The following is a 57194-nucleotide window of genomic DNA, read 5'->3' as shown; positions in this document are numbered from 1 at the left end:
GAGTGAGCTCAGCCCACTTTTGGCATCACAGAGTATTTTCTAACTCATAATGAAAAGGCATCACATCTGTCCGGGAAGCACATCTTATTTACAGCACATGTAGGTCTTCTATGACACAGTATACAAACACAGTTCCATCACGTTAAGCTTATAATGCCAAAACGAAACCACTGAAGTAGTCAAGCAACGGCTCTGCTGTCTTTGCTGCCACATAAAACACTCCATCTATTTCTCAGAGCAGTCTCTGAGTGACAGGATCACAGAACACATCTCTGGGAAAGGCAAATAAAGGGATAGTGCTGATGCTGCCACACTTAAAAGCTCTACCCAGCTTAAATAAAACCAGAGCAAACAAAACCAATAGTGGCACAAATTTTCCTTTGAAACTTTCAGATTCCCTCCATAAGACTGAAATCTCCGTGTTCAGAGCCACGACACCCCATGCTAACACAGCTCTGACAAACATTTTCCAAATGCACTGCGATCTTAAGCTGCCTCCTGCCAAACAACCAACTTCATCAGCTTTAAAAATCACCTGTAGCATATAGGTGGGGTGGTTTTGCTTTTTGAGATGTAAGCTTTTCTTATAGCAGCAGATTCTCACGTGCATGTAGAAGGCTTTAAGAGCTCTAGGAACCAATACTGCTTTACAGTGTGCAGGCCTCTTTTTCTTCAGAAAAACCTCTGAGGAAATTGCCTTTTTGAGTGTTCTGTATCACACTTTGGTGTTGAAAAAGAATTCAGAAGCAAGGTGCCTGTCATCAGATGGAAGAGAAATTAAGCAAATAGATGACTTCTGTTAGCCTGGAAAGCGATGGTGAATGTTGCTATATACAACAGCTAACAGGGTAATATAAAATGTGATCACAAAAAGAGCGTGTCTCAGTGACAAGCTGTATTTTCGTTTTGTTCTTGTCAAGCAGAAACTTACATTAGCATAAGCTTTGATCAATGAACCTAACATGACTTACGTCTATGAGCCTACAAAGGGGAGAACTGTCACCAAACACAAAAAGAAGTATGTTGTAAAGCACAAAAATTATGAACAGCGTGGCTTTTTAGCAGTAAGCTTCCAATTTACAAGCTACCTAATGAAAAAATCAATTAAAAACACAATGCAACAAAGAGCACAGAAATTCCATTACATCACACTCAAAAATACAACAGTTGATCATACAAATTTTCCAAAAGAGAACACAAGATATCTCAGGAAATTAAGCCACAGATCACTATTTAAACATCAATGATGTCCTAAGAAAAGAAAATTCTGGCTTGGGTTCTTTTTTTGTTTGCTTTTTTAAAAATCAATGTGTTTTCACACGCATGAATACAACAGTCCTAAATACTAAGCTTTACTCTACAAGGCTCCGCTATCAGGTTCTCTCTCCAGCTGTTCAGCACTGCACTGAATTACCTTGCATACACGCTCCCTGCCGTAGGTACTTCCACCACAAGAGGCTTCACACGGTTTGGCTCCCAGGAACAGCTGATGAGCAGCATGCAAGGTGTTGCTTCATGTGATTTCAAGAAACACGTAAGGGAACCTACAGAACAGTTGTCTAAATCAAGAGACACCAGGAATCTGTGAAACATCGAGAATGCTTCAACATTCAGCAGAAAGAAGCTGGAGCAATGGAGCTGTGTCACTTGTTGCTTTTAGCATTTGAAATTCTACTCCTGTCAAATCATTACTTCAAGGAAAAAAAAAAGAAACCAGTGTTGTTTCCTAATAGGAGCTATAGACTTTTGACCGGTCAAACACTGACATTAACAAGTTTTACAAAAATTGTTTCAAGTATCCTCTTTTTAGTCACAGTGAAAATGTAAGACCAAGATGTAAATGTTAAAGTGAAGGACTGAAAGTTTCTCAGATGAAAAAGGCAAAGGTACTAAATCAAAACGTATAAAATGCTTAAACGCATTTCCTTCATGTGATATGAATAGAAAGGTTATCTGTAAAAAGTTAGAAAAATTAAAATAAATTACATATTTAAGTACACTTTCCCTTCAGCATTATTATAAAAAGTCAGAATAGTGTACTTTTGAATATACACAGAGTAAAAATGCGCAGGCGCCGCAGTTATCATCGCTATCTACACCACATCTTGTCACGTTAGTTTGTTTCCTGCAGTTGATTTTATTTGTTACTTAAGCTCATCTTCAGCAATCTCAGTACACCCAGCTAATCGGGACCCACTGTGGTTCCAGCCTCAGTTTCTCTATAGCAGTCTGCAGCTTCTCAAAGGCTTTGTCTAGGTTGTCATTTACAATGGTCAGATCGAAGTAGTGGTTGTACGCCCTCTGGATCCGGGCACTTTCATCCACTGTTTTCTTCAGGTCAGTGTCCTGTTGGAAGCATTTGGAAGTTACTAAGAACAGAAGACCTGCCACATCCTTACCAATGGAGAAGTACCAGTTTGTGATGTAGTATGAATGGCTTCATTTAAAGCTTGATACTGCTACGTATTAAGAAAATAAAATATTTACAATGAAGCCACAAAACCCTCAAGCTAAGATGCACTGACGGGACTGACAATTTAAATTTGATGTCAACAGTGTTAAATATGGAAACCAAATATTGCACAGCTGGCCATTTTTAAGTAGGTCAATAACAGCACATGAAAGGGGCCCTGTGTGCACAACAGACAGTTTGTCACTTTGTGGAGGCAACTGACAATTCAGTCAAAACAGGTAATGCTTTGGGAGTAATTGGGTCGGTTATGTACATTTATTTATGCCTCTTTTTTCTTCCCTACAGAAAGCACCAAAACCCCAAGCATTTGAATTAGCGTGCAATGAAAGATCATGAAAGCTGCATTTCTGAATGAATCTCAGATCTTTAAAATGCCACTACAGTGGTAAATACAAAAGCCAAAATTAAGAACTATGTGAATAGCCTTCCTTTCACAGTAAATGAAGGAGGGAAGCAAATGCAGCACCACAGGAGCCAGAGTTCTTACAGCGGCCTGGGAAGCCAGGAATGGTGTAGACAGACCCACTAGCAGATGTTAAATGCAATACGTTAAATGCACATTTCTTCTCTGTTCAGGAAGCTGCAGATGTCCAACATCACGATGCAGAATCCGTACAGATTTATAAAGTGCATATTTTAAATGTAACTATCCTCTTTCTTATTCACAGGGGAAGTAAAACAAAAGCAAGGATGTCCCTTAGGGAATCAAATTTTAGGAAGTGCAGGAAATTACTTTTATACTTGTCTGGACAGTCTTAATCTTGCCTCTTGATTACACAAGGCAAAAGTCAGTGTTTGGAGGAAGGAGGAAACACGAAGCACCCACGGACATACCAGAATCCATAACAACCTGAGTCCACAACTAGGGTTTCTCAGATTGTTTACAGAACAGAATCTCACAGGTTTCAGGAGAAAAAAAAGACAAATCCCACATTACTTCCGTACAAATTAAATCTCATTTTATAGCTTGGAATGCCCCATCAGCATCACACAAGGTATTACTAGTATCTAAGCTATACAACCACAGCTGAGTTGTCAGCATGCCAGGGCTTTTCCCAGAAGGGGAAGACGTACTGCTGAGCGTAGAGAATCATTTCATTAACTGCCCAGCCTGAGCTTTATTTATTTTTTTGCACTGGTCGTGCAGTGGGAAAGTTCAAACCCGTACAGAACATTTATAATTTGCTATGCCTCTCATTTGTCTCCGCTGGGTCTCGGAAAAGGAGACAGGATCTGAGGAATAAAATGTACCACTTTGCTTTACATGACAAATCCAAGGAACATCACAGGAGGAGAAGCTATTCAATGCTGCTTTTTCTGGCAGCTCTCAGCCATTTCTGGTGCAGTGTGTGCTGCTGCAGCAGTGGAAATGAGGTCCAGTTGAATTCTGGTTGCTTTGTTTGGCTTTTTTGTTTGTTTATTTTGATTCTGTTTTGTTGGTTTTTGTTTTTGTTTTCCAAACAGCCTGTAATGTCTTTCCTAAGGATTACAGATTACCTTTTTAAGGCACACCTATAACATAAAGACAAACCTGAAAAAACAACTGTGCTGGGGGTGAGGTGGTGAAGTGAAGGAAAAGCGCTTATATAAAAGAACATCTCCTGCCATCAAGGTATCTATAACTCGCTGTAAATAATCAAAGGTGGCCCTTCCCAAAGAATACATTCCAGATAATTCAAGTAATCAACACTGTTGTAAGAGGGCTATTTTTAAGGAAGAAGCACTCTGCCTTATACATAGTGTTTAATTAATTCCTAGTAAGCAATCAGCAAATATCTTGCCTTACTTTTCTTGAAGACTTCAGTTTTAGAAAAAAAATTAAATTAAAAAAATAAAAATAAATAAAGAACATCCTGTTCAAAGCAAAGTAAGTATGAAATAATCTGCTTACAGTGAGAAGTTTGGTTGTAATTCCAGCATCTACCACTGCCTTGTGCATAGCGCGCAGAGTCTCCAACTCTGGAGCAGCAATGAACACTACGTAGGGCATGAATTCTGAAGTCCTCAGTATTTTCAGGGCCTGGAAGCAATTAAAAAAGAGAGGGAAAAAAAAAGTATGAGAATGACTCAAACATCCCCTTTACTTAAGGGGCACTGCAAGACTATTACATTACAACCAGTAGAAATACAAGATGGAAGAAGATTTTTATTTCAGAAACTCCTACATCGCCCTTTGAAATGCTCAGCATCATTTTTTTTCTTGGTTAAAAAGAGCAACTGCTACTCTGCAAGGCTCCCACTTCCATGCAGAATCTGTTTTTTCCCACCATCTTCGTAACTTACTCCAGCTCAGTTCCATAAACACACAAATCCAGTTGGCAGCATAATCTTTCAACCAGGTCAGAAGCCTTCGGATTTAAAGGCATGCCTCATCAACATTATACTCCACATTTTTAGTGTAACATTATGAATGATATACCTGTGGATTCACATCCAAAATGCAGGTCCTTCCTGTCTGAACAACTTCAAGGATAGAATCAATTTTAGTGCCATAAAGATTTCCTTCATATTCTCCATGCTCTAAGTATCTGCCAGCTTTAATATCCATCTCCATTTCAGCTCGTGACACAAATCTGTATGCCTGTCCATCCTTTTCATCATCCCTTGGCTTTCGTGAAGTAACTTGAAAAAAATTTAAAATACAAACTGAATGTTAATCTTTTTGTACTTGGAATCCATGCACAAGATTGAGCTGCCTTTAAATTATGGAGATTATGATAAGGAATGAAGCGTAATTATCATGGTTCCATATACGGAGTCATCAGTTATTCTAGCATACATTCCAGAACTGTGCACAGCCCTTCCCATGCTCTTTATTTCTGTTCTTTGCTACACACTGCTTACCCTTAGATATTTATTTTTCCTTTGCATTGCTCCTACAAACCATATACAATATGCATTTATACCATCTTCTTAATTATTGACTGAAAATAGTTATTTAAATGACTTGCAAATGAAATGGAACTTCAATGAAATGGAACTCACAAATGACAAACTGACTTCTGAGAACCAAGCGAGTACACATCAAGATCCACCCCGTCCTACTCCCCCCAAAAATATTATCACATACGTCACTCACTGTTATTCAAGGCAGAATCACCTGAAGTAGCTCTAAGAAAAATTAGCTCCAATGCCAGAACAAGCCCAGCCACAGCAATGAGAAACTCGGTGGAGGCCAGCTGATGCTACTTGCCAGGACAACTTACCCTTCGCAGCGAAGAATGTTCACTGCACAGAAATTAAAGCCCACACTTAAGTGAAACATGAGCCAGCTTAGATATTGGCCCACAATTTACAGCACAGATATTATTTAAGCAAGAACATGGAATTACATTATAAAACAAAATACCAGATTATTACCTACTTTGCTGCCCTATCACTGTATTACTGCCCACTATTTGCATTCAATTAGATTTGAACTCTGGAACATATTTACAGTAACAGTGAATGGATGCCTTTGTAATACTGTGATACAACTAAAAAGCATTCCCACCTCTCCAGTGATTTCTATCAACTTAACTATTACAGAGAACTCAAGAATCTTCTGAAGCTGTTAGTAATACAAGTGCTACTCCAACACCTAATCTTAGACAAGATTCCACAGTCAGACTGGAAGTCAAATGATTGATACAATATTAAAAAAAAAAAAAAAAAAGGAGCAGTTTGAAATAAACCTTGGAGAGTGAGCTGTGATCGCTTACAGGCAGAAGATGAGCTTTGAGTTCAGCTACCCAAACTGCAGGAAAAAACCCTCAAAAACCAGCCACTTTTGCTGGATCTGGGCTCAACACTAAGGACGTGCTTTACCCTATGGCATCACAGATCCATCTCAGCCATCTTCCAACATACATAAAAAAAGTCTTTTGTGAATAATCAGAAGTTTCTTCTAATCAAAGAAACTGAGGCCTGATTACGCTGACTACTGATCACCCTACTGAAAAATCTCAATATAAAGTAGAAATGTCATATATAACAAACTGCAGATTTAATGCACACAGTGAAACCACCAGGTGCTTGGGAAAGTGTATTTTGATACCCTGAAGGGTATTCAAGAGCTCCAAGTGAAAGCATTTTAACACAGCGTTACATTATTGATATGTAGATACAGTGTTTTAGAGACATCAGTAATTTTGAGGGCTTTTTAAAAAGGAGGAAAAAAATTGAAGTAACAAAGTTTCATATTACTTTGCCAGTTAATAAATAATGGGATTTCCAAAGGAAGATTTCATTAAAAAAAAATAACACTGTGCCCTCAACCTTTTTATTAGTTTCACAAAAGGCTTGTGCACTTAGCCTTAGAATTAGCCAGTTCTAATGGTTAGACAATGAGCACATTAGGAAAGAGAGGTTCTCCCCTCACACGGCACAGTTCATCTCATTTAAGACCTGTTCCTCCTCTCCTATTATCAGCACTACTTCTTTCCAACTGGAAACAGGAGAAACAAATTGGCTTTGAAATTCTGAAGGGCAGGTGGCAGGAGGAGAATAGTAATGCAGCGAAGGGTCTCGCATCTGTGTTCAAACAGAAGACTGACAAGCTGTGGGTTTTTTTTTAAAAAAAAGCAAACACCACCACCACCCACCCTGTAAGTGAGCAAAAGTAACCAACTGTAGCAAAGACAAGAAAAAAACAAATATTTCAGTAATGGAGGAGGAGGGGAGGTTCTTTTTCTGAAGATGATAGTAAAAAACAAAGATCATAGGTTTGAGGCCAGATGAATAAAACATCAGATAATCATACGGACCTTAGGGATCACAAACACTCCCATTTCATTGGGAGTTTACATCTTTCCTTTTCCTACGCTTCCAATACTTCAGTAACAATTTATAATGCCTAGGATGCTTCCACAGACAAAAAACAAAGCAGACCTGAGAAACTCCACTGGCTGATTATTACAGAAGACTGCTAGCAACTTCTATGATCCCCTCAAGTGATGGCAACTGACACTGAATGAACCCAGCAGATACTTAAATAGTGGTTTTCAGCAGCAGCAGTTACAGTTAATTGGTAGTTGCAAATACCTTAACTGTTGTCATATGCTAATTCCGTTGTCTGAAAAGATGAAGAATGCTTTTTTCTTTTGTTTTCCCACAACAAACAATTCACACACTCTGAGAAATTACTTCTACCACCAATGAATGGGATAAACTTCCCACATTTTTCAGATGAGAAACTCAAAGTGTGGTATTACACCAGGAGTGCTGACAACTTACATGGCACTGTAGTTCCAAACCTAGTAGGATTCAGTACTATAAACCTATTCTTCAAACTTCTTCGTCCCACTCCTTGGGCCCCAATTAAGACCAGTGTTTTCCTCTGAAAAGGAGGCATTTTGGCTACTTCTTCATAGATCTGGATTTCGTGACGATCAAATTCTATATTAAGAAGAATACCAAAAAAATAGTTAATACCTATTCAGTAATGTAAGAAGAAAATGAGTTCTAACAGCCAATTATGTCCAGGTGGCTTCTGAATATCTCCAAGGAATGTTCCACAACCATTCCACGCCAGCATTCAGCCTGTGCCAGCATTTAATCACACACAGCATAAAAAGTGTTTCCTGATGTTCAGAGATCCCTGAGTTTCATTTTGTACCCACTGCCTCTTATCCTTTTGCTGAGCACCACTGAAAAGAGCCTGGCTCTGCTGTCTCAGCTCATTCCTTCAGGTATTTCTACACATTGATGAGACCTCTGCCTTTAGCCTTCTCTTCTCCAGCCTAAACATTCCCAGTTCTTGTTCAGTCCCTCTTCATAGAGGAGATGCTCCATTTCTGACCTATTGGTGGCCTTTCACTGAGCTCTGTCCAATAACTCCATCTGTCTCTTCTTCTGGGCAGCCCAGAGCTGGACACAGGACTCCAGGTGTGGCCTCACCAGTGTTGAGCAGAGAAGGATCACCTCCCTTAGTTCACTAGCAAGTTATAATTTTTTTTCTCTTTTAACACAAAGTTCTTCTCTGACTTCCACCTATTGAAACATGTATACTTGGCACCATTTTATCTACACTGGTCACAATTGTTTTTAAACAACAAACCTCCCTGACCAAATTTCACTGCCTAGCCAAATATTTCACTGCAAATCTTTCACCTTTGGATACACCAGACTATTCAAGTTTAAAAGCATAGAGAACTTCGATTCATATGTAAAATTCAAAGATACCTGCATTTCTTGTAGTAAGATACATCATCTTTTTCTTTTTTTTGCTGCTTATTGTTCCGCAGAAAGGCCCTACAGATAAAAATTGAGCCAAAATCAGCATTCTTGCTCAACATTTTTCCTGAAAGTATTTACATACCTGACTTCCATGAACACGTGTAAGTTTACATTAATTGCACTTGAAAAGACTATTTTCAATAAATTATTACCTTCCTTTTTCCAAAGTCATCTATTCTAGGGAAGGACATTACATCTACTTTCACATACATTACGGAGTGCAGAAAGAATAGAACACAGAAGAAAAAAGTTTTCCAAGAAAGTTGAAAAAATCCTAGAAAAATCTTTCAAAAACACCTATTAACTTTTAATGCATATAATAAAAACATCTTGAATAAAAGAGAGTAATCCGTACAGCTTTCCCACCTCACTCAGCTTTTCATCAGCAGGTAGTAAAACTGATTCATGTATCTACAAAGACTAAGCACATACTTTAGCCTCTGCCCTTCACTCATAGCCAAAACCATGCACACATAATCATAAGCATTTAGCAATATTCCCATACAACAATTTTCAAGTATCTGAGAAGATAGTAAAAGCGAAACAAACTGAGTCAGAGCAAAACATAACCCTGAAATCTCTTAAACCTCACCTGAGTTGTCCCAGTCCCTTCTCACAAAAGCCTTCCTCTTCTCTTCCAGGAACTGGCTAGGAATGAGTCCTGCACTTCCTCCTTCTTTGACATGGCTAGCCTGAAAATTAAAAAATAAAAAAAAATCAGAGGAGACATGTAAGAAGCATTTTTCTCATGACATCTCGATGACTGACTTTTACCTTGACCAAATTTCTCAGTGGTGAAGGTTCTGCAGTAACTGGTTCCCATTCTGTTAGCCTCCTGTAGCCAGTCATAAACTTTCAGCATAAAAATCCCAAATGGAACTCAACAGCTACAGCTCTCAAGTGACAAAACTCAAGGCATTGTAGTACACAGTACCTTTATTTTGTATTCTTGAGCAACTTCAAACAGATTCCAGCATAGCTTAATAACTGTCATTTTACAAACTGGGAATGTTACGTACAGATCTCATCAATGCCTTCAAGCTTCTATACTACGTAACTAGAGATTTAAATCTGAGTAACATAAGTATTCTTGGTAATGAAAGCTTGGCTCAGAATTTCTAAAAAAATCATTTAGTGGCAGGCTCAATTCTCTGCAAGCTTAACGTATACAAACACACAGTTATGAGATGTTACACTTTCCCATACCTAGCTGGCCTGTCACTTGCTAGCAAGACCTGTTTGCTTTTCGAGATGTATGCTTTTACCTAGTAGTGATTCTCTGATTTTTCACAGTTCATGAATTCCCAGTAACAGTCTACAGTTTACAGAATGGCCAAGGAAAAATCTAACTTTCTTTCCCAGTGGCATAACCTGCAACCATACTCATATATTAGTTTAATGTATTTCATTTTTGCCACTCATCAAGGTGTTCATAAGCACACTGGATTTATTTCTCCTGGACACCCACAAGTTACAAGCTGTAGAATTTTGAAAATTTTTTTCCAAAGACAGCACGTAAGCTAAATGTCAAACTACTCTGAAGTTTGAGATTGCTCAACTTCTGAAGTTAATTAGCTTGGCAGTAATAAATTTTCTGCATCCCCTCACATGATGAGCTGTTTATGTTTGAAACAATGCCGAGCACTTTGGTTATGAACATGTGTGTGTTCATAAAAACAGCAGTAACAGTAAAAACACAGTGCTACATAAGCTATTTATACCACTATAATATACATATTTATATGCACTACTACTGCAACTGCTTATATTTTCACTTCCAATACTAAGAGCTTGAAACTGGATTACAATGTAAATATTTTTCTTCTATCTGCTGTTAAGTAGTTTAAATTAAAAAGTTTATCATAAAGGAAATTAATGAAACTTTTTCTTTTTTTTAGTATTGATTTATTTACCAACCTGCCACCAATTGGGATCTTCCCGGTTTACAATCTGAAGAATTTCTCCTTTAGAAAATTTCAACCCTGCTTCTTTGCATGGGATGAGGTTGTCGTTATATGGATTATAATCAAAATGACATTTCACAAAAACCTGAAATGTGGAAAAATTTACAGTGCTTAAACATTACAAAATCCATTCTTACTAACTCATCTGTCAAGTTGAAGTAGTGTCTTTACCTACAGCATAGCAAGTTTGATATGATGGAATTTGCATTTCTCAAGTAAGAGGCAAGTTATGGAAAAAAACAAAGAGCAAACCAGCTGAGAGAGCAGAAGTAATGTGCAGTGCAAACCTTAGCTAAGGGAGCTGCAAGACAAAAATAAAAAGCCAGCTGCTCGACTGGACAATGTATTTGTGTTTTCACTTCAGTATATGCAACTTAATTACTAATCTAACTTTGACTTACTTAAAAACACAAACGTTTCTCAGAGCTCAAACTCTGTTCTCGAGGTTTGTTTGATCCTAAGAATTATGTTTGCTATTAACTCAATGTTTTAAGACCAACAAAATATGCTGAATGTAAACGTAACTATTATTTTCATGGGCATTAACATCCACCACCTGAAGGAGTCTTACAGGATGTTTCAAATGCTCTCATTCAGAGCAACAAATCACTTCTGCATTGGCTAAACTGACCGTCTACAGCAACAGCAGAAGGATATGGAGTAAGCACTACCCAAGTTGCTTCCTAAAGTCAACTCATCTGTTGAATGCAATATGTATATCTGAACTCCATGAAACACTACCTGGACACGGATCATTTAAAAACACAAGCACTTTACTGCAGTTCATTGTGACTGTGGCGAGGTTATCAGAGGTGAAAGAAACAGCTTTGCATGAATACAAATGCTTATCAGTCTAAGATACTAATAATTTTTTAAGCAGACATCATCTCAGTACACTGAATAATCTCATTTCTAATATGTACTTTAAAGCAAATACAAGTATTACCCCTTTTGCTAGCATTAAATACACACACAAAAATCTCAGAACATGTCTGCTCCTCATCTTACTCGCTCAAGTACCAAGTAGAAGATCTTTTGACAGAAATGTTAGAAAGGAGCTACTGACCTGCTGAGGAATAACCGTGTCTCTGTAACTGGGGAGAATCTTCAGAGTGACACTGCCACTGATATTTTTCAGCAGTTCCTGCAATTCTTTTGGATTGTTTCCAACCTCGTGGCCGTTCACCTCTTTAATAATGTCACCTACATGCAGAAGACCTTGTCGATCTATCATTCCACCATGGAGAATTCGTGCTATAACCAGATCATTGTTCTCAACTCGAAATGTAACACCCTGAAAGAAGTATTAACACCTACTTTACAATTGTCTGAATTTCAATTGCATTTTACCATCATCTCAAGCGAAAAATATACATCTACGGGACACTGTCTCCCCCAGTGATGTCAGACAATAACACAACGTAAGAGTAAGGTAAGTATCAAGTGACAGAGTACTTTCAGACAAGATTTTCACTGTTCGTGATTGCATGCAGTCCTGTCATTTTCTATGAAGGCCAAACAGATGTTGCATTAGGCAGTTATGCTAGCAGGTAAATCTGCCCATTGACTGCCTGTTCGTTAGGCCACGATTTCCTAGGGAGAACAGGGTAGAGAACATACAAATCTCCCTATTCCTACCTCTCAATAATGACCCATTAAATCACACAGTATAATAAAGCTAAGAATTAAAACTTAATGCAAGAAATTAGGCACATGCAAATGCTTTCACTTACATTTTAATTTAAAGACTTATTAATCTTCAATCACTCACCAGAGGTTCTCCTGCTCTTTTGTGAATTCCAAGAATACGAATAGCATCTACTGGAACAATCTGATTGTTCACTGAAGAATTATTGACTTCTGGACTAGAAGGAGGGGAATCATAACATTTTGAAGCCACAATATCATGTGCTTCCAAGAGTGACTACAAGGGAACAGAAAAAGCTATTTTTAAAATACTGAAAAATATTTTTAAAAGAGATTTTGCTGATAACCACTGAAACTGCCATTTTAGAATCTGATTTGAAAACATATTTCATATGGTATACACCAAAAATCAATTTTTATGCTTGTATGAAACAGAAGCACTCAAATGTCCTGCTAACCCTACTGGCTTGGCAAATATGTTCTTCTAAAGAAAACACAGAAGAAATATAATTTTTCTGGGAGGCAAATGTGAAATTACAGGGAAGAAGATGGAAAAAGGAGTAACTGCAAAAGAGCTTCACCTAATGAAACAGTATCCAAGCAAATGGTTAAAGTAAACAAACAAGCAGCTGCAAAAAGATGAACATAACTCATTATCAGATACTTGTGTTTAATGTAAAAAAGATTTCCTCCACATTAATTTGGAAGTAAGAGTAAATTAAAGATAATTGCAGGTATGTAAGAATTTCTAGCAATCTGCAGAATGAGTAGTTTCTGCTTGCAGAATTCTAACAGCAAATTAATCCAAGTTGACAGAATTCACTTTTGGAAAGCAAGAGCTTAGATCTCAAATTTATGTTGTATCCAAACAAATACAATAATCTCAGGAAGAGTATGGAATTTATATTTTATTTTGTTATTAAAAAAAAGTGTTTTAAGAGTTAAAATATTTCTAAGACAATATGTACAGGTAAAGCAAGATAAAACTTGTGTATTGGATGGCAGAGGCTATGTTAAGGAAGAAAAGGGACACACTACAACCACCACATAACATAGTCCATTAAAAAGTGTCCAGTGATGCACAGTCTCTCTGACACATAGCAGAAAGCAAGCAAGCAGGAGAGATGGCTGTTAGGCCTATGTTATCGTAAGCAACATAAACAGCTTTGTTTCAAAAAGGATCTGATGAGACATGGTCATAAGTTACATTACTGACCGGTGTCAAATAAGGAGATAAAGAGAACAGGACATCATAGGGGCAATCAGTGGTAGTGACACATATGTCAAAGGAAATCAGCAAACAGTACTAGGAAACAGGAGGACAGGCCTGAATTGAATTTAACAATTTTGCTATGCAGCCTGTTCCACTTTTTTGTAAGTAACCTCTAAAAAGCTGTGCAACCACTTTAACACAGTGCTAAGCTCAATGTGAAAATCCTCAAAGCGCCATTAGCAAGCAGCCATTTTACACTGCCCACTACAGAATGACCCTGCTGATGTTTTAACTTGAGATTAGAGGAGCGACTAATTCTGCTACTAATTTTGCCCCTGCTTTTAAGACCGTGAAGGCTTGTGGCTGCTCTGGTATTGTGGACATAAACCAAATCGAATGAAACAGAAAAAAACAATTATTTATTTAAATCAAGCAGCAGTCAGATGGTAGCAATTCCTAATTCTTCATCATCCACGATGCATCCAATCCAAAAACCAGGAGAACAGATCTCTGTTTGCCCACATGTGTGAGCAACATGTTTTACCCTTTTTACATTTCCAAAATGAAACCGACTAGTATTAGCTATGTCTTTTGACACCTTACCACAGACAAAACAAAGTAGATGGACCTGTGTGATAATTCTAGTTTTCTCTTTTGGTCACATGCTAGAAAACAATTGCTGCCAAAATTTCTGGCCACAAACCAGTCAGTTTCTCACAAAGCTCACACACAAGTATTCTGTACAGCTCACTGCCCTGAACAGTTATCTAATTTATGGATTACAATTGGATCCACAGCCAAAAAATGACTACTAGACAAACAGTGCCATTCTTTTCCAATTAACATGCTCCATAATACTCTTCAGTTCTTAAAAACTTTAAAAACTCATCTCATTGTTCACATTCTCATCCTATTTATTCATTCCATTTCATGGAGAGGCATGAGTTCTTTCAACTGCTACGTAACCATCTGTCAATCACAAAATCTCTTCCCTGCTATTTCCATGATAGCTGAGTCCAGAAGGACTATCAGGGACTGTAAATTGCTGCCCATAATTACAAAATGATTTGAGACAAGAAATATATTCATTTTCAAAACAAAACCAAAAAACAACCTCATATAGTTCATTTACTATATTCCCATAACTAACTCTCACTTCCAAAACACAAGAATAGATAGTCTGGCAAAGAGGAAGCTCAGGGGAGACGTTATGGCTCTCTACAGCTGCCTGAAAGGAGGTTGTGGAGGTGGATGTTGGCATCTTCTGCCTCATAACTAGCGAGGGGACTAGAGGGAAGTTGTGCCACGGAAGACTCAGGCTGGATGTCAGGAAAAAGTTCTACTGCGAAAGAGTGGTCAGGCACTGGAACGGGCTGCCCAAGGACGTGACGGAGTCATCATCCCTGGAGGCGTTCAAGAAACATTTAGATCTTGTGCTAAGGGACATGGTTTCATGGGGAAATATTGGTGGTAGGTGGACAGTTGGACCGGATGATCTCGGAGGTCTTTTCCAACCTCAGTGATTCTGTGATTCTACATCAGGTTTAAAGGACTGTTTCCATCAAGATGGGTCATGGTGTATTGTCCTGAGGAACACTTACAAGAAAGTGACCTGGCAGGAGAAGCCAAGTAAATATTACTGGATCACTCTTCAACATTTTATGTTGATCACAGTTACTTTCTTATTTTAGTAATACAGTTGAGTGACTGAAGAAACATAGTTACATGGATTTGACTTTTTGCCTTCCTATGGTATCTGAAAAAGGGATATCTTCTGCTCCTGCAACTCCAATGCTCCCCTGAAATCTGACCTTTCCCATACTGGTGATAGAACATTTATAATACCACAGGCAAAGTCCACAAAACAACATGGACTGAGCAGTCTGCATTCATAAATGATTCAAATTTTCCTAAGTATATTATAAATAAACAGCATCAGTAACTAGCCAACACTGGGTAACTGTGGAAAGGTTCTCATGGAAACAATAGCAATGGTGCCTGAATAAGGCATTTAGAAGAGTTCTCAGCACTTCACAAGAAACACAGAACACTGGAAACAGTACTGTGGCAGACAGTTTGGCTCCTTTCTGCAAGATACTGTCAAAAAGTAATCCATTAACTTAGAACATATTCTTTACTTTTCTGTGGCTGTACTTATTTGCCAGGTAAAAAAGAAAAGCACAGTTCTAAATTCTGTAAACAAAGAAATATTAAGCATTCAAGGCTCTCTTCAGCGCTGAAGCCAAATTCAAATCTTTGTTTTTCAAGCAAAATAAACAATAAAATAAAAATAAAAAACTTAAAAAAAAAAACAAAAAAAAGAAGAAATCCAGAATCAGAAACCTCCCAGCATGATTTATGCAGGTTCTGAAGCATTTCCTGACCTGCATGGTAACTATTTGCCCAGCTATGTTCCAATTCCAGGTTCATTTCAAACTGGCTTGAGGAGATGTTTTAAGATGAAGCATTTATTGCCAACAGAATTTACTATTAAAAGCAGTTTGCATAACTCTGAGAAAGGTGAAAGTAACTGAATGAGCTCTTCCATAAACAGCAGAAGTGATTTTCTGCATGTTTAACCTCTCCAACTGTGCAATGCTTCCAACTCCTCGCTCTTTCCTCGAGGCAAACTCTCTCACCACTTCTGCTCTCCAACTACTGTCAACACTTGCTATAACTTTCCCTATGCAGTGCATGGCTTTTTCATGCATACTGCCCTGACCAAAAGCCACCTATACTGTGGAACTCATAAGAGCTTAATATTTTCCACACTCTGACCCCTTAAAAAATGTAATTTAAACTAATAAAAAGTAGAAGGGAGGAAAAACCAGGATGAAATGAGAAAAGAGAAAAGAAAGGGAACAGATAGTCAAACGTAATAGTATAATCATAAGTGCATGTATACTCCATAAGCCAGTCCCTGCCCAATTTATCTTCTGTGAAAGTGTTAAAACAAAAAGTGCAATTCCATAGTTTAGTGTTTTCAGCACTATGCATCTTAATATGCTGTTGCACCAAATACCTGTATATCACATTTGACACTTATATGCCAAGGTAGATTATATGTGTAAGATGATACTGTGCTAAAGCAGTACTACTCACTTGCTAAACATAGATAACCAGTTCCTAAAAGAGTTACACAATAGAATCCATGAAACTTTAAGTTATGTTCTTCCTGGCGGCTTGTTACACAACTTCACCAAACTGGATACAGAATGAAAATTACATTTTCTGTTATTACAAATCACATTGAATTTTTTCCTTTTTCTCCTCCTTGAAGAATTGGGAATATGAAAAAAATGAGGTGGAAAGGATAAGTAACTACTCTAAAAGAAAGTGCTAACTTTCAGAGAGAGAGAGAGAGAGAGAGAGAGAAACAGAGAGAGAGAGAAAGAGATCTCAAATAAAAAAACTTACTTGAAATACTGCAACTTTGTCCTCAGGGATTTTTGTTTTTCTGCCTGCCTCCAGATGGAAACAGAAGCACAAAAACTTAAGCTGCTTTAGACTTTTCTTTTTTAAGTGAACTCAGTAATTCTGAACTCCTGAACTCTGACAAAGTGAGTGATAATTTACTTCTCAAAAGGCAATCTTATCCATTAAGTCGTATTTTCTTTTAGCTTCCGACCCGATTCTTTGCGTACCATCCAGCTTTTGCAGCAAATGAAGCAGAGAGCCTAGAAATAACTGATTTCTCGTACATGCTCATGACTCACCCAATGGAACAGTGTAAGAGGGAACATGCAATCTTCTTCAAAGCGTGCAATAAATATCACGTGCATTTTTAAAATGAGTTTCCAAAAAAGAATCAAACAGTATTACTGTAGGTCTGACAATGATATGAAATAAATTAAACTTTCTAAATGAAAACACAACAAGAACAAAAACAGAATGACTGCAATATTTTTGCACTGTAATTAACAATTCCTCCAAACTCTTCCTTTCCTTTTCCAGTCCCAGTTTTTGCTAGATCAAAGACTGATTTTAAGGGTCACTCACCAGTAACTTTCTAAATCAAAGCCTTTGGTCCCTTAGTAATGATGCACAAATAAGAGCACAAGGGAGACCAACAAACTACTCTTCAGAACAGCATTCACCAACAGTTACAGCATTGAAAGTTGAGGTAATGAAGTGTTCCCTAGTTCCAACAGGCCATGGCACAGTTTGTCAGCCTTTCCAGGCCTATCCAAGTTAAGCAGTAATGCACACCATTACGTTTGTATAGCGTACAACTGAAAATTTAGAAAACAAAAACCAATCAAACATGATTTAACACGTATAACAAAAAATGTTTAAATGGCTCTGTACCTATCTAAGAAAGGATGTGTTTATGCTGTGGCAAAAGCTTTGCTATCTTTTTCATTTAAGAGACCTACTGCAAAGTACCAAAACAAGTTGAAGCTGGCCTAGAAAGTCCAAAATCCAATGAGGATTTACAAATCCTAATCCTTAAGGGTCAACATGGAAACTGGTAATAGAGTAGCAGAAATGGGAAAACAAAAATGTCAAAATTTCATTTATGTTTAGTAGAACATCACGTTAAGTGGGAAGGATGTAAAGTTGCAATTTAAGCTCAATGTAGATCACATGGCGTAAGAGAATCAAGTTAATTCATTCTGCAAACTGTACATCTGACATGAGCATGAATGCAAAAAGCTGAACTGAAATACAGAATGTATCAGGAACTGAGACCACCTGGACAATCTAAGAATAAAGCACTGGAGTAACCTCCAGTACACATGGAGTCTTACAATAGAGACAACACCACGAATGAAGATGTACTTGAAGCGTTAAAGGCTAAAGTCATGTTCATTCTTAACTCCATGCAACTACTTCTTTACCCTGCATCCAGAGTAAAGTCCTACATTAAAGTTGGCTATAGTTCAGTTTTTGTTTCATTACTGTACTAAGATCCATGTGTGCACAGTAATGCTGTGAGTCATATAAAGTGAAAAGGAGTAAAAAGGAGGCACCTGAAAATGAGGTTCCTTGAGTATTCCAACCAACTCCGCAATATTTTCATCTTTATTTATTAAGGGACTGATGTCTTCAAGAATTTCATTCACCAGTTCCAGGTTGTTGTCACTGACAGCCTCAAGTTTAGAATCTTCTAATCTCTCGTGAGCCTGTAAGATATAATAATTACATACGACTATAACGTAATTATGTTTCAAGTAAATAGTACTTCTAAATTTTAAACTTTTTAATTAATTTCTTGGTGGGAAATTTCTTAAATTTCTTCAGTGGGAAAACAGGAACCATTACATATATTCTAACCTGTATATTTTGTCTTTGTAACTGCTGAAGGATTCTGTGTCCTTAACAATGTGACATGAAAAACCTTAAAAGCAGCACCTGTCAGATACACTTGCATGTCCATGTTTCCTATGGCCTCCATGCTACATTCATCAAACAGCCCTCTCTAAACAGTATCAAGCCTCAGACTTTTTCTGCTTCAGAACCCAGGACAAGCAGACCTTCTAGAAGAACAAAAACAGAACTATGCAATTGGCTTGGAAAAATACAGTCTGCATTTGAGAAAAGTTTATCTGAGGCTTCTCCTAGTCAAATATATTTGAATGGCAAAGTTGAAAAGAAAGTCTGATGATTGAAAGGAATTCTGGAAAACGATCTGCAGAAAAGGAGGCTAACTATGCTGGGCTGTATTAGTCAGAATGCTGCCAGCAGACTCCCCTCAACTCAGTGTTGGCAAGGCTGCCCAGAACAAGAGAGAGGGAGTTATTGGAGAGAGCTCAGTGAAAGGCCACTGAAATAACAGAATGGAGCATATCTCCTATGAAGAAAGACAGAGAGCTGGGAACATTAAGGCTGGAGAAGAAAAGTCTTTAGAGGGACATGCTCGTCCGTGTGTACAAATACCTGAGAGTATGAAAAAATGGAATCAGGCTCTTTCCACTGCTGCTCACTGATAGGGTAAGAGGCAAACTGAAACAATTTGAAGAGGCTGGAGGGGTCTCTGGGCAACCTGATCTAGTGGAAGATGTGGAATTAGTTGGTCTTTGAAGTTCCTTCTAACCCACACCATTCTATGATTCTGTGATTCTAATAAAGGAAAAGGCTTTTTACATTTCTGGCTGGTCTGAAATTAATGTGCAAACAGTCTGACAATCTCAGAGCTCTCTGAGAATTCACGATTCCGACAAAACTAACTCTTCTAATAGGGAAAACTACAAATTCTTTGCAATGAACATTTTCTTCACGATAAATATTATAGATGAAGTATGTAACAGATTCTGCAGCTAGAAACAACTCTAATCAACAAAGTGATTTAACTTAACTCCAGTAAATTTAGCACACAAATATTCCTCTCTGCAGTTCTCTCACCAAAAGATGAGACACTTCCACTGTTTCTATTTTTATTCCTACGCAACTTCTTCAACATGTAACCAATGTTTTTGAACAGTGTGGTGGCATGCTCTTCTTGACATGACTTTTATTGACTTTCATTTGTCCTGCCACTGCTTGAGTGATAAACACCATGGATGGTTGTGGTGGCTGCATCTGACTTCAGCAGATAACCACCAGTGGCAAATCATGATGGGTAGTTGAAAACTGGTTATGAAGGCTGCATCTGGCTGAGAGCAGACTGACGGGAAATAGAACACAACAGCCAACGGCTAATTTGAGCTATCTGCCCACCTAACAACTGTGCTAGTCTGTGTTTGACTCGAGACAAATCTGAAAGAGACTAACATCTGTAGTCAGCACGTAAATGTGAGTGAATCAGTGATCTTACTCCATAAATAATGAGCAGCCCAAGAGCTTGCTGAGCTCTCCTTCATGGCAGCTGGCTGCATAACAGATCTGCCCACAAGTAGGGACAGTTCTTGAGGGTACCACTGCTGCAGAGACCCCTCACGCTTCAATGTCGGGAAATTCCTTGCTGCCACAAACCCTCAGTAGGTGAATAATAGTTTGCTAAGCTTTGCAAGCTTGCTAAGATTAAATCGTAGGTTGATGGTGCACACATAACCACTGACCAAGTCTGGGGCTAGGAGTGAATTCAGCCACACCTAGATCCCTTACCTCTGCTGTCCAAAGACTTTAGAAAACTAAGGGATCCACTCTGAACCTTGTGACTCAATGGAAGAGTCCCTTGGATGAGTGTGTTTAATCTTATTTTCTGTGAAGTAAATAATCAAGTGTACCCTGAAATCTCAAACCCTGCTAAATCCCCATTTTATTTAATCGCTATTTTATGTCAATACACATATTGCTGCTTCTCTCTTCTGAGTTGCATTCTATTTGTAACTAACAGTTAAACAAAAGTGAATTCTTATACAAACTCTTATGTTGTCCTTTCCAGATTTTTATAGAGCAAAATGATCCTTCAGCTGTACAAGATATTTCCTGGCTGCCCACAGGGCATTGCTTCAGACGTTTATTCATATTAAAGAGACAGCTATATTTCAGTTAACTCTTTTTCCTCTTGTAAGGAACATATTTTTATGAAGAATAAGAAAGAATGCAAGTGCTGTATGATATTGGCTGCATTTTCTTATGATAAAATAAGCTACATTTTAACTTTAGGGTCTAAAGATTTTTAGGGTCAGCATCATCTTAGATACTTATAAATGAACACTACCACCTATGAATAAAGTAGTTGAATAATGTAAGACCAAAACTAAGGCTAGCCCATGTCTGACTGCTGCCAATCAAAGGGCCAACTATTACTCTGAGATCCAGGAAAGGGTTTGGAGAGCATATTTCATTGGGTTGATCAGAAAATCATTCTGAGCCATAAAAACAACTTGTTTATGCCATGGAGGAAAGAAAATTATTACTCTCACGTTTCATCTTTGGAAAAAATGCTAGAAAACAAGGGATACAGGTTTTGCACACAACATGGGTCACAAGGCTATTAAAACCAAATACCTCTGATTTCAAGCATTTTGACATTGTCTTCATAAGTAACATTAACACAGTACTACCAAAGTCTCTGAGTTTTACTCTTACTCTAGTTCTCCATGTATCAATAAATCGTTGTACACAGAAATTATACCAAATATGCTCTGTTTTCAAGAACACCTTCAAGCCTTCTAACAAGACATACCATACATCAAAGGTACACAACAGTCCATACTCAGTGTTCATGTAACAGTACCAGTTACAACATTTTCAGATTCTACTCAGAGCAGGAAGTTGAAATACCTTAGCAAGAGATCTTACAATGGGGTTTTCCATGATTCCTTTGAGAAAAATTAGGTCTATTTCTTCAGCGCCTGTCGACGTCGGCAGATCAGTAAGGTTATCCAGTACCTGCTGCATGGCTGCTGACAAGAGAAAAAAAAAGACCAAAAAAAAAAAATTTAAAAAAAAAACCCAAGTATTGAGCAAAACAGACTTGGATAATCAGCAACAACTCAAAAAAATCCACCACGGTATTAGAAATAGAGATTTTAAACAGCTAACTACTGAGCGCAAGGAGGCAGAATGGATAAACTAAAATTCTTTTATTTGAAAGATGGAAATAAGTTATCTATCCAAATCCTTAGCATCACAGTCAACTCGAAGGAATGTTCTAGGTCTGGATTAAACATTAACTATTATTTAGACTGAAAAAAATCTCATGTATAAACTAGATATGCATAATACCCAACTACAATGAAAGCAACTAACTCGTGATTGTTTTCTTTCATCTCTCCTTCACAGAAAGCTTTCAGCCCTCATACATAAACCAAACAACACTAAGTTTTAGAATGCTTCTATAGGCAGATGTCACTGTTCTTGAAATGAATACAACTTCAATTACTTTTTTTTTAACCAAAAATGTATTGCTAAGGAAGCTCTTGACAACACTTGCATGCACTCTCAGCAGTCATTTACAGCCCCCAGTTCTGACTTATTGCACTCTGGCACTAAGTGCTGTAAATGCTAGCACCAAGCTGGCTCCACAACATACTTATATCAGGAAGTATATCTTAGAACTTGAAGCATACTGTATTCGCATGGTTTTCCCAGTGGAGATATTCTTGGCTATCAACAGCCCGCAGAGAGAACTACAGTAGCTTGGGCTGAAAGGGAACAATGGTGCTCAAGGAAAGCTCTGCAAATCCTACCATCCCCACTGTCCTGTCTCACAATGTCATTTATGAGGTGATGAGAATTTATTGTATAACCACGTCCTTCAACCCTTTCACTTAAGATAGAACTGAACAAAACAGATCCTTTATGTTAGACAGCAGTCAGCACATTCACACACTGCAGAGTTCTCGTGCATTTGAGCGTATGTGCAGTTGTCCTTTGCACTTCCTAGGCTAGCTTCAAGTCCACAGAGATGAGCGTATGCAAGCTCAGGCTCAGCACAAAAGGGGACATCACTGAAGAAAATTATGAAGTCCTTCACAAGGTACATGATTTTTTTCACCTCTTCCAACACACAATTAAATACTTGTTACCATTGTTACCATCATCTTGTTAGCATTACCTTAGTAGTGAAAAACCTACACTGTTGTTTTTTTTAACAGTATGTTGTCAAACTCTTGCACAGTTATGTTTGCATATTCAGACACACACATACATAGGCCTACTACAAATTTTTCTGTCAAGCTCTTCAACAAAAGTATTAGAAAAAAATACTGTGTACGGCAATACTCTGCATGTTGCATAGCAGCATATGTCAAGATAATCAGAAAGCCTATATGCCCCGCTCCCACACAAGAATTTACCCTCCACTCTCCTCATTGCTTTATAATGAAAGTTATTATGAAACACGGCAAAGCAGGAGAACAACAGCATTTCTCAACACCTACTTTCTAATTTGAATGTTCCATAGACAACTCCATTCCAAGAAAATACTTTCTGGCTGTACTTTCCCTCAAGTAGAGCTGACTTTTCAACAATCAAATCATCTTGGAAGGTACATTTTAACTACAGCAGCAAATGTCAAGAGACTTTTTTTTCATGCTCTAACCAAGCTTCTTGCTTCCAAAACATGAATCCTCTGTGAAACCATGGGAAGGAAGAAAAGTGAATCTTAAACTGCGCTTTCAGATTCTGAAGCAATATTAGTTCTATGTTTTCAATAGACAAAGTGCTGTTAGTGATCACACGTTGGATAAAGTCACCAAACCAACCTGGAAATAGTCCCTGTCTTCCTCACACTAAGTATGTCCTACATCTTGAGGAGTTTAGCTACCAATGCATAAGGCATTCCTTATATATCTCCATGTTAATAAACTGTTTCCTATGTAACCTTTTCAGAATTCAGCCTACCTTAGATGATCAAATTTAAAATTAAAATTTCTATTTAAACATTAGCATCAAAGAGAAGCTGTTGAGAGCATCATTTAAGCTTCACAAGAATGACTTCCAAGCTTTGTGTAGGATATTTTCAAATGAATATTACATTTAATAAAGGTTTCACAAATTCTACCACCAAAGCTGCCAAAGCATACTTTAGTGTTCTTGGAAGAGAGCAGACACCTTTATATAAAAAAAATTCACAAAAGCAGACTTGCATCCCAGGTGCTCAAAACATTGCCATGCATCTAATGGTTGCCTTTTCTCACCCTAATGCTCTCTAGTGGTGAGAGCTCAGGAGTGCTCCATGTGGTTGAATGCTTTGCTGTCAAACAAAAAAAGAAGTGTCTGCTTTTCTTTTGGAGGAAATAATTAACTATGCCTCTTGTCTCTCTCATTCCATCTTTTAGAGGAAACTGGTAAGAACATGTTAACTTTAAGAGCGGTACTATTTACTTCCTTCTCCCTCCGAATAGTAACCTTTTTGTATGTTCAATGAACCGCCTGGGTAAAACTTCAAACTTTCATCACAACAAAGGATTTTCTCTTGTGAGAATAATAGGTAATAAGCACAGCTGAAGGAAGGAGCAAGGAATACAGACATTACAAGAAACACACCTTGACAATAGCCTCCAGACAGCATAGGAACTGAGCAGCAGAAAGAGGCTTTCAGGTGAGACAAGGTGCTGAAGTAAAGGACTCTCAGGAACAAGTACCAACAGAACAGAGCATGAGATAGGACTTCTAAGAGAAAATGAGTTTACAATGGGGCACCCTCCACTACAGCCCCTGGCTTAGTGACAGGGAAAATACACACACACACCTAATTCCCACAATCAATTTTCAAAGAACATCTTTATAAACATTGGAAGTTTAAAGCCTGAAGCAAGTACTCAGCGGGAGCGTACTGTTTTGTTGTGTACATGCACTGAGCAATTTATTCCTACTGAGCAGGTGAGTCTACACTCAAAGTAACTAGTTTGTCATTTGAACCCCATATCAAAAAGGGAAAGGAAGATGCAGGGGGAAGGCATGTAAACTGGTCTTTGTAGTAGTTACCATGCATCCTCATGTCTAAGAATGCAGAAATTTCACTTACGAATGCAGAATTTTCTAACCAGAATTAACTCATCCTAAATTCATGTATGGCTCTTCAGATAACCAAAGGCAGATGCTTCAAAGGCTTAATCTACATACTGTACCTTACAATAGTAAATTCAGATCAAACAGAAGTAAAAGTTACTATGACAAACTCTTCCTAAGAAAAAAAAAAAAAAAAAAAAGACATTTTCAACAAGCTCTCAACTGTGACTCTTCCATCAAATTTGATTTTTACTTCTTCTTTCAGTGCCTAATTCTTGACTAGATTAATTCTATGTAAAGGAAAAAGGAAGCATACATTTAAATAAATTTTCCAGATTTGTGGACAGAAGACAACTGTGTCTCTCACTGGGGAAAATGAAAGCTTTGCAGAATGAATACCCTGCACAGATTTTTGAGCTTAATTTCATTTTATTATTCTCCAAGCTAACAAATGAATGGGGAATTAAAAGAAAATTCTGTAATATACCTAAATAAATGTATGCATAATTATTTTCCCATGACCCACTCATTTGGATAGGGAGGTATGATAAATACTTCAAGACTGTTGCTGAGAGTAGTGGTGGAAATCTAGAAAATTAGATTAAAATCTTGTCACATCCACAAGTTTGGAAACAATTGCTCACGGGGAATGAAAATCTTTTCAACAGGGATATATCCAAAAGAAAAGTTTCATAACACATCGAAATACATACAGGGAAAAAAAAAAAAAAAAGAAAAAAAAAAGGAGGATTCATACTGCAGGTTATTTGGTTATCTGAACTGTCCACTTCTCTCACCATAGGAATACCAATGAACATGCTAACATTTTGAACTGGCACAAATTACTCACTAACAAACTATTCATTAAGAATATATGAAATATTAACTAGAAACAGAGGGCTTTGTCAGTGTAAGGTTCAAAAACCAGGATAAAATAAAAATCTCTGGGAAAGCACTGTGCAGTGAGCACAAAGGGCATTACGCTCGCATTCCCACTGCCAGCAACTGAATGCACCACGCAGAGATCAGACTTAGAATCCGGACAAGAGCTACACAAAGAAACCAGAACTGCAGTTGGTCTCTCTGCCACATTACAAATCAGTCACATAGTGCCATGCGAAATATGCGAATGCTGTTACTGCTGTAGGGTACAGTGATGCTTAGGCTCTCAACCATCCAGAAACTGAGTCTGTGCAGCAGTGTGAGGTGTTCTCCAGGCAGGTAGCACTGGGCCAGCATGGCTGTAACCCTGCTGATAACCCTCTTAAGCTTTTCTGGGCAGCACTCCACTGTAACATCATGCAGGCACGTTTTCTAAGCAGGACCCCTTCCTCATTCAGTAAAGAATGGACCTCCTCTAGAAACAGCCAGATTGTTTAATTAAGGAAGCTGCCGTCTGCAGCACGCATACCTCCTTCACTGCAGAATCAGAGAAATGAATAGCATAGAACTAGGAAAAGAAGAAGGAACAATCTAATTGATAAGACTGAATGATCCCCTGGAAACTTATAGTCTACTCACTGAATTTTTGCATGTTGAAAAGAAGTAACAAATGACTAGAGATGTTTTTCATTTTTTTTAAACTTCATTTTCTCTACATCTCCTGACAAGCAGAGACTAAACTATTTTAGCATAACTGTAAATAGAAGCTCGAGCAGCCCACAGCCTTAACAAACCCAGCTCAAGTACATTTCATTTCACTCGCCCATTTTCTGTCATGGATCTTATGGTCACAAGTCATGGGGGAAATCAACACGTCCACATCCTAAATACCGCAGCCCCACTTCTTTCAGGCTATTCAGTTCAGCTACAGAATGAAGAAACACACATTTTTTGATGAACAGATGGACCTCACAGCTGCATCTTTTGGATAGAAGAGCAGTATTTTAAAATTATTTCAGTAAAGATAAAAAGGGAACACATACGGCATCACACCTCCAAAACTAGCTGAATTAAAAGGCTGTGTTTCATTTGTAGAGAAATATCCCGACCAACAATATGATACTGCCAATAGCTACATCGAAATTCAGTACCGAGGAAGTTGTGATGGACTTCTTGTGAAGAACTGTAAAGAAATCATCTCAATCATAAAGCACAAAGGCAGCTGCCTTAATGTGAAGCCCACTAATGTTGATGTTTCGATGATAAGCCTGTGCAGGTGTTTAAACAACAGTAACATCAAAAACCTTGGTAATACTCTTTAGAGAAAGTCCAGTACAAGATTCAGACACAGATGATGAGGAACCTCGAGTACTGTGTCCAGTTTTGGGCCCCTCACTGCAAGAAAGACATTGAGGCCCTGGAACTTGTTCAAAGGAGGGCAACAAAGCTGGTGAGGGGTCAGGAACACAGGCCATATGAGGAGAGGCTGAAGGAACTGGGAATGTTCAGCCTGGAGAAGAGGAGGCTCAGGGGAGACCTCATTGCTCTCTATAACTTCCTGAAGGGAGGTTGTAGTGAGCTGGGGGTCGGCCTCTTCTCTCGTGTCATTAGTGATAGGACCAGGGGGAATGGCTTCAAGCTACAGCAGAGGAGATTCAGGCTGGACATGAGGAAGTATTACTTTTCAGAAAGAGTGGTCAGGCACTGGAACGGACTGCCCAGGGAGGTGGTGGAGTCACCGAGCCTGGGGGTGTTCAAGGAAAGGCTGGATGTTGTGCTGAGGGACATGGTTTAGTGGGAGCTATTGGGAATAGGTGAACGGTTGGACTGGGTGATCTTTTCCAACCTTGGTGATTCTATGATTCTATGATTCTATGATTCTATGAACTGAGAAGCAAACATACAAATATGCTGAAAGTGTTTTCTGATAGATAAAAGGCATTTCATGTGACAGTTTGTACTGGACAAGTCTAAGTCCACAGTTGAAAGTCCTCTGCATAAAAAAAAAAAAAGAAAAAAAAAAGAAACAAAAAAGGAGAGGAAAATCAGAATCCTGCATGGCAGTTTCTGTTTTACAGCCTGAGCCACGTAATGAATGTGCTTCTTCATTTATTTTTGGCATTTTTGCCACTGAAAGAGGCAGGGAGGCATAACATACCTTCTGAAAGGTTCAGCAGATGCAATTAAAAAGAATTCACTTTTCCATCTTTCCGCTTAAATAGCTTCCAATCTTCACCAAAAATAAGCAGCATTTTTTAATTAATTAAAACATAAATAAATGTTTGAAAAAAAAAAGATCAGTTAAAACAAACAATCACTAAAAAGTAAATATTTTCTTCCCAAATGTACATTTAGGAAAATAACAGAACACAAGAAAATACTTTCTTTTACTGTGAGGGTGGTCAAACACTGGAACAGGCAGCCCAGAAAAACGATGGAATCACATCCCGGGAGATACTACCTTCAAATAAATTTTGGTAACTCATACTAATAACTGTATTGAAAGATAGAAATCTCCACCCTTTCCATGATATAAGAGGTTCCAGTTTAAGCCCTCAAATACCACCAGCTCATTTATGGATGCCTGCATCTCTCTAGGGCATCTCAGGTGACACTGAAGAAGATGTACTACCATTGGTGGTTTTGAGCTAAACGTAAGAGTTTTCATAACACTGGAAAAAAAAAAAAAAAAAAAGAAGCAGACCTATGCCTCCAAATGATTTATGAAATGGTACTAAATTGCTAATATGCTATTTTACAACTTCTAAATACTGCTCATTAGAAATGCAATGACTACAGAAAGTCTTTGCTGAATATCTGAACATCACCACTACCAGCTGGCAACAAATAAATTCACTTCCACAATTTCTGAGAAGATTACACACTGCCTTAAACACATACAGCTTTTGTTCTAGCTGAATTTTTATGACCATGTCAATCCTCCTAAAGGACAGTACTAAGAAAGGAGCCACATTTTGAAATCAGTTCAGTTTCCCCCTCAAAATTTCATATTACACAGTTAAAATAAGACATAGCTTAAAAGTAACCACTACTTCTCACTATAATATGTTGCCATTTTGATGAAATATTTTCTGAGATCTTTAAGGAAACCTTCTGCATGTATACATTTCTTTGAACCTGTTGAGCTACAGATACAAAGTCCAAACATTGCAGAGATTGAAGAAATTGCTATCAAGCACTTGAGTAACCCAGAAACCTAAATCTGTTGCAGGCCATGGAGGACAGTGAAAGGAAAAAGGGATATTCCATACTTCTGAAAGCCACTCCTGTAGTCTCGACAAGTGGCCAGTATATGTATGCCACTGCAGGAAAAAGCAGATATGTTTCAATAGAAAGATGGGAATAGAAAAGTAGTTGAAAATGTGCAGAACCATCTAACCATGCTGATGTCCTAGCAAATTGGAAATCAGTGAAAAGCTCTTCCTAAACCAGATTTCCTCTTCAAACCTTAGCATTGTGCCTCAAACTGCAAAGGCAGTAATTGATTTTGAAATGAAATACTGGATTTGATGTAAAAGCTTCAGTCATATAACACAAACCACAGCACATACAAGCAAGTCCAGTAAAAGCTTTAACAAAAGGATGAATTAAACTACTTCATTTTCATAAGTGTTCCTCCTTTCCAGCCACAGATTTTAGAAGAGTATGTAATGATGCCAGACAAAGACAACTGAACTTTAAATGAACACTAGCATACATCCCAGAACAAATATCAATTTTGGTGAACAAAGAATATGTTATCTTAGTACTTGACCAATTTATACTTCAGGTTCTAAATAATATTCTTTTTACTGATTTTTAGATGAAGGCACAAAGGATGATATGCAGTCTAAAGGTACCACTTTATACACAACATTCCAGTAGAAATTCAACAACTTTTGGGACACATATGCTTCCCTCCACTTCTAACAGCCAGAGCAGGCTGAACTCACGAGATCGCATCAATTACTTTTCCTACTGTTTTGAAGAAAGAAACAGCTAGATGAAGAAACGCGTTTTCTCTGCAGTCACACACACAGGCAATTAATGCCACCATTTATAAAGTTCAAAAAGCCAGCGTAACATATGCAACAAAGCAAGCACATCCTTTGAAGTGTGGCCTTTCCTTTCTATCTTTTCAGCTTCCTGAATCAAAGTTTTTTAATTTCTGTATTTTTGTCACAAAACTAACTGACAAAATACTAAAATCGTAAGTAAAAACTACTTTTCACTTACATATACCCAGGAATAAACTACAAGATATAAATTAGTCAGATCATGGTACCATTTTTCTCAAAGGAAAAGGAGCTGAAGATGTGCAGAACCATCCATCACACTGATGTCCTAGCAAATTGGAAATCAGTGAAGAGCTCTTCCTAAACCAGATTCCCTCTTCAAACAAACATTAAACTCAGGAAGAGAAAAGAGTGAATAGTCTCCCAAATGGAAAGAATTCTACTTTGTGTGCGTTACATACTTTCATCAAGTCACTGGTTTCAATACTGTGTTAGCGGGTAAACACGAGCTGTGAAGCTCTGAGATGCAAGTTCTGCTGCACTTCTAAGCGCAGACACTTCAGAAACAACAGGCAGCTCAGGTCTTACTATGAACACTTTTATTGAAGCATTTACCTAGGCACACTACACAGGCGTACATCCAAAGGAGAAAGCCAGAATTCACAAGGACTGTAAGGTACTCTGCTGACAACGTGAATGTCATGACAGAACAATACGCAAGAGCTATTAGGTAACGTGCTTTGGGTAAGTCTGCCAACAAGACATGGAATCTTTAATAAAATGAGTTACTCTATATAGAACAAAGTAACAACACTAGGCCCGCTTGTAGAGTAGAGAGGTTCTTCCAGCCCTAGCATCTCCAGAGACCCATGATGAATCCCATTACTGGAGATCCTACTGTTCTTGCTGAAGTTTGCATCCTTCACATGAAATCACCTGATCTCTCCTACCACTCAAATAAAAAAAAAAGCCGTTGGGCATTTCCTGAATCTTTGTCAACATGTAAAGGAGTTTGAGCAGATCTTACTTAACCCAAACCTATTTATATCTAGAAGACAATGCTTCAACACTCATTTCTCTAACATAAATAATGCAGTTGATCCTCTCCTATATTATAAGGCAAGAAACAAACCTTGAATAATTTCTCCTCTTCCTACAGTCTCTTCCAATCTGTACCTCCTTCCAGCACGGAAGGACCGTTCAAAGTGAATTGGAAGCGAGTCTCATGAGCTCCTTGCAAAATGCCAGTCTTTCTACAGATACAGGCAGATCATATGGTCTATTTTGTCTTACATTATATGGTCAGCTCAACTTGCTGGCTTGACACAAAGGAGTATAAAACATCATTTTGAACTTGTCTCCTCTAAACCTTAATGTGTACCTGAACTGCCCTTTCCTTTAGGTGCAAAAAACTACACATAAATTTTGTCCCGTTGCTGAAGCAGGCTTCAAATGGCTTTTTTTTTCACATTGGCTTTCAGCATTTGAAAATTGCTCAACAAATTCATAAAATCAGAACACAAACAGGAACAAGCACAATATAAGGTGCTTTAGAAAAATCTCAACATACTGTTTTGTATCTAGAAATGAAAGCCACTCTAGTTTACAGTAGAAAATACATTTGGTTATTATATGATTCCTACCCTGTTTGTTCTAGGAGAAAAGACCCACCATGCAAGACTGTGTACAGTGCAATTTTCCATTAATTCAAAACCTGCTTACTTTCTCTCCAGGTTTTCCCCTGCAAAGCAACCTGTGAATGTTGCTGTGAAGGTTTAGGACACAAACAAAACTGTAAAAATTATTATATTTAAAGTAGTTACCTCTGGACGAGGACCTCACTTTCACAGCATCACACAGTACACTTTCCAGAAGTCTCATCTGCAGTTCATTGCCAACCTCTAACATGCCCACCAAAATAATCATCCCATCACTGCTAGCTGTGATGTATTGGATAGAAAATGGTTTTTCCAATATTTTTTGTAGAATGACATTGCTGATGTTTTTAAAATGGTGAAGAACAACACATAAAACTTTTCATACTTCAAAAGAGAGATGGCAAAACATAATGGCTTGTTAAATGATTGAACTGCATTACTGCCCTAAATGCATCTACCATTTGAAAAACATTTTCCCAGCAAGATTCTATTCTACAACTTTTCTTTCAACTAAACGCAGTCACATTTTGCACAACTACTCCTTATTCTCAGCAGTTACATTACTCTAGCCCTAGGAAGCATATGCTCAAGAACCCTGCAAAAGGAATAAAGAGAATCACCTCGACACTCAAATTGTGAAGGGAACTGAAAAATTCCACGGATAAACTCACACTGCCTTTAGTAATGCATTTTAACTCCCAGACTTCTTTTCCACAGAACGTCGTCATGATTTATTCAGGTCCACAAATGTTTGATTAAAATGGGAAATTAAAGTTCAATTTAAGAATATCTAGGCACAGCAATGAGGGGAAATGTTATTTCTAGTGGTCATCAGACAACTTGCATTAAGAATCACACATTTTTAAGAAAATGGCAATTTCAAATGTTTGCCACCTTCACTTTGAAGTCATTTTGCAACTTACTGCTGTGAACACTGAAAGACAATTTTCCGCATGTTATAAGGTAGATACAGGCACAGAAACTGCAAAGGGTACCTTCAAAACAGTGCTCTGCACTTGTACCTGTGATACATACTGACAAGTTTGAAATTTTCTACTCTATTTCCTCAGAATACTAAGTTTGGTTACATCAAGTTCTGCACACTCACTTCCGAATTTTCAATCATGTACTAAATCATTCGAACCAAAGCAAAAAACAACAATAATACAACCCAAACCACAGAGCTTTTGAGCAAAGGCTTACAGTAAATAATTAGTGACTAAATGGTTAAGAGTTTTTTAATTACACAATGAATTTGAGATACCTGTCCACCTGTCCACTCCCTTTAAACAAATTAGTTGGCAGAACCCTGAGAACTTAACTAGCACTTCAGAGTAGTGGAAGGGCTGCAGCAAATAAGAGGAGAACAAACTTCATGCTCTGAAATATAATATTCAGCTTTGTATACAAACACCTTGCTTCAAACAGCTATCAATCCCCACTGCCCAAAGAATGAGCTAAAATTGAGCATTAAGTACAACTAACTACCCAAACAAAACACTGAGAAGTCAGAAACACGTTATGTGCCCAGATATAATCTGCTGCTATTGTACCAGGCCCACAGGCGACAAGAAAGTAAGCAAAGTCTGGTAACTCCTGCAGCAGAAGACAATCATCTCATTTCAGCTTATTCCTCATCTTTGATAGCAAAGAACATGCTTCCAGTCACCTACATTACATGATTTCCTCCTGTCATTACTGTAACAGCTAATTAACAGAAGCCAAATTCTGCAAATCTTCTGTTCAATTCACCACTCTCCCCCCCCTCCCTCCATCCCCCCCCCCCCCAAAAAAAAAAAAAGAAATTCTGGTAAATGCAAAGGTAGCTAAACTTTCCATCTTGGACAGTCCACAGCACTGCAGAACTTAATCAAAGAATACAGTCTATCAAGGCTTCATGACCTCTTTCATAACATGCTTTCATTTTAAAGTGACGTCACTATCAAATTGTCCATAGTCTGAAACATGAGAAAAACTACAGAGAGGAAGAAATTTGAAGAAACTTCAAGATCATTTCTTTCTAATCTGCAAACTCAAATTGCTGTTTCTTTAAAACAGCTCACACACATCCATGTATGCTATCTTCGATCCCATTTACAGTGGCATAGTAAAAGCTGTCTGACTTTCTTGTCTTTGGCCCTCAGTTCTATTGCTCAGGGGTCTCAGAGAAGGTTGGGGTGGGAAGAGAGGAGAGAGACAGATGTTAGTTCAAGCAGTACCTTCATAGAGTGATGATCCCCATTGGTTTCTTGGCTATGGAATCTCTCAAATTTGCACAAGTTTCCAGGCCCAGTGAGTGACTTCAGTATCAGTAGTCAGAATGACTTATATTCTAAGTCCATCAACAAAAAAGTGGAGAGGACTCTCAAAATAGCCAGTTAAAATCCCCCTATGCAAAATCAGAAACAGCAAGTTAGGTACTATAACTCTTCTCCATCCCCAATTTTGGAATCCCATTGCAACAGATAAATAATTTCATGTTTTGGCTTTTTCACAAGAAGGTTTTATGAAGCCAGGGTCTTGACCTAGAAGAGTAATTGCTTTGCCAACTGTCTTCAGCATGGCAGTTAAGAGGACTGTTTCATCACACTAAATGAGTTCTCAGGGCAGTCAGTCCCATCCACAGTAGTTTCTGCTTATTATACTCCCCATTAAATTCCTCTTTACCAGAAGTGTATTGGGCCTGAGAGATATATAAAAAAAGAGCAATGTACCCTCCTGTGGATAAATTGGTTTTTTGGACAGAACTAACTCTAAGATTGTGGAATAATTTAACATAAAGTTATTGTCAAGTTCCTGAGCGAACTTAAAAGGGCAATGATGTCTTCTTCCATAATGCTAAAATACTCAGTGTTTTCTGGATGTTACAAGATGAAAAGTCATTCATAACAATCATAGCTACTGGAAATGGAAAACAAGTACATATTGACCAGCTATATTGGCCATACAGAACATAAAAGAAGCAAGAATCAAATAGATGAAGTAGTCATTGGCTACTGCAAATTCAGCATTGAAGTTAAATGACCTTATTTTTCCCCATCATTTTGAAAGGCCTGAAACAAAACCTAGTCTATGAGATTATGCATTTTCAGAAAGTGCAAATCCCTCTTCAAAAAAAGCAAATCAATCTGTTTGATTGGTTTTGCTGGTTTTCTTTGGTTCCACTCCCTTTTCCCCACTCCCTCGAAATCTCTATTTTTCATTGATTTTCCTCTACACTGGTAAAGGAAATAGAAATAAAACACAAATAGAAAGGTTGTAGGGCACTGGAAGAGGCTCTCCAGGGCAGTCATCTCACTACTGAGCTTACAAGAGTTCAAGAAGCATTCAGACAACACTCCCAAACATTTGGTCTAATTTTTCGGTCATCCTGTGTGGAGCCAGGAGTTGGACTCAGTGCTCCTTATGAGTCCTTTCCAACTCTAGATATTCTATGATTCTATGAAATCTGAATTCTGCTTCAACTTTTAGGACACCATGTATGTTAGCATGGCCTGCAGCATACCTTCACACACTGCACTGGTCATGGGGTGGAAGAACCGAGACTAACATTCGAGACTGAGACTGGCCAGCAGTCCCCTCATCAAAAAGCAGCTGCAATTTCTAAGCAGCTTGAGCACACACTTCTCTTAATTAACAGATTCCAGCAGCTCAGCTACAAGCATGCTATACATAACCCACATGTGTGTGCAAAGCCAGACCTCAGTTTGCTTTCTGGCACAGCTGGGGAGGGAAAAATAGCTTGAGAAAATGGATATAAATAAACTACATGCAGATAGCCAGAACATCATCCGTGGACAAATCCAATGGCAGAGCAATAAAAGCGCAAGCTCAGTCACCCAACCACTCACTGGATAACTGGCCCACATCACAGTGCTTGTCTGCACATAGGGAGCCATTAAAAGGAGCAGAGTGTCATGTTGAAACTCCTTTAATAACATGCAATTTAGAAGAGTATTTAGCAGCAATAATAGTACAGTACACTGCTTGAATTTTTTTTTCCCATTAATACAATATCATTTCCATGAATCAAGCTTACTGATGGCACCAGGGATTTCTCTATAGAAACTTGCCATGGTAGCAAATAGCAATGGCACTTGATTCCGTAAGAAGGAATTTGCATTCAGTGTCTGAAGCAGCTGAAACATGAAAGAGGCTTTCTCAGCTGCAGGAGTGCTGGCAGAACGTCTGTTTTTCTAAACACAGTGTCAGGATTTAAACACCGCATCACTCCTCAGCATAAGTTTTCAGACCCACATAGGCCAGCTTTCACACTGAAGGAATCAACACTTACTTTTTAATACCAGAGAGACTGGTCTGAAAATAGCTCCTGCAGCACTGGTTCAAAAAAAAAAAAAAAAAAAAAAAAAAAAAAGCTAAGTCTCTATATTTAAAATTTCATTTTTCAAATTACAATCTTCCTGTCCAGTACAGTGGGCAATAAGGGCTATGAAGGAAAAAGATACCATCAAGCATGCATCATTTTTCGGCTCGACATAGGATTAAATCAAGGCCAAAAAGGTTGAGAATTAAATAGTCTTGTGAATATTTTTAACAGATTGTAATTACTTGGAATTCAAAATGCAATTACTTGAAATTTTACATGCTCAAATTTATTTTATTTTGAGCGTGTGCATTTGTGTGGACACACATGTGTATGCGTGCACACTTAATGAATGAATTGTGAGCATATTTATCAAGCTCAGGCAGCATACAGCAAGGTGCATTGCAATTTCTTGGTCCCATGTGCCTGGTAACCATCTTTTACAGTGATGGAATCTGTAAACCCATCCTCGCTCTCCATGTCACTCCCCTCGCCTATATTATCAGCATACACTGGACTAAAGGAAGAGAAGGAAGTGTAGGAAGCAACTAGACGTGCAGACATCCAAAGACAAGACTGGACATCTGAACTATGATTCAGAATCAGCAATTCAGATTTTTTACCATAAGCACTAAATTGAGTTTAATGCCAATGGATTTTACACCTCTTTCTAAAGGTGTCAGCCTTCTAAAGAGGTGACAGTCTTCTCTGTTCCTACAAGTATGGAGTTCAAATAAAACTGAGTTCAAATAAAATTAAGTATTAGCAAATCCACTGATTACCTCAGGACAAACAACATGCTTGAATTACCCACAGCTGAATCCAGCGTGCTAACAAAGCTAATGTACCACACAGTGTTCTGTATTCTTCAAGGAGGGGATATAGATTCCAGAAAAGACACACAGTACAATAAAAGCACCCTAAACAAACTTAAGAGATGTGTTATTTTTGATACCTACTACAAAGAAGCTTCCAATAAAAGATCTGGCTGATTTAAATCCTTCGGAAGTTTTTACTGATAAGACATTTGGGAGGGATGGAAAACATTTTTGTGAGTTTGATCATCACTGGGATGCAGCAATTCAAGATGGTCTTAGTGTAAGATTATCTGTGGTGGTTTTTTTGCAGCCATCTGCTTTGTGCACTTCGAAGTTATACAAGCTATTACACAAATGTATGTGCTCATACTCTCTCCACCCACCGTAAGTGCTTACAATATTCACCCAGAAGTTAAACCCTAGTACAAACTGAAGAAGCTGGTCACCTCTAACACAAAGAGTAAAACTGTGTTTGAGGCCCCAAAGCCCTGGACAGCTATTTAGCAGTGAATAATTTCAAATTCTATTAAATAAAAGGCAGAAAAAGACTAGAAAGAAAATAATACATTATGATGAAGTTATTAAAACTAGATACAGTAAAAGGAGTGGCTGAGAAGGAAAAAAATAAATGTATCATAGCCTACAGCACGTTCCAACTGATGGCACAGGAAACACAACTGTCCTTTTCGTACAGTCTAGCACTGAAAAAGAGTGCTTTCACTATGCTGGGAAGGGGAGCACTCAAATGGGACTGCCATCTGCTCCACCTGTCTCCATGTATACAGCCTGGCATTTCTACAAGAACAATTACATTATGCTGACTGCACAGGCTCCCAAAAGCTTCGGGTTCAATTTGTCACCACGTATCATCATTTCAGACTACCGTCTTAAAAAAAAATTCTTTAGACAGTAGTAGTAGGAAGTGAGATTCCATAGGAGGCATGAGTTCTTGCTAAACATTGCTGAAAAGATGTAAGTGTATGCTCAGCTGCAAGCAGATAAGTAGTTCCAGTGACTCCAAAGTTAAGGTATTCACTACAGTTGTTTCTGAGAATTAGGCCAGAGAAAATGAGCAAAAAAGAAGGAAGCGAATTACTGAATGGAAAGTTCATTCTGAGGTTTACATTCAGATCCCCTCAAGAGAAGCTGATGAGGTATTTGCATACATTTAACTTCAATCTGTGAAATGTCACATAGCGCAAGTAAGTCCTGATTAACCCACTTGGTTCTCAAAGGTTATTCATACCAATATATCCCTAATAAAATGCTATCAACTATCCCTCCATTCATTGCTTATTTCTGTTTACCTAAGAAAACTCTCCTATTTCCAAAGTACACCTAAATTCTTAGGAAATAGTGTGGAAACTGAAATCAAAATGGCTTCTTAGCTGCAACTAGAAGGATAAGTATTTTGATTAAAAACAATCTGTGCTACAGACATTTGGAGATCTGCCTAACATGTTTAAATTCTATTTTAACAAATGGCCAGTATTTTATAGTCTTGATGACTCTTCACTTTTTTTGCCTTTGTTCATCCAGTTAACTCAGGCAGAAGTTGCCAATTAACTCTAAAAACAATCCAATAAAAGCTTTAGTAGGACTTCAGTCTTGATTACAGATAACCTAGTAATTCTAGAGAATATGTGCTGAAATTTTTACTACTTCCCATTTGCTTCCCACCCCACTTCTATACAAGAAGTATATGCATGTTGCATTTCACCTCAGTTTTCTTCCCAAGATTATGTTACTCCACTAAGAGAAAAAACACCTCTACATGGCCCTTACTTTCAGAAGATCAAATTCAGCTATTTTGAGAATGGAATAGATATAACATTGTCACTTCTCCCAGCGACAATCAACGGTTAGAGGAACACTTGACCTTCTAGTGCAATTTCAGCTGCTGTATTACTTATAAACTTAAAAAAGGACTATTTGTTTTATCCAATACAATCAAAATGTCTTATCCCAAGAAGAAAGAGCACCTCAAGAAGTCTAATCTTGTTCTTGGTAACTGAACCACTGGTACTTTCATACACTTGACAACTTACGTCAAGGCTGAGAACTTACATAGAATATATTCCACTTATCCCAAACTACAGTTTTGCCAGTGACATTTCTTGTTCAAAGGCAGTAAGAATGTCTCCTTGAAAAAATATTTTTTAGCATATTTGTTGGGGTTGCTGCTTCTTTCTTCCACTGACCAATGAAAGGATTAAACACAAGAACTTTGACTTTTGTCAATAAGCATGAAAATGGGACTTTGCTGAAAAGCAAAGAGGAAAAAAAAGCCCTGTCTCTCTGGGTCAATGTCATCATATTCCCACAGGTAGTAGAAACTATTTCTATAACACTATGGCTCTATTTTGTACAGCAACCACTGGTAGGGTTCTAAGATCTCATATCAGGCTGATTTCACTGATCAAAGTACATTTCCTGTTCACCTTTAATGCCAGATGGTCTAGAATTCCTATCTCCAACCTTTTCAATTGCATCAGAGGGCTAAACCAAGAACTTACAAAAACGTATTTTCTGGCATCTTAGAAGTCATCATGTGTTACTATAAAAATGGAAGTGTTTCCCAAACAATACTGAGCGTATCAAACTGCTAGTTGCCTGCAGAACGATTAAAGTGAAAGATAAGCCAGCTGCTATAGTTACACAGAATCACAGAATTCTAGGTGTTGGAAGGGTCCTCAAGGGATCACTGAGTCCAACCTCTGTGCCAATGAAGGTTCCCTATGGCAGGTTGACAGGTGGGCATCCATGGGTCTTGAGTATCTCCACAGGAGACTCCACCACCTCCATGGGCATCCTCTTCCAGTGTTCCCTCATCCTTACTGTAAAGAGGTTGAGTCTAAATACAGGAAAACATAAGGACAAACTTCAGGAAGAATGTTTTTCTTGCTTTTTTTTTTTATTTAATCACAGCAAACTGAAACAGATGATTGTTTCCTTACTGTCCATGTGTTTCCACAGGATGATTGAAAAACCTGCTTCCGAGCACAGTACTGCCAGACAAACTTAAAGGAGTATTTCTCTTGCTAACCTAGCTTCAGATGACCACCCATTATAAGCACAATGGTTTCTGAGCACAGTAGGTTCATGCAGGACTTTATGACCCACCAATCCAAAACTCAAACTACTAAAATGATCGACTAACCCTACCACACTGCATCATTTTCTGTTCATTAAAAACACACCTGTGGCACAAAGATGATCAGGGGACTGGAGCACCTCCCCTGTGAAGACAGACTGAGGGAGCTGGGCTTGATCAGCCTGGACAAAAGAAGGCTATGGGGTGACTAATTGCAGCCTTTCAGTACCTAAAGGGAGCCTACAAACAGGAGGCTTTGAAAGGGTAAATAACAGCAGGAGAAGGGGAAATGGTTTTAAATTGAGGGAGGGAAGATTTGGGTTGGATGTCAGGGGGAAGTTCTTTTCTATGAGAGTGGTGAGGTGCTGGAGCAGGCTGCCCAGAGAGGTTGTGGATGCTATGTCTCTGGAGATGTTCAAGGCCAGATTGGATGGGGCCCTGGGCAGCCTGGTCTAGTATTAAATGGGGAGGTTGGTGGCCCTGCCTGTGGCTGGGGGGTTGGAGATTCATGATCCCTGAGGACCCTTCCAATCCTGGCTATTCTGTGATTCTGTGGCACAAGAGAGCCTTTAAAACTACACAAAGATATAAGCCAAGGCTAGGTCCACCTCACACACAGGATGCCTGTGTGGAAGATGTGTTGAGAAGAAAGAAGTACTACAGCAACAGACAGGTTTCTGAAGAGCAGGTAAACAGGCAAACAGGCTCCTGCACTTGGAGGCTAAGTATCCTGCTGTTTCAACTGGGCACATCATAAGGCAGCAATAGTCAATGACAACAAAATCCGTGAAACATCTTGTCAGCCTGACATGTTTCCAAAGTTACATATATGGGTAATCATTAATCTGTTGCAAACTTACCTCCAGCTCTATTACCAAAATGAAAACCAGTACAGGCTCAGTCCTCATAGTAGGCTACATAGATACAGATATCACATCTCAGTTAGCAAGTGCTGCAGAGAAAATCCATATCAATTATTTAAAGAAACTAAAGAGTAATCCAGGATAAGAGTTTCTCATGTTTAGTCAAATAGATCTCCAGTGCACAACAGCAAATTATGTATGAATACCCGTCCAGGAAGAAGTTGAACTAGTTTTGCATGGAAGCATCATGAATAGTAAAAGTGTACCACATAAATAAAATGAACATTCCACAAAACAAATCCAGATTAAAACATCCTCAAGTTACACATTATCTAGACTCTGGGAGATTGCTTTGGGAAAATAACTTGTACGCTTAGTTCCTTTTTATACTTTCATACAATCATTAAGGTTGGAAAAGACCTCTAAGATCATCCAGTCCAACTGTCTGTTCATCCCCACCATGCCCACTGACCACGTCCCTCAATGCCACATCTCCATGGTTCTTGAACACCCCCAGGGACACTTGACTCACCACCTCCCCGGGCAGCCTGTGCCACTGCAGCACCACTCCAGCAGAGAACAATGTTTTTCCTACATCCAACCTGAACCTCTCCTGAGGTTTCTTTCCTGGACAGGTTATGAATACTGGGCTTTTTCTTTAAAGACAAGAGCTCTGGTTTTTTTACACATATATATGTTTGCACATATTCTTAACATGTATATAAAATACTATATGAAAAAATCCACTATATATGTATACCTGTGAGTATATGTGTACAAACACAAACAGTAACAAACATGTATTTTTAAAGAACATTTAATGGACTGACTGCTTGCTCCAGCCTATTAATCATAACAATCTCATTCTGTTCAGACAGATAGGTAACAACATTGAGCAAAAAATGAAGAAGAGAGGTCTTGCAGGGTCTTTCTTTAGAGCAGCATTAGTAATTTGGAATTCTTTCCTCACAGGCAGCCACTCCTACAGCTGCTTACTCACATGCAGTGTTTTAGATTATCCTTTTGGATTTACATTTGCTGCCCAGTGACTCATGTTAAAAAAAAAAAAAAAAGAAAAAAGAAAAAGCAGAGCAGCAGATGCGTTGCCTTTGCTGCCCACTAGGTGGACTTTCTTTCTGGAAATTTTCAGTTGCGCGCCTTCAGCACTGTCAGTCTTTTCTCTGCCTTAGTTTCCAATCCCCACCAAAAAAAAAAGATCAAATCTCTTTGGAAGTTGGTCATGTGTAGACCCAGGGCAATTACATAAGATGTTATTTTAGTTATGAAAAACACACTAAATTCTGCATTCTGCCACTGCTGTAGATTAGCATAAAGAAATTTCTCCAAAGTTTGTTGTTAATAGTATTTAGATACTTGGGAACAGTTACACACTTCTTTATCTGGAAGCTGAATTTAAGGCTATTCAGACACTATATGTTCTGGCCCCAGCTCTCCTTTATCAAGAGACCCACACATCCAAAATAAACATGTTACAGCTTCTCTTTTGTCTTCTTGAAAAAACTATTCAGAAATAATGTTAAAAAGAGCTCCCAATAGATTCTGATGGTTTCAGAAGCTACACTGCATGTTGGAAGTAAGATATGGAGTTAGACGGACCTTTGGTTTGATCCAATGAAAACTCTTTATCATTTGAACACTTACCTTATTAAAGAGCAAATACTTTCAAGTTTGTAACGTATTATGTGCTAGGCTGCAGGACTTCACCAACAATGCAAGTAGAAACAGTTTTATCCACTAACGTTGCATTTAGCAGAAAATAACTTGCACGAACATATAATGTTCCTGCACTGTGACAGCAGATGCCAGCTACAGAATTAAGATGGACTGCCTCTACCCATGTTCTGACTACAGAATGTCTTTACACCAGAGAATGTCAGAATTTTCCTTCCGCCTATTTCAAAGCAGCACTGTACTCTCCAACAAGGTTCACATATATTCATCTTCGCAGATTTCCCTGTTAAGCAGTTAAATGCACAGCTACTTTTGAAACCAATTAAAATCAAATATAAGCAGGCCATTTATATAAAGGTATATACAAGTACTTCAGAATTATTTTCCCATCATGGCTCACAGTCAGCTACCCAGAGAACTATCCTTCCTGCTGAAGCTCATGAACAAAAATGGGGAAAACATTTTCTTGACTGTTCTTTCCAAAGACTAACCCCTTTCCTCTATTTAGTTCATACTAACATCTTTATGTCCCTAGACTTTGAAATAGAGGTAAAAAGAAATGACATATTTTGTTCACACAGCTTCTTACCAAACTACTTCAGTTTGTCAGATCCAGATCTGACAAAAGCATCACTTTAGCTAGACTTACTTAAAAATCAAAACTGATTTAGTTTGCTTACTCAGCTTATTAAGTAAATATTTCTGATATTTGCAAATTAAGAAACTCTACTAATAAGATTATAAATTAATGTAACTTTTAAAATACAGGTATCTTCAGCAATGCTAGTCAAGAAAGAAGGAAGAGTAGCAAGCATTAAAAGCGAACTGAATTTTGAATTAATTACAGAAAAATAAAACTCAGAACTTGCCCTGAAGAAAAAAAAACCAGTAATCTAATTCAAACTAGTCTATGGCTGTCCAGAGAGATTACCTTCTGGAAGTACAGTAATTACATTTGTAAAGTAAAATCACTTACGCCTGGGGTGGGGAGGCCCAAAGGATTATTTTCTTTTTTTAAATTTTGAAATGTGTATAAGTTTCATAATGCCATGAAGACTGAGAAAAGAATTTTGAGTACAAGAGTATACGTTCTGAGTAACGGGCTTCTTTGGCAGTAGTAATCAGATACGTGTAGCGAGTACAATCACAGAGCCCCAGAAGACACCTATGAATGAATACAAAGTTCCACTTTTCCTTATGAGTTTTCATTCCAAAACAAATAGCAGTGTTTGGGGAACTTCTTGCAAAGGCACTTTTTCCAAATCCGTAATTAGACTAATCCTCACAACTCCGAAGAAAAACTCCTACTGGTTCCACTGGACGTTTCCCTACAGGCTTTTAGCAGTACCTTACAAATGAGATTACCTAAAAGCAAAACAAACTCCACAGTATATTATAAGCTCTGGCTTTCCTACCGGTCCACAAAAAGAGTCACAAAATAGTTTGGGCATCTTTACAAAATAAATAAATAAATAAATAAGATGCACAGTCAAACAAGATTCTAAACTTATGTCTTATCTACAAAAACTCTAGATTTTCTAGCATTTTCTGGATTCCAGAAGCTCAAGTTCTGGACAGCTAGAAAGAAATGATGTGAAACACCAGAGGCTTTGAATCAGGTATGAAGCATTTACCTCTCTTGTAATTATCACATAACTCAGGTCAATACATCTGACATCTTCCACTTTATTAGCATAGGAGTCCAGCTACTGAAGTCAGCCCACCTCTTTTCCATTCCTCATTCATTAGTACCAATGCAGTACTTCTTTCTGAACTCCGTTCAACAGTTTTTCTGTTGCTGCTTACAGCTTTCCTGGCCTGCAGTAGCGTGTTCTGCTGCTGTTAATGTAGGCCGTGCTGTTTCCAGAGCTATTTGCCACGATTTCCCCGTTCAACACATATCCTTCAATTCACAGCCAATAAATTCCCTTTAGCAGTAAACTAGCATGTTCCCAGCAAAGAGTAATAAAAAAAGTTCCAGCAAAGAGAACACAGTGACCTCCCCAAGCAATACTCTACTCGGACGGAAGAATTCTTGTTAAATCCAATTCATCAGACCAAGATTCTGAAAAGTACAAGTTTTGGCTACAGCGCATTTCTTCAAAGCGTTGAGCCACTCACCGCTGAGCAGCGCTGGCTGCGCCTGCACGGAGCGCACGGGCAGCCAGCCGGCTCCGCTGCCACGGCGCGGCCAGCAGAGGGAGCGCTCGGGCCACATTTCCACCGAGACACGGCGGGGGCTCCGGCCGGCCTTCCCACCTCTTGCTCCGAGCCGGAACAGAATCGACCCAACACCATCTTCCTGCTCCTTGCAAGCGCCCAAACGTCTCACCTTCTCACCAGCGCGCACCTTCAGTCACTCTCCCATTCCAGTAGCTACGACTTCCAACGCTGTCTTCATCCCAAAGACTTGTAACTTGAGGGCAGGGTGTAATCACATGTAATTTTTTTCTATGTAATTACATGTAAAAATTAAAAGAACTCGATGGCCGACTCAGTGCCCTCCTATGCCTTTCCTAATGTTTCTTCTAGCGCATTTAGGGTCTGTCCTCAAAACTGCCCAGACAGGGGCAGCAAGAAATGGACACTATCCCAGCAGGCAAGAGCAGCAACTCAACTACAGCTGTCCTCTGTGAGACCAGGTAATGCTAGAGAAGTGTTGTTTGAAACCCAGTAGATCTGGCTACCAAAAAATAGTGAGTCTGCTTTAGACCATCTTACCACTATTGAGCCAAGACACAAAATCAAAGAGCTAGCATCAAAAGATAGGATGGGCAACTTCTTACACAACAGGTTCATGCAAAGGTTCAATTTTGTCTTGGAGGCAAACGGGCCACCCTCGAGAGTCGTGAAAGAATGAAAAACCACAGAGCCAGCCCAAACATCACCAGCATCTCACTTCAAAATGAAGCTTCCCCTGAATATCGCTTTGAATAGCGCACACAGCAGCGTACACGAAATAGAACAGTATCCTCAGAGAGAGGATCGCATCTGACAAACGCCAATTACATCAAGTGCTTTGGGAAGTTGCTCCTCTACTGCACTGAACAAATCCGTGTAGAGCTTCACTGATCAGAGCTGACCAAGTCAGCTACTGCTCATCCCAGTTTGCCCTCATTTACCAAATCTGATGTAAACAGCAAAACCATCTCAGCAGATTCACAAAGAAAAAGCAACTATCTGCATGATTTGCATTCAGATGACTGCCTTCCAGTCATATAAACAATACGTTTCACTTAACAGTTTCTCCCTGCCAGCATGTTCTTTACCAACGAATGCATAAATTGAACTTTCAATTGTTAATTACACCTCCTCCTGCTCTTCTACTGACACAAAAGATGAAAGCGAAGCTGTGAGAAGCAGTATGACTACAGGAAACTTAGGACCGTTCAAGTAATTTCTAACCAGCAATGCAGCGTTGCTACAGCACAACAGTGCAGTACACTGTTAAGCCAGAATTGCTTGGAAAGGTGAAAAACTTTTCATTCCATTCATTTGCTAGGCTGCAGTTTGTCCCCCCAGTTTTAGAACTTCTGCTGGATAAGCAGTTTCATCTTGCCAAAAAGACTTCTGTGAACCTCCAACAGTGGATCAGGAAAGGCATGGGGAGGAATTTTAATAGGAAGGCATGTAAAGGCTGACTTACCAATTGGCCCACTGACTTGCTAAAAAAAAAGAACTGCCACACAGAAAGTTGCTGAGATGTCTTAAATACAAAATACACAAAGGCTTCCATTTGACTACTGCATACCTATCTCCAACCATCAGATTGGTAACAGAGAAATGAACATGGAATCAAATATTAAAAAATAAAACATAAATGGAAGTACATAATAACAACCTTGAATGACTGATACATTTTTCCTTTCACTCCGCACAGACCTACTTGAGTTCTCCCCCACATTACTTTATTAGCCATAACAAAAAGCTTGATGCTGTTTACCCTCCGTCTACTTACCCTGCCTATTTACCCTCAATCTACTTTCCTCTATCCCATGTTTAGGTATTTAAAGTGATATCCCCTTAACTTTTCATTAATGCACATTTGTCCAGTGGGTAGAGATAAAGCTTTAATTAGAAAGCTAAAAACAAACTATTTGAGTAGCTACTCTTACTACAGAAATGACACTTGAATGCCAACATTACCTCAGCAAAGCGGCTTAAATGAAATGATCTTCAAGTTTTTCTCTTACCTTCTAATTTTCATTATTTGGAAAGTATTTTGAGAAAAATATTTGGAATAAACAGATAAAGACTAAAGATACTTTGGAATCAACAGCTGTGTCTCCACCTACTGGAAAAGTGAATTCAACTGCAATATTAATTTGATCCTTTGAAATGCAGATATGCACAAGCCATTACAGCAAGGTACCAGTGAGAGATGCTGAGAACCAGTTCTCCTCTCCCCTCTACCAGAAAAAGTTTGTGGAAATTACTGACTTTCCCCAAGGTCAGCATGGATTTCATGAGGTTCCTATTCTCAAACGGTTGCCTAAGTCAATATATTCCAAATAGCACATCCAAGTCATTTCTTACATAACATTTGCTGCCAATAAGTGTGAAAAGCCACCTACTTGCAATATCTTACTGGCTTCCACTGTTTTCATGAGAGCCAGACATTAATGTTAGGACGAGTTCTTTAGACAACTGACATGGGTTAAACACACAGAACTGTTAACATGGAGCATTTTCAACATGTAACACTCTTTTTTAAAAACAAATGAACAACAAAACCACAAACATCTTGAAAATAATTAAACATAAGAATCATCAATGTTTCAATCTTCAGTAATTGAACATGAATAGAGAATCTTCAACTTTCAATGTTTTATTTTACTTATTTAACACAGCTATGATACTACTCATCACTTTACTAACCAACACAAAATAGCAAGGTAAATGCTTTCATAAGAAAAACACCTCTCTCAACCTCTTTTTCATGTCAATTATTCTTCTAAGAATGACATCAGCCATGACTAAATAATTCAGGCTTCCTTTATTCTGTCAAAAAGAAATTTTTGAGCCACAGAATGGCATAGTAACATCATGTCATAGCTTACCTGAGATAAACTTGATGGTTAGCAATAATGACCAAGGAACCAAATAAAAACCTTAACTCTGAAGTGGCCTTAACTGCCTCCCTCACAACTGAACCCGAACCATTCTTCTAACATTTTGCTGAGCTCAGGTTAGAAAGATTTTAGTCACACCTGTACCGAGTTAGCCAAAGCCAGTGACTGGCCCAGCTACCTGGCACTGCCTTCTCGCTAGCACACACTGAACTGAAATCCTACATCAAATTGAAGCTCTGAGGCAATCACTGCCTACTATTTGTCCTGTGACAAAAAGGTCACACTGATAGCTTCATGTCCATGAAAACAAACCATTACGTTCCTCCAGCAGCACCTGTGGCCTGCTTGTCTGTATTTCAGCCTGCCTCTCACCTGTAAGACTTAGCCAAGTTCAGTTTTTCTTCACATTATGAGTATTTTCTATTGTGGAGGACACTAAAACTACATTCCCACAGGCTCGCTTTTCATCCTGTGATCATATTCCACCTCATCCTTCCACACAAATGACCCCAGTGTTGTCTGTGCCGCTCTGGTTGCAGGACAGTTCTAAGAAGTCATTTTTCACCACTTATGCAAGGCCAAACACACTTCAGTTTGCGCGGCACTGAGTTCACATAACATAGGCTGTGTACCACTGCAGCGAGCTGTTTGGCTTCCTCTCACGCTTCACCTCCTCTACTGGCTCTTCTTTCCTCGGGAGAAAAACACGAACATCTCATTCAAAGCCAAGTCAAAGCAACAGAAAGAAGGGACAGCAAAAAGCAAGTTCAGGTGTTGAGAACCATGCTACAGTATGCCTTCTGCAGCAGATACTTTTCTTTATCTTGTAACACAATTACTACTCAGTCAATTTCTCAAACCAGGGTGAGTCAATTCTTATCTGTTTTTACCTTAAACACAGAACACAGACCATATAATTTAAGCTTCTGTGACTCCGTTATTCTTTCCAATCTGAGGACAGCTTAATTCATTCCACATCTAAGTGGACACTGCAAAACCTAAAATGCTACCATAAACACTGCCATGAATCCAGCTCTGTTGTTGCCTCTTAAAGCAAAGGAAATTCCCTCTTTCCTGCAGCACGAGGAAAGCATCATTTGTCTACAGATCAGCGTCCTACACAGTGCATCAGAGGGCACTCACAAGAGCCTGCAGTGGTTGCATCAAGCATGGTTTTAAAGGACACAAAACTTTTTAAAAGCTGTATTCAAATAAACAAATATACAAATAAATACATTTAGAAAAATGGTATGATTCAGGGACTGAGTCACTGCATGAACAGACTCACACTGAAGGCTCTTTTGCCGGTCATCACGGTACTATGAAGTTTCCCTCAGATCACTGACCTCTGTTTCTACACACAGACGTACCCAGTGCGAGGACCTAATACCGAGCAGGAGCCTGATTGTGACAGCATAAGTTGAGTGTTTGAGGGCAATGCTCAATCACATCCTTAAAAGTGTGAAACATAGCCAGCCAAATCATTTGGTAGAGTATTTGGATTTCCTTTTGTACTGTGGGTAAGCATCAAGTAGAAATGTCAGAAGTAATCAGATTGTCCAGATTTCTATTTCCTCATCTTGTTGAGGTGTGCATATATTCGGAAGAAGAAAAAAAAAAAAAAAAAGACGAACATTGTATGCTTTAAATAAGCAGCTTTCTACAAATTAGTTGATTTTTTCCCCTCTTTTTTGAGATTCATTTTCCCTTTTAGTCCTCTGTAAGACTCCTTCATGTTAGCTAGGCATATTTTCAGCACTTTCTTCATTATTTCTATTTTACCTAAAAACCCATATGTGATTACACCATGATTTACGTGCACAGCTTCCATTATTTGCTTAAGAAAAAAAAGCAACAAGAGGTAGTTCAGGAAAGGTCCAATTGCACATATGTTGCAACAGCTTTTCAATCGTTTTGGAGGCTTTGGGTATGCGCAGTTAGCCCACTAATTTAGCAGCAGAACAGGCATCATTCTGAGCTGGTACTGTGTATTTGTCAATAATTTCTGTATTAAGCAGCTTTGACAAACGGAAACTGCAGTGATCCACAGCATCAGAAACAAACGCACACAGAATCCAGAGAAGCTGAATATACACACTTCTGGCCAGATGCTGAAGGTTCCGTAAAAATTAATAATGAAGAGAGTAGTATTGTGTCTCATATAGAAAAGAAATGAAAGACTAATAATGGGAGCAGCCTTACGGTGACACCGTGCTCGGTACTGCAGATTTTTCAGAACAATATGGATCTCAAGTCATCTCTGTAGTGCAGTGCTCGAGAACAAAATAAGGAAAGCGACATCATCAATTCCAAACATTTCAAGGGAGGAAAGTAGATTTCATAGATGTCTCTGAACAGTTGCTTAAAAATCGCATTACCATTAGCTCAAAGTAGACACCAATTGTCAGCGCTTTAGTTAAATGAGAATTTACAGCATTTTCAAGAATTTTGTGACAAACACTGAGCAGATCGATGGTTGCATGGCAAAGTGTTAAAAGCCAGCCACCTCAGCAGAAATAAAAAGAAACATTACGATGCTACTGTCAGGTTGAACAGACACTATCTGTACAGAAGCAGTACGAAAGATCTGTTCAAAGCTTCCTTTAAGTCCGACATCTATTTATAGCCACCCAGCCTCTCTACAATTTCTCACAGTCCCTCCTCCTCCCCAAGCCAAGTCAGGGAAGTTTAATGGATGCAATCCTGGGCCTTGTGCCGCAAGGAGCTCTGCAACTCTCCTCCTGTGCACTAAGACCAGGAATGATAATAAGAGAATGCTCTAGTGTACGCAGGTGCCAAACACACTGGATAAACCTTATCTGCGCTCCTTAGGAACGAAGTTGTTTTTTGTCTGCCAGCACACTGACAGCAATAAACCACACGAGCATCAGAGCTGATGTAAAGGTACCTTCTCTCTGGCCACAGACAGACTGAGCCAACCACAGCTGTTCAAGTGTGCTCTGACCCTCGTGCAACAGCAATGTCACCCCTGTACCTCCCCACTCCTATTTCAGTATCACAACCGTACACTACACCTTCCTCCAAGAGACCGGGAGGCCGTTGGGTCTTCTCCTGTCACGCAGCTTGCGCGTTAGACTGGATTTCCACCACCCAACCACGCACGTCTCCATGGAGCGTTGCTCCGGATGGGCTCTCCTCCATCAACCGGCATCTCCCCGACAGCTGCACCACCGCCGAGCGGTGCACCCATCTCCCCGCGGAACTCCGCCACGAGCGGTACCGCCCCAGCACCGCGTCCCCTCGCCCGCAGGGCTCGCACGGAGCCCGAGGAGGCGAATGCGCTACGGGAACTCTGCTCAACCCGCTGCCCCCGCGTTTCCCCCGTTCCCGGGCAGGGGCGGACGGAAGAGGAGAACGGGAGACTTCCTCGGAGGGACCCGGCCGCGGACGGGGCGGGCAGAGATCAGGAGGGGAGGAATCATCCCGAAGGGAGCGCGGATAATCCGCGGGGCACAGCGGGGCGCGGGGCGGGGGATAATCTGCCGGGAAGGGGATAATCCCCGGGAGGGGGGCGGATCCCGGGCGGGGAGGGGCGGGAGCTCCGGTAATCCACAGGAGGAGAGAAAACGCGGACGGGGGTGGGTGGGGGTAATCCGGGCCGGGAGATGAGGCGCGGGGCTCGCGGGGACACGGCCGGGGGCGGCGGGAGGGAGGCCGAGCCCGAGCCCGCTTCGGGGCACGCAGCCTCCTTCCCCGCGCCCGGCGCTGCCATGCCCTGCCGTGTCCGCCGCCCCTTAGGCCCGCACGGCGCCGCTACCTGCGGGCGGCTCCGCCCGCCCCGCGCTCGGGGCTCCCGCCGCCGGGCAGCGAGCCGCGCCGGATGGCCGCGGGACCCCGCCTCCCGCTCCATTTCCCCGCCGGCTCGCCGCTCTCCCTCTTCCCTCCCCCCCCACCCCCCCGCCCCGCACACGCGCCGCCTGCTATCAAAACTCACCGGCCGGCACCGGCTCCCGCTCCCCGTCTCCTCCTCAGCGGGCGCCGCTCAGCCCCATCGACGGAGCCGTGGCCCGCGGGCCGACGGTTGGCGGAGGCGCGAGCCGGAGCTGCCGCCGCTGCTTCCCCCGCCGCTTCCCCCGCGGCTCCGGCCCCGCCGCTCTGCGCCCGCCTCGGCGCGCGCCGCCGGCCTGCCAGCAGCACGCGCTCGCGCTCCTCCTCCCCCGCCCCCTGCCGCCTCCGCGGCGCGCGCGCGCGAGCGCCTCCTCTCCGCTCCGAACCCCCGCCCGAGCGAACGGCTGAGCGCGTGAGGGGGCGCGCGCCGCTGCCGTCCAACCGCCCCGGGCAGCGGCCCCGCCCCTGCGGGTGTGCGTGTGTGTGAGAATGCGTGAGTGCGTGAGGAGCTGCGCGTCTGTCGGCGTGTGTGAGAGTGTGTGTGTGTGTGTGTGGAGGAGTGAGGGAGAGCGAGTGAGGGCGTGTGCACGAGGGTATAGGAGTGTGAGAGTGCGTGTGCAAATGTGAGCGCAAGTGTGTGTAAGAGACCGTGAGACTGAGCGTGTGGATGCGTGTGTGCGACGGGATGTGTGAGGCTGGCGTGGCAGCGTGCATGAGGACGCGTGCAGGAGGGTGCGTTTGTGTTGGGGAGAGTCAGCGTGAGCACAGATGTGTGTGTGTCAGCGTGAGTGTGCGGTGTGAGGGAGCAGGGGTGTGTGTGTGTGAGAGCCTGTGTAAGAGCTGGGCCTGAGGGGATCAGCAGGCATCCCAAAGAGGGGAACTACCAGCCACCAGCTGCGTCCTCAGCACCAAGGTGCGAGCTGCAGGAAAAGCGGATTTTCCCATGGCCGTTGTCTAACGTTTCATTTGTTCTGAGCCGTGATTATAGACTAGCTGTCACTTTCTGCTTCTGGTTGATTTTGTGAAGACTTTCACCTTTGAATACTCTTGGACTTAATGAAATTTGAGTTGCAAATGCTAAGGCACTTTTGCATGCAGAATTCTCGTGGAAGCTGAAGCATGCTCACAGGTCAGAGTTTGCCCCAGAAAAGAAAGCATTCCTATCAAAAGCAATACCTCATTCCCCAGCCCACTTCCATTTTCTTTTTGCATTCTCTCACCAACTTTCCAAACATTTTAAAATCCAAGTGTACAGGTCAACAGTAATTATGCTGTTTTAAAAATATGCGAAAGCCTGCTGTAGCATATGGCAACTCTTAATAATAGCTGTCTGCAATTCACACTGGCCTTTGCTGTGGAAGCCATGGGGGAGGAGGAAAAGCCATAACTTCGCGGGCGTTGAGTGCATTTGAACAGAAAATCTGCTAGCTACTGATTTGCATTTCAGCCAGTTCAGGTTGTGCTTTCCTACCAGATAGCAGATAAGCTGATTGTTACACAACCAAAGATGTCAAAGAAGCAGCATATGACGGATATAAATAAAGAATGGTGGAACAGCAGCCAGCTAGTGAACAACCTTTCTCAGGTTGACCAGTAAATCACAGAATGATGGAATGGCCTGGGTTGAAAAGGACCACAATGCTCATCTAGTTTCAACCCCCTGCTGTGTGCAGGGTCGCCAGCCACCAGACCAGGCTGCACAGAGCCACATCCAGCCTGGCCTTGAATGCCTCCAGGGATGGGGCATGCACAGCCTCCCTGGGCAACATGTTCCAGTGCATCACCACCCTCTGTGTCAAAAAATTCCTCCTAATATCTAACCTAAACCTCCCCTGTCTCAGTTTAAATCCATTCCCCCTTGTCCTATCACTATACACCCTTGTAAACAGCTGTTCCCACTGCTGTTTGTATGCTTCCTTCAAGTTCTGGAAGGCCACAATAAGATCTTCCTGGAGGCTTCTCTTCTCCAAGCTAAACAATCCCAGTTCCCTCAGCCTCTCCTCATAGGAGAGGTGCTCCAGCCCCCTGATCATCTTAGAGACCCTCCTCTGGATCTGCTCCAAGAGCTCCATGTCCTTCCTGTACTGGCAGCCCCAGGCCTGGACGCAGTACTCCAGATGGGTGTAAGAGATTCATCAAGTAAGATCTCGTCCTCATGTAATTATGAGTTATTTTCATTTAGTCTTCAAAATACAGTAGCTACAAAAGGCTCTACACTGACGAGTCACTGTGCCAAGAACTTCACAAGCACATGGTATTACCTATCCCTGGGTCCAAAGAGATGACAGTCCTCTTGCAGTTTCTCAAAAAAATGTCCAAGTTGAACGTATTTTTTTATAAAATTCTTCACAAGCAGTTATCTTATTTAGTTGAAGAGGAGTTGAACAGGACTCGAGGGCTTCTCAGCGATATGATGACCTACCATACTTCTGGTGTTCATATCCCAGCAGCTACAGTGGAAAAACTGACAGGAGTAGGAAATTCTCATTCCCCCAAAATAACCCCACATCTTTCTCTCTTCTCTGTTCCTCGCTTATTTTCTTGTGATATACTAATGGAAAAATTTTTGAGCCAGAGTTACAAAACTCAGAAATGTCATCTCATTCCACATTTCACAACATCATGTTGACGTATCTTTCAGTCCCTTCAACTGGGAGGCTGTCCTCTAGATAGAGAAAGGGTTGTGTGAATTTATGCTGGTATCTTGAATGATGTCCTGACTTTACCTTCATTGCCTACGAAAGGAAATCATTTTACTGCAAAAGTCTAAGGTTCCTTATTACAGTTCAATTCAAAGCTTGAATCCAAAACTGTGAAACATGGCAGCTCATTACTGACTGTAACAGAAATATCTAAGCACAAAGTACTTTGACTGCTCTGGAGTTTTTTGAATGTTTTTCATTCTGGCCTCCACAGCTGTTATTTGGCTATTAAAGCCCTTCAGGGAATGTGCCCCAAATGCTTGCACATCACCTCTTGTCCAGTGCTTAATTCATTCGAATCCATTAAGGTCAAGAAAAACAAACAAACAAACAAACAAACAGAGATGTGTTGTTTAAAAGGAGAATTTAGAACTTCAGAGCTTAGACTTCATCCTGTGGTAGGAATTATATCTTTCAGGCTATTTGTAACTTACATTCATATGCCATGCATAACAGAAATGCCCTATCCAAGGCTGGCCATTAGGACCTCGGTGATGCAGTTCATTCTGATTGCTTTACGTCCTTCCTGAGGTGCAAAATGACTCTAAATCCTTTTTACCCATATAACAAGCCAAGCATCACTCTGTTCCCATTTTAGGGCAGAGAGGGAGTGGCCCCCGGTCAGGCCTGACTTAAGCTCCAGCGAGTTCTGACTAGTGGTCACAGGCAGCCAGGCACTATAAAACAAACTATAAAAGCTGAGTTGCTTTATGTCATGGATTATCTCGGTTTCTGTCTAACCACAGTCTTGAGGGAGCATAAAGGCTGTTTGGCATTGCTGATCAGCTCCAGCCCTCATGCTTCAGGGCTGAGCAGTTGGATTTCACTTGAAATGGGGTTGATGACTCTACAAAGCTTTGAAATTTGCCTTTGATGACATAGATCTTGCTCAAGTAAGTGGCTTCTATTAAGCCTGATGCTCTTCTCAGTAAAAATGCAGAGACTGGATTTGCTAATATTGTGACAGTTCCCTGCTGTGCTACAAGTTGCGTGGTACAGGTGTGCCTCCAGAGTCTTCTGCTTTTGCTAGGGCTTCTGCATGGGTATTGAAGGTGTAGAGGAGCAGGCACTCCAGTGTACAAAACGTTGGAATGAGTGTGGTGTAGTTTTCAGTCCCATCACAGTTCTGGGTGTAAAACATAATGAAGAACATAAACAAAACAAATATCCTATATTTGCCATCACCACCGCATTACTGAAATAATTGTCTACTGGCAAGAGTAAACTTCTCCAGCTTTTGCTTTGTCTTAGGGACTGCACAGTTTCTGGTCTAAATTCTGAGTGTCTTCATCATTGCTCTGATCACTATTGTAATGACAAAAGGAACAGATGTGCCCACAGAAGAGCTTTTTCTTTGAGTTAGTTTCTTATGCCACTGTGGGGAATTGTTGTTGAGTAGTTCAAACAAAAGACTTGGAGACAGTATATTTTGTAAATGATGTTTTAAGCTGATTGCTGGTGGACTCTTCAAGTCTGGCATTCTTTGTCCTTCAGTTTACCTATGTCTGACTGGCAACAACAGCTATATCAACCTTCAGACTACTGGAATTCCAGATTCTTTAGTTGGTAATCCCTAAAATATATTGTCTTAATCACCACATAAATTATATACAATATAGCATCAGCTTCTTTGCTGTGTTTATCATCGTTATTACCAATCTCATAATGATGATTTGTGCATCCAATGGCATTCAATGCAAGTGAATTTTTTTAGTGAAGTTCTTTGTGTCCAGGAAACGAACTGAGGTTTTGTTTGGTTGTATTTTGGTGGCTGTTTTTTTGGGTTGGGTTATTTTTTTTGGTTGTTTGTTTCTTTGTTGGTTAGCATACAGTATAATTTCATGTCTGTGCAGAAAAAGTTGTTCAAAATATTCTGAAAGATTCAGCCAAGACAGCAAAATCTGTAAGCTGCACTTCATAAGAAATTGCATAATTTTCCAAGCTATCCCAGAGGAACTCATTAAACGATCACATGGATGATTACAATTATTGAAAGTAGAATAAGAACTGTTTTCTTTTTAGGGGGGTAAGCAAAACCACAGCAATTAGGACAATGTTGATTTACATAGAAAGGCAATGTGAAAGAATGAAAGGAGACTATACCTTCAAAGTTAAAAGTCTATGCATCAATTCCTGTGCTATTTCCATCACTGAGGTCTGTTTGCACGTGAAATTCAGCTTCACGGGAGGAGATAATCAAGACAAATAGTATGGCTTTATTTTTAAAAGGGGTGGATAATTTCATGGCAGCTTACAACATTGGTAACTGGGCAAGCTAAGATAATAAGGCTAATCAAATCTCATGCTCCACAGCACTAATTCCCTGTGGGGTCAGGAAAAATCTTTCTACTACATACAATACTATACAATTAGCAAGGTTATTATTGGGGAGCAGAAATACAGCCTTCTAAAGCAACAACCTGTAATCATTACCAGAGAACAGAGGTTGCACTTGGGCAGATAGAGAAAATAGCATTATTTTCTATATGCCACTTCTGCTTCACTTTGCTGTCAGATCCACTGTTTTAGAATTACAGTACCTTATTTGCTAAAAAATAATAATAATAATAATATTTTCCCTGAACATGATTACCTAAATTCATTACCGCCTGAATCTGTCATAAGCTCTTCCACCTGTCACTATTAGCCCAGTTAAAAAATATCTGGCACCGAATGGTCACAACAATGGTATTGATTAAGGTACTGCAGGTTGCAACTGCACACTGCCCTCTGGTAAGGTCACTACTGTCACAGAATTTGCTTCTCAGCAGTGGATTGGGCAGAATGACACAGTACCAAATGATGATCAGCTCTTAGCTAGAAGCTGAAATAACATGTTTGGAATATTTCGTTTTGGAAGTTCTACTAATTTTCTTTAATTGCCTGAACATATTGTTGTAGGTGTTCTGTCTGTATACTTGAATTTTATTTTCATTCAGTGTGTGCATCAGAGAATTTATATTAGTGGCAATTGAAAATATTTTGCTATTTTTTTCTGCAAAATTTACAATCTGCATGTGAATGTGATACTCTTTACAAGTTTTCCTATTTTAATATTTTTATTTCTTACAAGACAGAGGAAAGCCTATACTGAAAGCTTTCCTTCTACGAGCTATCCCTTGGACACAATGAGTAGACATTTTTTTAACCCCTTACCTCACATATATTTATTTTAAAAGTATTAACTGTTCTCAGATGACTTGTTCTTTGCTCCTCTGGACAGCATATGTGCCTTCTTGACTCTCAGCCTCACACACTATTCAGGGGGGAAAAAAAAAAAAGAATACAAGGAAGTCTAAAAATCTAAGAGGAATAACTCAAATTAATAATAACTCAAAATAACTCAAATAATTTCAAGCTTTCTT

At 39.7% G+C, this 57194-nt stretch overlaps 1 protein-coding gene across 6 annotated transcripts; it reads right to left on the bottom strand.

Annotated features, from left to right (window-relative positions):
* Nucleotides 1–1276: 1276 nt before the first annotated feature.
* On the bottom strand, nucleotides 1277–51402 carry PALS2 (protein associated with LIN7 2, MAGUK p55 family member). Of its 6 annotated transcripts, none has more exons than XM_052693554.1 (12): nucleotides 51234–51402; nucleotides 21704–21807; nucleotides 18487–18639; nucleotides 12425–12577; nucleotides 11720–11947; nucleotides 10607–10738; nucleotides 9282–9381; nucleotides 8636–8704; nucleotides 7688–7849; nucleotides 4893–5095; nucleotides 4365–4493; nucleotides 1277–2346 (listed from the first exon to the last, which is right to left on the bottom strand). In XM_052693554.1, exons 2-12 carry the CDS (start codon nucleotides 21800–21802, stop codon nucleotides 2170–2172), a joined length of 1605 nt encoding a protein of 534 aa, XP_052549514.1. In that variant the 5' UTR covers nucleotides 21803–21807; nucleotides 51234–51402; the 3' UTR covers nucleotides 1277–2169. The 6 variants fall into 6 exon arrangements, with proteins under 6 accessions (XP_052549514.1, XP_052549515.1, XP_052549508.1 ...); XM_052693555.1 differs by having other exon boundaries at nucleotides 21704–21804; XM_052693548.1 differs by having other exon boundaries at nucleotides 21686–21807; nucleotides 51234–51401.
* Nucleotides 51403–57194: the final 5792 nt, after the last annotated feature.

Source organism: Tympanuchus pallidicinctus, unplaced genomic scaffold (genome assembly GCF_026119805.1).
Source record: "Tympanuchus pallidicinctus isolate F22 unplaced genomic scaffold, pur_lepc_1.0 scaffold3, whole genome shotgun sequence".
Lineage (NCBI taxonomy): Eukaryota > Metazoa > Chordata > Aves > Galliformes > Phasianidae > Tympanuchus > Tympanuchus pallidicinctus.
This window is presented reverse-complemented; position numbering and strand designations above follow the sequence as displayed.

Bases quoted from the DNA above. Each gene is read 5' to 3' on its own strand.
- PALS2 (XM_052693548.1), bottom strand. From the start codon at position 21,802: ATGCAGCAGGTACTGGATAACCTTACTGATCTGCCGACGTCGACAGGC. The intron at 18,640-21,685 runs GTATTTCAACTT...TATATCTTACAG, and splicing joins TTGTAAGATCTCTTGCTAAG to GCTCACGAGAGATTAGAAGA. The intron at 5,096-7,687 runs GTAAGTTGTCAG...ATTTTTTTCAAG, and splicing joins GTTTGGAACTACAGTGCCAT to TTACTTCACGAAAGCCAAGG.